Genomic DNA, 71,469 nt, shown 5'->3' with positions numbered 1-71,469 from the left:
TTATAGGCGAGAGCGCGTGGAGGGGATGAACGTCAGATTAGAAGGGATATTTAATTACCATAACAATTATTATCGTCTACTCACAGAGACGCTGCCATATCCCACCCATCACATCGGAGTGAGAGACAAAAGCCTGGATTAGGATGATGGATTGTGCAGTGGCAGTGGGAGAGATGCGGAACGGGAAACAGTGAAAGACAAAGAGAGCGACATTGAGAGACAGAAAGAGAGAGACAGTGAGAGACAAAGAAAGACAGTGAAAGCGAGAGAGAGTGAGAGACATAGTGAGAAACAGAGACAGAGAAACAGTGAGAGATATCGAGAGACAGAGTGAGAAACAGAGACAAAGAGAGAGAGAGAGACAGTGAAAGAGAGAGAGAGACATAGTGAGAAACAGAGACAGAGAGACAGTGAAAGAAAGAGAGTGAGGGACATAGTGAGAAACAGAGACAGAGAGAGACAGAGAGACAGAGAGAGAGACACACAGTGAGAGACAGAGAGAGACAGTGAGAGAGAGAGACACAATTTCAGACAAGTCAAGGCGTCGACAGCGTTGATGGAGGCACCCAGCTACCACTGTTCCCCATTTCCTAACACACTCATCAGCTTGTCATCCTCAAGCAAAAGTGATCAGTCTGTTGCAGCACGCCGCTTCGAGACACTGGAGATAAAGAGTCATATTGGTTGGATTTTAGACTGCATCTCTCCTCCGTATATAGATTATTTTTCTACTTTTTTCTCTCGCAAACATCTCTCGCGATAAGCAAGAGATGAGCCGTGGAAATGACATTAACAGATGCGCCGTTCCGGTTTCATTTACCCCAGCACTGTATTATTTTCAGAGACACTCTGAAAGCTTGTCTGCTTGTCAAGATTACCACTGGAATGTTCGTGAATTATGAAAGCAATAAGCGGAAATCCGATTACGTGCAAATAAAAGGGAGGGGGGGGGGGTTCTTGGTACAAGTGAGAACCATCATACTGCTATTAAAAATAATGTACGTCTAGAGTTTCCCTGGCTGGCTGCTGGCTGGCCTCCTCACCACCACCACCACCACCCTCGATTGTTCGTGGCTGCTGCGGGGCCGCTATCGCCTACGCCAGCCGGGGTCAATGACTCCACGGGACGATGTTTCGGTGTCACAAATACAACGTTGGAGTTGCAAAGGGGCGCAAGGAGGTCGGGGAAACATTGAATGGAAAGCGGCACCGCGAAGAGGTGGTGGGCGAGCAAGGAACACAGAAGAAGACTGGCCGCGGTTGATTTGGAATTGCTGTCACTTTGCGATTTGTGCTCCCATTAAATGACATTCTTTCGACCAGAAAAAAAAACCCTTTAAATCCTAGAGAATGTAAAAAAAACCCTACGCATATAATCTCGACATTAATCACGTAAAAGAGACATATTACTTTTCGTGCTCCGAGTGCAAGGAGGAATGTGGCAAAAGTCTGAGAGTGACAGCCGTCAATTACGTTCCGTCGTAGAGCAACGACGGCGTTCTCTCTCCACTCGTGTGCGTAGTAACGTAACGTGTCACCCCATTAACAATGGGGAGAATAAAAACACGTCGACGCATGAAAGGGGAAGGAGGAACACAACTCGCTGACCGGCCCCTACTGGATATCCGTGAAAAAAAAGAGCTTTATAGCTCATCTGATTCCTCCAGTCGAAATAAAGATTGTGACTCTGATGTAGACGCGACATGAATTCAGGATTCTTTGATGCTTTCGGTAAAGTCACGTGGGAAAAAAATACAAAGTACAAAAAAACCCCACGACGTTTCGATCGCAACACAAGCGGTCTTCATCAGGCGGAGAGAAAAGAGGGAAGGTGTGCAAGCCTTCAAATGCAATTTCTATCTACGTGACCTTACCGAAAGAACCAAAGAATATGAATTCCTGCGGTCACGAAAGTTTTACGTCAAAAATAATGAATTCAGGACCCGTGGACATCCACGGGGGGCACGAGTCCGACGTACACGGGGAATCCCGAAGAGCAGATGGTGGTGCAGGGAGTACTGTGCGGGCACAATCGTGGAGGTCGCAGCACATCTTCCGTGCGGCAGCCGCGGGTACTGGCGGAGGGGAGATCGCGATGGGGGGGTGGGTGTCCCAGCGGTGGTCAAGGTCGGCCTCTGCAGAGGAGGTTCGTGAAGGACGCCGTGGGGAAGCTGGAGGCAGTCGCCCTCCGGCAAATAACGGAGGGCACAGGAGCGACGCTCACAACAACGAGGGGAGCACAGTTGGTGCATCTGCCCAGTCGTCTCAGTCAGTCAACCCGTAAACACCTGGGTCTTATTCCGTGACCTCCTGCCAACGGGCCTTCAACGCTTCGCGTGGCCCTCTTGGACATCCGTGACAAGAGCTTTATAGGTCACGGCACCGCCGGCGAGTGGCGAGCGGCGGTTGTCGGTGCGGCCTGGCCCACGGTGACATCTTCTTCCTCCCTCCTCCTCATCCTCCTCCTCCTCCCTCCTCCTTCCTCCCTCCCTCCTCCCCCTCTTCCTCCCTCCTCCTTCCCTCGCCACTCCACTCCTTACCGTCCCTGCCCTACCCTTGCGTGATCTCCTAAGCACCCCTCTATCGCCGTCAGCCATTCCCCAATACCTTGTAGCACGCCCCTGTCAACTACACCGTTCCATTCCGTGTCATCGTTTTGTAAGCCATGTCTGAAGGCGCTCTAAGAAATATAAATGAGATTGGGTCTGAGCAAGCAATATGTACCGATTGCAAAGCTTCTATCGAAAGGCGGATTATTTGGTGCTGCTGCGGCTGCTGCGTTGGCTGTGATGCACACAAAGTACAATTAACAAACACAAACAATACTCAACACTTCTGTCAATAACACTGCGGTGTTAAAATATAAAAATAATAATAGGCGAAGTTATGGGCAAGTGTCTTTCTTCGTAGCAGATACATCACAGCACAGCAGAAGGGGCATTGCGCGAAACGTCGCCGATTATATATTTATTTTAAGGCAGGGTTGTTGGCGTGTTGAGTTTTCATGCAAAGCCAAACATAACTCCTATCATCATCATCACCATCACCAACAGCAGTCATGATCGATCCACTGCTGGACGAAGGCCTCCCCATCCCTAACGATTCCGCGATGCCACAGTCCACCTAGCGCCTGCTGCACATTTCATCGCTCCATCTCCACAGAAGACGCCCCCCTCGGGCGCGTCCCCTGCATTGACCGCCACTCTCGTTATTTTCAACCGCGGGTCGTGGGTACACACACGCACGCACATATATAACAACTGCAGCAGCAAGACAAATATTCAATACACGGTGACACGTAACAAATCACCTCTTCCTCCTGTAATTCAATAACATTTCATAGCTCACGATCGCAATCTGATTCGAGAATTGATTATTGCGTCGTGTGTGTGTGTGTTTTATTTTATTCCACGATCTCATCTCGATTGTGCCATCGCCGAAACGCCATGAGACGGAGTTGCTCTGTTCGCAGCGGTCCCCAACCTTTTGGCACCAGGGACCGGTTTCGTGGAAGACAATTTTTTCACGGACCGGTCGGGGGTGTTCATCATTGGGTCTTTCCCGCTTTTCAAAGAAGCTCTCCGGCGACGTTTGTTTTTTTTACTCAATTTGGCTCGGGGTTAGCAGCTTGTGGGCTCACCAACACTGTGACTGAGACAAGTGCGCGGTGCGGGAAAGAGGCGCGGACGAAAGTGGTGAATAATAAAACAATGGGGGAAGAGGGGTCCCCAACCCCCAGTCCGCTCTCACCTCCTACTGCTGTGCGGCCCGGTTCCTAACAGGCCACGGACCGGTACCGGTCCGCGGACTGGGGGTTGGTGACCTTCCTGCTCTGTTGGGACCTCTCGCGGCCGGTAGTGCGACCCTCCCCCAACTCCGTGTCCTGCAGAACGGCCCGCAGAACGGGATATGACTGAGCTGCCTCTAAACAACTAAACGTGTTTTTTTCATTTTACCAGGTAAGGCCCACTGAGTTATATATAGCTGATTTTCAGAAGCGATCTGGCCACAAATGATAGCTCAACGAAGTGGCTTGTCATCATCATCAACACGTGGGAATTTATATCAGCAGCCAAATACTCTACACGCGTGCTTCTAAATGTGGAGGGAAACACCGGAGGACCCGGAAAAAAATCCACGCGACCACGTGGAGAGAGACACGCAAACTCCAAATATACAGCAGGCGTCAAAGGTCGCGATCGAACCCACAACCTTCTGCACCGCAAGGCGAGGTCGTTAACATCTCGCTACCGCGGCGGCCTGAATTTCCTTCAACTGATATGTGGTCCACACACAACGGGGAAGGGTGGGTGGGGTGGGGGGGCACATTCTCACCCGCCCAGTTCGTCACACGGCTGTCGGGCTCAGAGCTGGAATTTAGCCAAATTACGAGCGCAACCACATGTTACGTGATGGGATTTGACAGGTTTTATTTTTTGCAATTATAGGTGACCGGGCTGAGACCACCAACTCGCTACACTCTAGAATCGGGTTTAATCACAGGCAGCTGCCTAGATTCCAACCCCTTGAACTCACTTGTTTTGTTTATAACCTCAATATGATCCACAAGCTTTAATGTGACATGAGCATACAAATACAATACATTTATAAAACACTGATTATTTACACGCACAAATTCAACGTTTATAGTGTGCCCTTAATTACCAATTTGTAATCAATACATTGGTAAATGCTAAATGTATAAACCATAGTCAAATATTAATAGGGATAAACACGGCTATTTGCAAAGTATTTTTGATTGACAATCTATAGAACAAATCTGAATGGGAATTGGCAGGGCCTAGTTATTCACTGAAATATGTTGGTTAGTTGGTAGGACCAGAAGCTTTTGCACGTATCGAGTAGCCACAGCCAACGCGTGCAGGTTTACTCGATGTGGTGTGCCGGGCACGCATGTTATTTTCCGGGTCGCCGACTCGGACAGACACGGATGAAATGCAACCCCCAGTAAAGGCGTCGTGCTGAATCTGTCCCAGAATCCCGGCGTTCACAATGTGATACCAGCGTTCAGCGTTGTCAGTGGCACAACAAAAACAACAAATAAGTAATATGAAAAAAAACTTTTCTAAAAACACGCTTTAATGAAATGTACCGTACTCGTAATGGCAAAACTCCACGACTCCAGGAAGTGGCCCCGAGGCTTGCCATAACGTAAGGGGCCGTGGTGATTTACAGCCAACGTCAGTTGAGCGTGGACAATTAGACCCAAGCCGAAAAATAACATATAAAAAAGATGGTTAAAATTTGTATTTTTTTTTATTTTTAATTATAGAATATAGTCTTGTCATCAGTATCACATAAGTATACCAAGTTTGCAGTCGATAGCACATTGGGAAGTGGGTAAAATTTGAGTTACAAGATTTGAGGATACAACAACAGAGTGAGTTAAATAAAAGCGTGTCATAATAAAAACGTGTTCCTTGACACCGCGCTGGCACAAGCAACAACAACAAGAACAACAAAAAACCCAACGCGTTCGTCAACGACAACACCACCACCACCCCAAAGGGAAAACCAGGTAACATATAATAAACAGGTGACATTTCAGATAATGGCCATTCACCTCTGCTATGAAGAAGGCCCATTGCCAGAAACGTCACCCATTAAAAAAATATATATACACGTCTCGTCCTTCTTGTTGTTGTTAGGACGGCGCGTTGTTGTTGTTGTTGTTGACGAATGTGCACGGCGAGTGCTCGCGACACGGCGAGGGGGAGACCGGACGCAATGCCTCGACCCACGTGGCCCCACAGACGCCTCTGCGTGGGGGGCCCCCGCTGTCTCCCTGCGTCCGTAAGGATGCAAATACAAAAGGTGTCACCGCCCTATCACTCAGCACGGACTGTTGGGGCAAGTGCTGGCACCTACGAAGGCCCGTACGGTACACGGCCTTCAGGGATGCTCGCACCAACAATAAATAGTACCCCACCGTTCGCCACTAAATGACGGTGACGTCACCACGGTGGCAGGCCAGGTGTACTTTGAGGCCACGTGAAGTGTCGAAGGCTCGCTGATAGGTCTCGGGACAGACTAAGGTGACCGGTAGATGCACCAGCTGTACTCTCCATTGTGCCAACCTGCTGAATTTTATCCACCCGGCGCTCCCCTCGTTGTTGTGAGCGTCGCTCCTCTGCCCTCCGTTGTTGCTGGAGGACGACTGCATCCAACTTCCAAGTAGCAGCAGCAGCGTCCTTCACGAGCCTCCTCCATCGAGGCTGATCTTAATGATGCTCACACACGCAGCACCCGCCCGATGTTGACTTTGTTTTTGCGTAGCGCGCATGACATGCGAGCGATGGGATTAGCGCAGGCAAAGGGCAATTTGATCTTTAGGCTGCACGGGCGGCTGAATATTTTATTCGGCATTACCTTTTAAAATGCCATTCAAATCAAAACAGTGCTTCCCTGAGGTTGGGGGCACCATGGCACCATCGCTGTAATAACACTCATCGTTAGCCGCAGCCAGGCGTCCCTGAAGTCATAAATACAGCCGGAGAGGGTGGGTGGTGGTGGTGGCGGCATACTCCCGCGTGCAGCCGCACGCACGCAGCAGCAGCAGCAGCAGCTTCGGCGCTGCTTTGTAGTCCAAAGACGGCGCTAATTCGTTAGGCTGACGCCGTGAGGAGCGCGTTATTGCAGAGGCAGGAGGGAAGGGCAGGAGGGAATCTACACAAAACGAGTCTGAGAGATGGAACGAAGAGGGGCGGTGGTTGAGAGGGGAGGTGGGATGACGGCGGCGGCGTCAGAAGTCGGGACAGAGACAAAGATCCCCCGTATAGCCGTTAACGGACTGTTGGGGCAAGTGCTGTTAGCGAGCACATTTGAAGGCCGGCACGGCGCACGAAGGGGTGGGTGGCCAGGACCACGCCCGACCACCAGCCTCAAATGAGCACCAGGTACTCATTTGAGGCTGAGTCGACCTAGGGGAGCCCGGGGACTGGTTCAGATAATCGTCACTGGTGGTGCCCGTGAGCAGGAATCGAACTCGGTTTGCCGGGTTCGTAGCACGGCGCGCTCACCGCTACACTACCCCCCCCCCCCCACACACACACAGACACACAGACACACACACATCACCGGAATTGAGATGCGTCACCCCATTATTAGTGTACCCCGTTGTCTTGGCACGGCGTTTAAATAATAAGGGCCCTGTCAACCCAAGCGTCCTGCCAAGATCCCATTACCGCTGTGTGCGACCCACGGGGAGTAAGGGAACCTCGTTTGCCAAGACGGAACATTAGTGCCCGGCTCCCAGAGTCCTGTGTGTATAACTCCACATTACTACATCAAACCTAAAACGCAATGTTTAAAGCGTTACTCGTTTTTTTTTTAAATACAGATTTATAAGCCACAACCCAACCAAGGGACCGTTTAGGCATGTTTGCTTTGTAAATAAACACAAAACATACTTGTATATTTATAAAAAAACAATATTCATTTAAGGCCACTTGCGAATCTAATTGCTGGGTGAGGGTTACCCTACGCCCTTCTGGGTCGTAGTTTTTTTTTTTGACCATACTTGCTGATCAGTGCGGGTTGGTGACGGCGAGGTCGCATCGCTGTGACAACGTAGACGCACTCTACACTGCCTTTCGCTGCACCGACTGCCCTCGGCTGCCAACAACAACACGGGTCGGTATAGCAGCCCATAAACACGCGACTTGCGAATGCTGGTCAACCATCCGGGCATTGCCATGCTTGGCTTTCGAGACACGATGAGCTCTGGGCGCGTTCTGGGTTACTTTGGCACGGGTCTGTGTTGCTGTGTGCAGAGCGCGGTGGAGGCAACGTTACCATTGGTTTGGTGCGAGGATTTCATGCCCCCAGGCAAAAAATAAAAAAAGTACAAGTACAGAAAAAGTGAAATCTGGCACATGCAGAGGATGCCCGACCAAGCGTTGGATTAGTCAGCATGCCACTCCTGCCTGATCCCATTGCTGCCTCCTGTTTTCATTTCCCAGGCCCTGCAGCCAACCACAACCTCTGCGACACAAACCCATCATGTCTGTGGGTTTTTTTTTTATCACAGAAATGTCATTCTGCAGAACGCTCCTGTCTTGACAATACGCTGTGAATTATTAAATAGGCCGTACTAATAAAACGCAAAAGACGAATTGAATTGTTCAAAGTGTGGGTATTCTCACCGCTTCCAAGGTCTCTGGCTGGCGTGGAAGAGTAGGCACAGGTCCCATCTCGAGCAGCTGTTCCCAGTCTTTATTGACACGTGGACGACTGTCAACTCTGAAACTGTTTCTCCCGGACCACCACGCATCAATCATTTCTTGATATGTCAAAATGTATGATATTATGATGACTACCCTGTGCCCTTCTTGCGTAACCGGGTGACAGCCGCTAAATCAGCGGCGTGGAGGGAGGGGGGGGGCCCGAGACTACCGGCGAGTCGGCTCGGGGCCCACTCGTCGACAATCAGCGATGGCACGGGGCCTGTCGCTGGACACATCCACCGAGAGGGTTGTGGCCACGTTGGCTCCAGGTGCGGTGGTTGGCTACACACGGACCCTGGACCGTACGGAACCTGCTGGGCAGCGTCCATGACCGGGTTTGGGCAGGTCAAAGCAAGGGGGGGTCTGTGATGAATTTAATATATTTGTGTTGTTTAAACCACCTGACCTCTAAATAAAATAAATGATATCTGGTGGTGATACGCCATTGACGGTGGTTCACACGCACAGATAAAAAAACGCGCAACGCGATCATCAATAACGCCGTGGCATTAAACGGAAAATATACAATAGGCGACATTTCGGGTAATGGCACTTCCTCATGGCGTATTTTAGTTGTTTCATACTTTAAATCGCAGTCTCTGCAACAGTTCCGCAGACAACTTCCCACGGCCTTGCAAACCGCTGCTCTTGACAGGCTCTTTCGTGAAGTCGACCAGCAGCAGATCGACCAGCAGACGGTGGGGCAAAGCGTGGGTAAACCAGCACCTCTTTCAAGAGGTCGTTCTCCAAAAGCGTTGTGAGTGAGCAATTGCAGGGCTGCGCCTATACCTTTCCCCCCTTCTTTAAATAAAACATATTCAACGATTTTTTTTCTTCTGCAACCTTAATCACCGTAAGCTGCTATCCAGGCATGCGGGACGAAATAAAGCCGTCTTGAGAAATGGAGCATCTCTCTGGGGAACGCACGTGACGAGAGGGGGAAGGGGGGGGTAGCGGGGGGGAGGGGGGTGTGGGGGGGGGGTGGGGGGGGGGTGGCGGGGGATGGCGGGGGGAGAGGGGTGGCTGGGGGAGGGGGGTGGCTGGGGGAGGGGGGGAACGGCGAGGGGAGGGGGGTGCGGGGGGAGGCGTGTGGGAGGGGTGTTGGGAAGGGGAGTGGCGGGGGGAGGGGAAGTGGCGGGGGGAAGTGGCGGGGGGGGCGGGCTCGGAGTGGCGGGGGGAGGGGGGTGTTGGGGCGAGGGGGGGTGGCGGGGGGAGGGGGGTGGCGGGGGGAGGGGGTGGCGGGGGGAGGGGGGGTAGCGGGGGGAGGGGGGTGGCGGGGGGAGGGGGATGGCGGGGGGAGGGGGGTGGCGGGGGGAGGGGGGGTAGCGGGGGGAGGGGGGGTAGCGGGGGGAGGGGGGTGGCAGGGGTTCTTGGAGCGCACGTGGAGAGCTCGCCGCAGCGCGCATCACGGCGTTAATGATCTTTCCCGCTGCTCCGCCGACGTCTGTCAAAAAACCGCACGGGAATTCGAAGCAAAGGCAACGGGCAAACCGGCGGCAGCCATTTAACGTAGCGAGCGAGGGGAAGGAGCAGAGAGTGGAGGGAGAGGACCCACTCGGCCCTCACACCTGGTGGGCAGACGTTGACCCCCCCACCACCCCCGGCAGGTCACCAGCAAAGTCACCAACAAAGTCACCGGCAAAGTCACCGGCAAAGTCACCGGCAAAGTCACCAACAAAGTCATCGGCAAAGTCACCGGCAAAGTCACCGGTAAAGTCACCACCAAAGTCACCAGCAAAGTCACCACCAAAGTCACCGGCAAAGTCACCGGCAAAGTCACCGGCAAAGTCACCCACAAAGTCACCGGTAAAGTCACCAGCAAAGTCACCGGCAAAGTCACTGGCAAAGTCACCAACAAAGTCACCAGCAAAGTCGCCAACAAAGTCACCGGCAAAGTCATCAGCCAAGTCACCAACAAAAGTCACCAACAAAGTCGCCAACAAAGTCACCGGCAAAGTCATCAGCCAAGTCACCAACAAAGTCACCAGCAAAGTCGCCAACAAAGTCACCGGCAAAGTCATCAGCCAAGTCACCAACAAAGTCACCGGCAAAGTCACCAGCAAAGTCACCAGCAAAGTCACCAACAAAGTCACCAACAAAGTCACCGGCAAAGTCACCGGCAAAGTCATCAACAAAGTCACCAACAAAGTCGCCAACAAAGTCATCAACAAAGTCACCAGCAACCCCTGCGCAGCATCAGTTTCCTCTATCTGCGCTATCTCCAGGAAATGTGATCTTGGCGAATACGTACTGCCTGTGACCAAATCACCAGGGCATGCGCCCGACGTTGTCACATCTCGAAAGCTAAGCCGGTTATTTTTGGAGCCTGGAGAGTCCTCATTAATGGTCGGCCACCATGCGTACATCAGGTGCTGTATAGGCTGCTGAGAAGGGCAGTGCAGCAGAAAAATCCACTGCTGTCGGGTACTGTGCTCCCAACGTCTTATGAGAGCCACCTTCACATACCGACAATGAATGGTGTGGTAAAGCGTGCTCGAATAACCACAACCCGCAGAGGTGTAGGGAGGCCCTCATCCAGCAGTAGACGGATGGGGCTGTTCACGTGCACGTACGTGGCACTTCTTTTGCATCGCTAATAGCCAACATTGTTAATGAAAGCGGCCATTGGCGGAAGGGAGTTTGTGATGATGTTTGTTATGGAACCACGGTGCAGCTTGTGCTCGTCACGTGGGAATATTTGAAGGAGTCAAGGGGGTGCATGTATGATATTGCGGGGACGCAGTATATGGCTTGCCCCCCTCTGTACGGTTGTCTGCGGGTGGGGAGCAGATGCCCTCTCTCACCGCTTGCGCGCGGACAGTGTCAGATGTCACGTTGGTGGCTCAGTGGTACAGAGAGAGAGCGGCTCACGATCGGAACGGTTATGAGCTCAAATCTTCGTCGGAGGGGTTGACTCGGCTCACCATCCCTCGATGGGTTTGATATAACGAGTATCTGTTTGTTTGCAAAGTCATCAAAGGTTGTACTATGGCGAGACTCGCCTCCACCATGTGGGATTTCCTACAAGCGGCTTCGGGGCCCGGAAACAGGAGGTGAGCACAGCCTGGCTCCATGCTCATTTAAGCAGAAAATCACGTTTCACTATGGTAGCAGTAGACCTGGGCCTTGCGGCCTTGAAATCTCACTTAAAGAAAATACTGTATATATAATCCCTGGTGCGCGGGTGGGAGGAGCCAGATGAGAAAACTTGACACTCGCAAGCCATTATTTCATTTAAATTAGGGTTCATCAGTCATGCCCTCTCTTGGCTTATCAGGGGTTTTCTTTTTTGCAAAATAAGTCAAACGCATTTACCATCACTTGGTCAAGTTACATCGATTCACCTTCTTCGCAAAATTGTCCCTCACACCATGCTGCTCACACCAGATTTCATTAAGATGTGAGGGCCCAAAAGCTATTAACGCATTTGCCCTTAGACTAATTGATTAATCCATTCTTGGCACATCGTTTCATTATATGTGAATGCCTAACAGACGGTTCCTCTTTAAACCAACGTAGTTATTAATTCATTTCAGAAGGAACACTCAATGCTGAGATAGCAGTTTAACACAAATAAATCACAAGGTCATCTTTAATGACATTAACGATTTATTTACAAGCACAGTACCACGCTGCTGTTGCGTTCAGTTGATTGAGAGAAACATTAATTCACGTTGCCACATTCTCGGGGAACTTGACAAAACACTTAATCAATAATTCCGTAGCCCCATGCGATTTTTTGTTGAAAGAAGCCAAACACAATCAACATTTAGTACGACGGTCCCTTCCGAGCAGCCAGTCAACAGCCCACGCAACATGCTGTACATGAACATAAACCATAGCCGGGTGGAGCCGTGGCATTAGCGGTTCGTGCATTGAGGTGTGAATTTCGTGATTTGCGTTCAATTCCAGGCCACAGCTGCCAACACCAGTGGCGAGCGATTAACTGAACAGGTCCTGGACACTTCCTTCGCCAACCCGCACTGACCATCATGGCGAAGTATGGTGAAACAAGGGCACGTGGAGGCTTTTGTTCTTCATGATGAAGGGATTCTAGCTCATGAGCACACACCAGATATTTCACTTTCTCGGTACCACCTGGGGTGGCATCACTTAAGCGGTTCAAATTTATCTATGTGGCCAATAAGTGACTCGTGAAATAACCATTTCAAATGAGTGGACTTATCGGGTAATTCACTCTTACTCGTGGTGTAAATAAATCAGTAAATATGCCCATGGGACTATTTACGTTATGAAATCGTAGCAAAATATTTTCAAGAATTTGTCCACTGACAAGTAAAACATACCTTTTTTTAAATCATCATTTATTTTTAAACAAGACACACATTTTAGGACACATCACACCAAGGATTTGATGAAGTCTGTTTTGTCCACGTAGAGCCTGTGGAAGGCTTTTGCCAGGAAGAGGAACGGAGTGTCGATGTTCTCCATCTCCTTCTGAATTCCCGAGGGAGGGGCACAGCGGTGGGGTCGGGCCGGGGGAGTGAGAGGCAATTGACACCCATGAATAATTTATATGAACACTATTTAAAATTTATAATGGCACCCACTGCCTACAGTTTTAACATTTAATCTAACACAAAAGCAGTTGGTTTTTTTTACGTGACATTTTCATTGAATAAGAGAATACAATGTGCCAATGCAACTGTAAAAATTCTCATTATTTATAAACAACGGAATTAAAACACCAAGCGTGACTGTGCAGATGTTCACGCTTGTGCCGTGGTGCTGGCCAACCACCCCCTGGTATGCTGTGTTGGCCTTCACAGGTGCTCGCTAACAACACTTGCCCCAACAGTCTGTTGACTATATGGGGGACATTTGTCTTGGTTGTGCAGCTCACCGGTGCTTTTTCAGGCTGTACCGCTTTTCGTTTTGCACGATGACAGACTGTTCGCTCCACGAGCTAGGAGCCTCCTATAGTAACTGAATTCAGTGCTGGGAGGCTTCTTCGGCAACTGAATGAGCACAGTTCGCTCGAGGGAGAAATGGATCTCATCCTGGAGAAGCTCCCCGCACGTCACGCCAAACAACACACGGTACGACCCAATAACACATCGCAAAGTTCAAAGTCAAGCATTGATTACTTACAGCAGAGGTTTCGAAGTACTCGAGCCCATTGGCGGTGGCAAACTCCTGTCCCTGAGCCGCAGAGACCACTCTCCGGGGCCCCAGGTCAACTTTGTTACCTACAAGGACTCCTGAAACCAAAAGACAAACATCCCCAGTAGAGCCCTTCACAGAATGTTGGGGCAAGTACTGAAGCACATATGAGGGCTGAAAGCGGCAGATCAATGGGTGGGTGGCAAACACCACGCCCAGCTGCCTTTGTCTTGACAATGCTCGGTACCCGTTCAAATATTCGCAACTGTTACTGATCATGAGCGGGAGTCAAACTCGGGTGGCCGGGTTAGAAAATCAAAGTGTGCTAACCGCTGCACTACCGCTCTCCATACCACACAAACGCACACACACGTGCATGCTATAATTTATCCTCTCCCACACGGTACTGCCAATGCATCAGGCATTGTCAGAGGCGTAACAGCCTTGGACAAGCCTCAGGAGAAAAAGAACTGCCCTGTGAATTCAAATTTGTCATGCGAGTAAACTGACATGCCATCGCCCTTCTTCAATCAAATTGTTTGGAGTATTGCATTTGCAAAGGCTGACACTCGGGGAAACGCTTGTCATCCAGTCACTGAGAAACCCTGCCAGGGAAAATGAAAAGAGAAATCCCGTGCCAGTGGGGTGAAATAAACAGAGTGAAAGAGGTGGTGGCCAGGTGACACGGAGGTCAGAGCGCCAAGCCTGCGCCGATGAGATACTGGGTTCGAAACCAGGTTGCTGCCTGCGATTAAAGCAAGTTTTCAAATGAAAGGAATTGGTGGTCTCAGCTGGGTTACTAATTGCAGCACGCACACAAAAAAAACGCACGCCATTTAAATTTGGATTTGCAGACAATCTAAATTCCAGCTCCGAGGATTAAACATCATTTATACTATGATGTGACGAAACATTACGCTCATATGGCAGAGTGGGTGAGATAGTGTTGACCTCTACTGCGTTGAAGAGGTCACTTGAAATGGTCCCAGGTAGCTCTGTAATATCCAATTCCATGGACCCCTCTAGCACGAAGGGTCGCGCTGTTCTACGAGAGGTCCGAATGGATACTTTGTTCCAGGACGTGATGCCGAGAGCACAATCAGGATAGAACTAATTGACTCATTGAAAGAAAATTATCGCTTGATTCCACTGTGCATTACGCCATTCTCCTTGTTGTGGGGCATAATTTGGTTCTATGACCCTTAAGCATTTCTGTTGAGATGTGGTGGTGGTGGTACTGAGGAGGGGAACGGAGGTAGTGGTGACTTGGGTATAAAAATGTGGAAAAAATTACGGAAAAACAAGGAAGAAAAACCGAGCATAAATACCGATTATAATACTTTCCAACATGCGTTTGTCCTAAGAAGTACAGAAGCCGATGGGGATAGCTGTCAGGAAAAATACAACTGCATATTTGAAAATACGTGCAGTCCCTGACTTACAAACTGGTTCCATTCCTAAGACCTGTAAGTCTGGACAGAATAATGTACTGTATTTAAATGTCCATATGGTCAGTGTTAAAAATGTGTTATGGTTCAACAAAAAATCGAAGCATTGTTAAACTCATAAGAAAAAATATTTGAACATTTCGATTAAATACTGTGATAAATACTCTATCGGAAATGCTTCTAAGAAGGGTGTAATGAGTCCCCACAATTGCACACACACACTGGGGCACGCGTGCGTGCGTACGCGCGCACACACACAATGACAACAATCCCCTAATACCCATAACAGACTGTTGCGGAAAGTGCCGTTAGTGAGCACCAATGAAGGCCAGCACGACACATGAGTGGCTGGGTGGCCAGTACGACGCCCGGCTGCCTTTGACTTACAGTGGCAATGTTTACATACCGCACCAGGCACTCATTTGAGGCTCAGTCGACCTAGGGAAGGCCCAGGACCCATTCAAATAATCGTCACTGGTGTTGGTCGTGAGCGAGAATCGAACTCGGGTCATAGCACAGCGCACTAACCATTGCACTACTGCTCCCCAAACACATGGGCGCATGTGCACGCACACACCCGCGGCACATACGCAGTCACTTTCACACGGACTTACTTTCACACACCCTCCCTCTCAGTGGGATGCTGGGACTCATTACATCTCGCGGAGGATCGCTCTGCTGAACAAAATAGTTCTGTGGTTCGATTGGCAAGTGCGAGTTCGCGTTCCAACGTCGGATGGTTAAAAAATGTCTTATGGAAGCTCGTTCGTAAGTGCGGACGTACGTAAGTCGGGCGTTCCTAAGTCGAGGACTCCATGTAGTCCTATTTGGGTTGGCCGCTTTGTGTCTGAAAATTTTGGGCTTTAATCAATTTCGCCAGTTTGATCAGTGCCGAAACGGCAATGCAACTTTAAACTTGACTTAAATTCCCGTTGAACCATATTTGTGAGTCATCACTACCTCACATTACAAACAAAGCAAATGCATCGACGTTCTTCATCCTCCGTTGGAAACCGCTATAAATAACAAGACACAAGCGAGCACGAGGAATGGACGCGCTGCGGCGCGTGCGTGACTGCGCCGGTCCTTCACCGTGCTCACCGGGGAAGGGGACACCGGGGCTCTGTGCCCGCACGCGCTCCAGCCACTTGCCGCAGCTGCCGAGCGACTGCTCGCTGGTGACATCAAACACCAGGCACAGCATGCTGGGGTGGTCCCACTGCCAAACACCATCGCACTTGGTGTAACAATTGGCACCGCGACGAAAGCAGAGGTCACGTAATACCGACGGGGGCAGTTGTGCTGTAATAATATAGTTTACTTCACGTCGTTATTCCTGCTCTACAAAACAAAATGATGCAGCGTGGGGCACGTAAAAAATATAGTGTGCAAATTGGCTTCAAAATTACAATCCCAATAGTTCGATCAGCAATTGTAATTAATGTTAACCACGGTAAAGGCTTAAGGCAGACTGCACAGCAAACTGAATAAAGACAATAGTGTGAGAGAAAAAGAAACTTACATTTTTTTGCACAAGGTCATTAAAAATGTCCTTCCCACCTGAATCATAAAGGTATATTTCCTGTAGGTGTACGGAAAAACAGATCAACATTCGCATTCATTGCCAATATTGTGTAATTCATCATTATTAGAACTCCTTCGCCATTACCAAAATATAATAATAGGGGTTTTCCCCCTTTTTTGGCAACAAAACTGAAACGCCTTTTGGCGTCTTCTGGTCGAGCACCAATTGGATCGAGGCTCAAAAGAAACCCTTTCCTTGGTGTGGAGCAATCAGTTTCAAGGACAATGCATATATTATCAGTGTGTTTTTGTTTGCATTTGACTGCAAGTATTGTGGTTAATGCAGACATGAATCATTGTAAAAGGTTTCAGTTTTGTTGCCAGAAAAAAAGGGGAAAAACCCTATTATTATAATATTGTGTAAGTCTGAACATTTGTTATCGTGCACTCGTGTAAGTCCAGTCTATCATGAATACATGCTGATCACATGTAATTAACTCTTTGGAAATCATCATTATCATCAGCCGTGATCGATCAACTGCAGGATGAAGGCCTCCCCAAGTTTCCGCCCATCCCTCATGGACTCACAATGCAACGATCCAATCAGCACCTGCACACGAGCTTATTTCATCGCTCCATCTCCGCCGTCGCTGTAACCTCGGATATGTTCCCTTATTTAGATGCCACGCTGTCCTGTCTTAACAGCCTTCATTCGCTCTAGCGATGTGTCCTTATCAAGCCCGCTTACTTTCCTTAACAGTCAATACAACGGCTAAATTTTCAGCACTCCAACCTGCTTACACTTGCCTGTTTCATAAGTTTTAGCCTAGAGTCATCCGAAATAATTACCTTTGATATATACAGTATATTTTCAAATGTGTTTTCCATCTGTTTCCCTTCAATAAATATTGCATTTTGCTTCATAAATTATGTTGTATATGTATTTATTTATACATAGAATATGAACCTGTGTGTTATGTGTGTGCTCTTGCAGTAATGATATTCTAAAACAATGACAGTGTTGAAAACGTTAATATTCCTGAATATATCAACTATTGCTTAGGACATTCAAATACAGTGTTTAAAAAAAATATCAGTATACAATGTAATATTTACATATCCATTGAGGACTAATAGAATGAACAGATGCAAGCTTTCAGCATCTTTAATTTTCAGTCAACATATTTACAAAACCAATTATATTATAAACAGGTTAAGATAGGTGCATAATAAGGATAATTTACTTTTGGCAACAAAATAACAATGCTCAGTTTGATTAACTAATTGCCATTCCAGGGCCAAATATATTCGATATAAAAGACAGGAGCCAACACAGCATGGGGACTTCACGGATTCAGCACACCCACCACACCGCACACGAGGCATTTAAAATACAGAATGCTGACCAAGTGCTGTCTGTGAATTTATGGAGGTTTACTTCTATTAGGGCAGGTGTTTGTTTATCACTGCAATCTGGTTTCAGTCAGATAAACATCTTCTCAGCTGAGCTGTACGCGGAGAAGCGGTTCAGTGAACTAAACGGCCGCTTTGTTACCAAAGGCCACCGGACTTGAAAAGCGCAAATTTTTACCATCTGCCTTTCAATTATTCGTATTTAATTACCTCACTGCACTAAAATGATTGTGAGACTTTCACGAGGATAATTAAAGTTTGGTGAAATATGTAATCGTTGAATAAACTGCTGGTGTAAAATCAAGCAAAAATAATTATGAATTTGGTAAGAAAAAATATGAAAATACGTACGACGCTATCGGTGGTGTCAGGTACGCCGACAGATTTCACGAGCAGCTCGACTCCCACAGTCTGCAAAGGGAGATAGCCCAGCCGACCGCATTAACCACACGGCGCCCACGTGCCCCAGGGGCGACTGCGGTTAGTGGCGAGATCGACAGCATTCAATTAAATTCTCATTAAAAAGGGCTGACCTTTCCCTATGCGGTGCATCCAGGATGATTCGCGTGACAATGAACAGAGTAAGTTCATTTTTCCCCATTATTTCCTCGCGCAGCAGAACGCTATGCGAGCCCATGAGCCTGACTCAGGGTAGATAAGCGAATAACACGCACAGCCTGGACCGCATTATAAAGTGCATGCACCACACGGAGCAGGCCTCACATTTCTGCCTGAATCGATCACAACGCAGGAAGAAATGCTTGCAGCAAGAGGTGGAACTGGGTCCCTCTTTCACACCAGCCAAGGCGTCCAAACTGTCTGATTTTTTCACCAAGTGTTTTCACTGCGCTGTCAAAAGAGTATGGGCTAGGGTTATACCCGCCTACCCCCCCCACTATTCAGCGCCATCGTCGTCCAATATTATTGTGGGGGTGAAGGAGCTGACCTCAGTCTCAAATGTAACGGTCACTGCTTGGCCCTCGGACTAGCCGGGCCGCTTACTCATCATCATGGTCATGGCATTTCGCATCGCTCAAGGTGAACAGCTGCACCCCACGTTACGCGACTGACATTTCACATCATGCGCAGTGATTCCGCAAAAATACCGAGCGCGAACCACAGCGCGCGACTGAAAGTCGCACCCGATGCTGACTCATCGAGTCATCACGCGATTCGCCAAGTGAATGTGACACACGAGCCACGACGTGACTCGTCAGTTTACGCAGTGGGCCATGATACGACTGACGGAATTGAACGTGAGTCGAACGCGAGTCCCAACGTGACCCGTGTAAGTGAAGTGAACGAGTGCCCGCCGTGTGTTTCCACCATGTTGTAGTTCTTGGGGAACAGGGTGGCATCGCTGTGGAAAGCTTGAACCAGGGCACTTTTCCCGACTGTCGATTCACCTGTCGGGAGACACAGTAAATCCTGCTAGAGAACATCACTTTAATTCACGCTCTCGTTTGTACCGTTTAATTTCTATTTTCTCTCCATTGTACTGCATCACAGGTTGCATCTACATTACCTCATTTGTACTGTCTCGAATGTACTGTGGAATTTTTTGTGTCAATTGTACAATCTGAACTGTACTATTTTGGTTCAGAATCAAAATATTTATCTTGGAGGAATCAGATGAGCTATGAGGCTCTTTTTTTCACAGATATCCAGTCGGGCCGGATCAGAAAGTTACAGCAACAATACAAAAAACGACAGGATTCCAGAGTATAGGAAAGATAAGCAAGTCACTAAAAATAAAAAAGTGCCTGTCTCCTTGGTATTCTGTTTTTGTGCAGCCTCACTTATACAGACTTGTTTGTTTGTATTGCCCATTCGACAATCGGCCAGACAAAGAAAAAGAGAAATTTACAAAAATAGATTCTCTCAGGTATGACTTGATGCACGTCCGGCAAACGTAAAAATTGACGGATTGATTAATCATTAAATGCCCGAGTCAATAGTGTACGAATTGTACACCCACAAAATGCCATTCACCCATGGAAAATGCTGGGTTTTCAATAAAAAAAAAACCCATTTATATGAAGAAGAAAAACACATTTCTCCTCCTGAGAGTTCCAAATGCATTTATAGGAAAAAGAAAAAAAATGTCCCAGTCTTGCATGGCATTTATTTCAAAACAGGTTCATACATCTGAGTAAGTGGGCTCGGTTTCTATTCTTGAATATGGCAAAATGTTCAGAAGCTAAATGCCAATGTCGAGGTCTGCTTGCCGCGAGAGGGCTTCAGGAGGCAGTTCGTGTATTTTTGCTATTCCTCCATTGAAGGAGCGCACAATACAGTGGTTTTCTATATGGTCCATAGTTTTGGGTTACATGGTCACAATCGCCCTTCTGTGGCTTGTCTTCAATTTTCCATTTTTGAAGGAGATGTGTGCATTGGCCTGTCCCCTGACGCAATTGATGTTACACCAAGTGACTTTGAGAAATGTCTAAACCAGGAGATGTGAGGTTTGGGTCTCAAATGAGGTGTTCATTTTGGATGTCCACGTTGTTCCACTCTGTTTGCCAGCGTTCGTCCAGACGGGGGATCGGCACTTGAGTCGGCGGTAAAATACAACATTTTTGAGGTCTTGGTTGATGTGTAGTTTGTTTTTACAAAAAAAAATGTAAATTCCTTTGCAGTTTGTATATCTCTCTGGATATTCGGTGGCAGAATGCCTGCCAGAATAAGCAGCCAGGCATTGGTGTTCGTTTCAGTGTTCCATTTATGATGCACTTCGCGTTATTTAATTGTACATCTACAGGAATCCGCTGATATACATATAACGGATGCGTTCCCGGGAAATGCTACTTAACTCAAACTTACTTAAAGCTAGCTATAATATGCCAAATATATGTATCTGGAAAAAAATGTGATTAAATATCATGATGTGTACAAAAATGCATATGATTATAAGTTAAATACATTTTAACTAATAATAAATAAAAATAATTATACAAAACGTATCAGAGATGGTTGGAGTGCTTTCTGATCGAGGCCTCTTGGGGTGAGCAGTGATGGAGTAGCTGGCTCTCTTCTAGTGTCTTCTCCAGACCTTCTGGCTTGATTGCAGAATAAAAAATAAATCTGTCCAAAGACAGCTGCACAGCATTCTTCTTCGACAGGTACCTCCGCCCTCGTCCCTACCCACAGCAGGGGATTAGCCAACACTGCTGGGGAGGACAAGGCGAGGAAGGCGAGGTCTCAGGCGTCTTCTCCCAGACTCCTTGTCTCCTTCATCCCTTGAGCACCAACCAACCAACTCTCCGTACTGCTCCGAACACTACCTTATATATCCCTCCTCATTTGGGGTCCTCACTTACTCCCCATTAAGCTGGCGCCTCTACGGGCTCTCTCTCTCTTATCGCCTCCATCTCCTGCCTCTCCGGTGCCTACCCCATGCCCCAACGCGCACACCCGCTCGTCCCCAAATGCATCCGCTCAATCAATGCTTCACCTCCTAATTGCTGCTGCTTCTCTGGCGTCTAATCCATGTCTCCACGCTTGCAACTGCGCGACCTCAGTTGCACTCTCTCCATCCATGCTTCACCCCCTAATTGCTGCCACGCCACTCCAGTGTCACCTCACCCTTTTGCTAACCCCGTGCATTACGCCACTACACACGTGTTAGCTATGGTGCTATTACCAAGCCTTGAGGGTGGCCACTGTTTACCAGCGAGGTGTACCCTGAAAGTACGGTTGCTGAGCATTGCAACGATAAGGTGAAACGTGGAACGGCTCTGATGATTTGGGCGATCTTCAGCAGCATGATATGATGCCAAACGGTGTCATCGGCAGCAGAGAGGTCAACCATATATGTCCCAGTTTTTTGTTGACGCTGGAAACCAGCTTCTATGAGGGTGGTGAAGGAAACCATCTATTTGCAGCATCTATGGACAGTTTCTAATCCAGCTTATTCTGGAGGCAGTTGGGGGTCAATAATGGGGGAACGTCTGGAAGGTATGGCATGTTCCATCAGTTTTGAAGCGGAGGACAAGAGGGAGATTGGCCAAAGGAGATTAGTCACAGGACACTCTTCCTCTTATCGGGTTTCAGAATGCTGATGACTTTGGCTTGCTTCCATAACTTCGGGATTGTGCCTGTCCTCTGTACGATGGTGAAGACATTTGCAAGCCATCGTTGTCATTAGGCCGAGGTTCTTTAGGAACTCAGGACATAGGACATCATATCCCAGTGGGAAACTGAGAGATGGTGATGGCTTAAGTCGGTCTTCATTCAGCAGTGGATAGATTATGGCTACCGATGAGGTACATTTAAAATTTGAAATCCATTCTACTTATTTTCGAAATCTCCTTTACTCAGAACGCTTATTCGAGTCAAAACGCTGATTTGAAACCCAGTGTGAAAACAAGAAAACTTCAAAAACCCGATAATGGGTTTGTGTGTCTGCCAGTCTTATTAGAGCCATGTGTTCACCTTGAAGCTTTGCAATTGTATCTTGTTTGACTGTAGGTGATCTATACTTGAATTTAACTTCAAATTGATTTCAATCAATCCTTGTTTCACGTTTAATTCATTCTTGTTTTCTGTCTTGCAGTCAAGTTTGATATTGTACTTTTTACATTAGACGTGTTAATTTCCTGTCTTTTTAATAATTGCTGCTGTAATTTATAATTGTTGTTTTCAATAGTTGAGCCAGATCTTCCATGAAAACGAGCTTCTGAATCATAATGGGCGTTGGCCTAGTTACAAAATTGATATTATTTTTAATCGTTTATAATTGGGGCATGTAAATGGGTAAAACCCTTTTTTTTTAATCCAGCCGAGAATTCCGCTGCATTGACTGCTGGCTTAATAATTGGAAGCCAATTATTATCTATTTGTAGCAGACATACTACCACTTTGTGATGTTTGTCTGTATGCTGAACTTCTTTCGCACCGTACATAGCCAACCTTGCGAATCAGGTGTGACTGGTCAACAGTGGTTATCCTACGCTTTCAACTCGCTCCTGCCATGGAAGTGCGAGATTTCCACCACCTCCTTATCTATGCAGTTATGATCAGGTAAGCACTTTCTTTTACTTAAAGACACATAGCGTAGGTGTTGTATCATGTAGAAAAAACACCTCGGCTGTGTCCCTCGATTTTAGAGTTAAGAGGTGTGCCGTGAATTAATTGTTTCTGTCCGGTCACCAATGCCTGTGCAAAAAAAAATAACCCTCTGACGTTAAATTAAGTTCTGCACTTAAACGTGGCTTAATTCCAGCTCTCAGAATGACAAATGCTGTGTCATATGATAATTATTACTCTTAACAGAGCAGGGATGATGGCAAGATGTAGTTCTTTGATGTCCGCTTCTCTGGGCTATTTTCTGTGACACGAAGAAGAGTTGGACACCAGAATGGATGGATTAATCTTCTGATACGACTCCTTAAGCCCATAGGTAACGGTGGAGCTCTGTGCAATTGGCTATTCACATCAGTGGCTGGCGGCAGGGCTTCCACTCAAACTAGGGGTCGGCAACCAAAATAACAATAAGAACTCTATATTCTTGGTTATTTCGGTAAAGTCACGTAGAAGGGAAATAATAAAATAATAAAAATATAAAACAATAACAATTATCACGACGTTTCGACTGCAACACAAGCAATCATCATCAGGTGTGAAATCCACTGCAAGGAAATTTGAAAATGTCAAGAAAAGTTGAAAATGATTTCCCTTCTACGTGACTATACCGAAAGAACCAAGAATACGAATCCCTGCAGTCACGAAAGCTTTAAATAAAAAAAACAAGAACTCTGTAACAAAAATGCAATATTTCAAGAGCCGCATTACATGCTAATAAGCGACGGTCCTTCACGAGCCGCAGGTTGCCGACCCCATGCTCTAGACGTAGGGGTGGGGAACCTTTTTTCTGTCAAGGGCCATTTGGATATTTACAACATCATTCGCCGGCCATACAAAATGATCAACTTAAAAATTAACCTGTTATATTTGGTCAAACATTTAATTAACTCGCCCCTAATGCGATGGCTGGAACTGCTTCTCTTTGGCGAGGTGTGTGATGATGTTATCTAGTATTGATGATGTGAGCTGGTATTGATGATGTTAGCTGGTATTGATGATGTTATCTGGTATTGATGATGTGAGCTGGTATTGATGATGTTAGCTGGTATTGATGATGTTATCTGGTATTGATGATGTGAGCTGGTATTGATGATGTTATCTGGTATTGATGATGTGAGCTGGTATTGATGATGTTAGCTGGTATTGATGATGTGAGCTGGTATTGATGATGTGAGCTGGTATTGATGATGTTAGCTGGTATTGATGATGTTATCTGGTATTGATGATGTTAGCTGGTATTGATGATGTTAGCTGGTATTGATGATGTGAGCTGGTATTGATGATGTTATCTGGTATTGATGATGTGAGCTGGTATTGATGATGTTAGCTGGTATTGATGATGTTATCTGGTATTGATGATGTTAGCTGGTATTGATGATGTTAGCTGGTATTGATGATGTTAGCTGGTATTGATGATGTGAGCTGGTATTGATGATGTTATCTGGTATTGATGATGTTATCTGGTATTGATGATGTTAGCTGGTATTGATGATGTTATCTGGTATTGATGATGTTATCTGGTATTGATGATGTGAGCTGGTATTGATGATGTTATCTGGTATTGATGATGTTATCTGGTATTGATGATGTTAGCTGGTATTGATGATGTTAGCTGCTACTCGCAACTGCTTTTCCTGCGGTTGCCTTGGCAGGGCCACACCAAATGATTTCGCGGGCCTCATACGGACGTCCCCCACCCCTGCTTAGAGTCGAGACGAAGCTCCATAGAGGCCCCCTCTGGAGGGCGTATTTTGGCCTACTCTTCCACGATGACCAGACGTCTTTGAATAAGTGGGAGTACCTACACTTTACCCCACCACGCGCGATCTGCAGATCGACTCTGCGGGGTGGACCAGAGGCGGTTGGGGGGGGGGGGGTAAAAATTGTTTCAAATGACAGCACGATAGGGGTACAATTGCTGGATATATAAAATTGCTGGATATATAAAATTGCTGGATGTATAAAACGATGTATAGACAGGATACTGTGCGAGTCAGCCCGGGACATATTGTAGACCGTGTGTGCAGCTGCAATGGACTGGGTTTAGAGTTGCGTCTCTGCGTGAAGTTCAGCGATGCTGATAGCTATTAAGAAGGCCCATTGCCCGAAACGTCGCCACATATGTACACATAGCATTACGTTGAAGACCACTGCTCGTCTCACCGGCGACCAGGCACTTGGCTCGGAGAACCACCATGTCCGCTCGCCTCCGCCGTCCTCTTTCCCACGCTCGTAAATCAGATTTAACGCTTTAAAAATAAGAAAACTACGCAAACAAATGAACAAATTAGCAACAGCAACGAACGGGAGCCAGGCTCCGCTCTGTTCGACTAGGCCGCACGCCGTCGCGATGGCAACCGCATCGCGATTCGACCTCGAACGATTTCTTTCGCGATTCGATTTATTAAACGAGCCCTATTGTTTAGAGTTTTAATTGTCTAGTGCTTTGTGCTGCGTCCGCCGTTGTTAAGCACCCTTTGTTATAATCAATTATTCTCACGGCAACACGCCCGTATAATAGTCGGAAGGCTTTAACCTGAGTTTATCTACGCTCTCGATTCCACGCGTGGATCGTGAGCGTGACAATCGTAAGAGAATCGACGCTGCTGTATTAAAAAAAAATATACCGCGTGATGCGACGTTTCGGGCAATGCCCCTCTTTCATGGCACATGTACCGAGTGTGATTGACAAATGCGTTACGTTGTTTTTGTGCGCCGCTGCCTGTTGTAGGTGGCGTCACCACATTGATCCCTGTTGTCGTTTAAACTTGTGGAAACGCGTATCCTGTCAACCCAAACGGTTCACCCCGTGTGCTTTTACAGGCGAATTGAGTTTTCATATCCATACGGCGTACAGCCGTTTCAACGGGGGCAATTGATTTTGTCCATTTGTTTGTGTTTCTCCCTTGTGATGGGACTTCGTAGGATGAACGTTGAGATGTATGAGGGCACGGGGTGACCAATGAGGTCTGAATTGATCTGTAATAAGATAGGGCACTGACGAGGCAAATTTGTACAATTTCTGCCAACCTTTTGTTTTTATCTCGAATGTCATCACGCTTTTAGAGTCAGTTCGTTGAAACTTCTCACGTCCAGACTCCCAGTCACTTGCAACTGAGACAGCCTGTCCCTATATCTCCCCTCGTCAGAGATAATCATCTTAAATTAATCTTAAAATAAATGTTCCCTCTCTGCACTGGGCTGCCCTGTCGTCGGTGGCAAGATGTTAGCCCCGCCCCCCCCTCCCGATACGTTCCATTCATTGGCTACCACATTCTGATAAGCCCCTCCCCCCTTAACTGGTACTTAAGAGCTTACACCTTGAATCCCTCCCTCACTTGATGCAGCACATCTGGCTGTGACAGTCCCACCTGATGACGGAGACTTGTGTTGCCTCCGAAACGTCGTGATTTTTATCTTTTATTTTTATTAATTTTAATTTCATTTTTTACCTACGTGACTTTACCGAAAGAACTAAGAGTATGGATCCTTGCAGTCACGAAAGCTTCAAATCTAGAATTAACTACCTCGCCTGGTATACAGGAGGTCGTAGGTTCGACGCCTGCTGTATATTTCGAGTTTTGCATGTTCTCCATGTGGTCGCGTGGAGTTTGATCCGGGTCCTCCGGTTTTTCCATCGTTTAGAAACATGACTTTAGAGTATTTGTCTGACATGCATTTCCACATAATAATCCACTTCATTGGGATATCATTGTGGCCAGATCGCTTCTTAAAATAGCTATAGAGCTCATTGGGCTTTACCTGGAAAAAAGTAGTAAAAAGTCTAGTCCTCGACGATTGTACCTGTCATTTATTCTGTCTGTTATTGAGTTTTTGTCCCCCAGGTGCTACAGTACCACTCATCCATTGGCCATTAACACCTTGAAGTGTAGAGGATCGTAGAGCTTGGGCAATAGTTGGCTGCAGCTCACTGCGTGGCCCCTGCCTTCCTAATGAGTGTATTCCATATGGAAGGAAACTCAAGCACCTGGGGAAAAACCCACGCATGCCAAGGGGGAAACACTCAATAGCAGGCAGAATAAGTGACGGGTACAATGATCCAGGACTAGTCTATTTTACTACTTTTATTTTTTACCAAGTAAGGCCCACTTAGCCGTATAGCTCTTTTTCAGAAGCGACCTGGCCACATATGGTAGCCCAATAAAGTGGCTTATCACGTGGAAATGTATAGCAGACAAATACTCTGTGCGATGCACTACAAGTTGAAATTATTATTTAAGCCTAAATGTCACGAAAATATATTAATTGTTTTGGTATTTTTTTTGTAAGTTCTACAATGTGAGATTTTTTTACCCACTTACATGCAGTACCTGGTTCCCAGTAAACATGCAACGTTGCATTCAACGGTATGTGGTTGGCCCAACCAATGGTTCAGTGTTCATGCCTACGACAAAGTAATTTGTCTTGCCAAGTTTTATCCTAATCGTGCTAGCGGTGTCGCAGTGAGATGAAGAATCCGTTCAGAGCTCTTGCAGAGGGTAGTGCAACCCGTGTTAGGGAACGGTTCGTGGAAGAAGATATCAGAGGTTACCTTTACGGATTTCAAGTCGCCTCTGGTTCACACAGTAAGGTGCTGGACTTTCCCATGCATTTGTTTGAAAAAAAACCCCGTGACATTTAAACTGATATTGTTAATTCTCAGTGCTAAAATTTGGTATCATTAAGAGAACCATCTACATTAATGTGTTATTATGTTTGAGTTGCAGTCATTGATGACGACTGAGACCACCAACGCACTTCACGTTAACATTGCCAGACACACCATTGGTCCAACACTGATGCACGTGAAACTTAAATCCGAGTGAAACAAATACAACCTCGTATACCCACGACAAAGATCTCCTGAATAGCCAACATAGACTGTTGGGGCAAGCGCTGTTAGCGAGAAACCATCACGCATGACAAATACATCAACAGCCGGCATTCGCCAAGAAGTGACACCACTACCGCCACCACAGTGGGTGTGCCAGGCAGGCGAGGTGCCCTTTGAGGCCAGGTGAAGTGTGGAAGGCTCGCTGGAAGGATGTCACGGGACGCGCCCAGGTGTCATGCGTTAACCGAGATGACTGACAGATGCCACCACCCGTGAGCTCCTCCCTGTACCACACTCACACAGAGAAACGAGAACAGCTTTCTGGCCACGGAAACCCACTAATTGGCCTTTATGGCACGCTAAAAATGTAGTCGCTATTTCCAACGTGCCCCCCGGTGGTCACACGCTGGCAATCGCAGACACGAAAGTGAGCCAGTCCATTTTCGCAAGTAGCTTCTCAATATACACGGGGCCCTAATTAGACGCGACACCGTGGCTCGGTGCCACTCAGAGCCGCTCAGATATGAAGCCCTCGGGTGTGTGTGTAGAGGGGCTAATGGGCACGTGGGGGTATTTGGACGGTGCCACTGAGGACCCGTAAACTCAATTGGGAACCGCAAAAGATATATATTTTTTACGGTAATATAATTTATGATTGCCGAGCCGGAAACATTAGCGTACACCACGAGAGGGTTGGGAAGAGAATTCGCCGTGCATTAAATGGACGTCACGAGCTGTGCTCGTGAACTAGCGCGAGTCGATCCAACATTTCCCATGAGCCTCTCTGTGTCCGATCTCCCATGACACTCAGCTCCTCCCATACATCCCTTCTCACTTTGTCATATTTGCCAAATTACCCGCAAATGATTGTATGCCTAAATGGGAAAAATAAACCACACACCAAAAGCATTGGCCCCCTACTAGCAGACAAAATGCCCGTTTGCAGGCCCGGTGCTGTGTACATCTTGTGGCACATGGGGACAACTGCCACTGGGGGGGTCCCTTAGTTTGACTGCCATAGGGCAATGGAATGGCTGAGCCGAGATGTCAGCTGCTGGGAGGTGCTCGTTGCATTTAGGTGGCCTATAAATTCAAAGAATAATACATCCTTATCCTCTATTCCTATTATTCCTGCCATTCTCCTCTCGATATGTTCTGGGTCGCTGTGTCGACTGGACTAGATGGCACGCGACTAGTAGTTTCTGGATGTGGTGTTCCGGGTGGGAAAATATTTTCCGGGCCGCTGACCTAGACATATCCCCCTGAAATAAAATCATGAATCCCGAGTATCTCACAGATGCGCGCACCACATCTCCCTGGAGGATGACACGAAGACTAAGGCATGTAGCCGACACAGGCTGTTAGGGCAAGTGCCGTTCGTGAGCAACCGTGAAGGCAGGCACGGCGCACACACGAGGGGGTGGTTTTCGCCAGCAACCGCGCCCCAGTGGTGATGCTTACACAACTGCACGACGGAATCATTGAAGGGTGAGTCGGACCTAGCGGAGGCCCAAGTCTCGGTCCAAGATGATCACCGGCGGTGTTTACCGCAGCCGGGAATCAAGCACGAGCTACCGCAGTGTGCTGATAACTACACTACCGCTCCCCACAAGGATGATGGAGACAAAATCCCACTGTGTAGCCTGAACAGAATTTTTGGACAAGTGCTGTTAGCGAGCACCTATGAAAGCGGGCACAGTACATGAGGAAGTGGGTGACCAGCACCACGCCCGACCACCTTCGTCTACCCAGTGGTGATGTTTACACACCGTGCCAGAAACTCATATTGAGGCTGAGCCTACCTAGGGGAGGCCCAGGACCAATTCAGATATTCATTACCAATGTTGGCCGTGAGTGGGAATCAAACTCGGGTCGCAGGATTCGTACCGCAGTGCGCTCACCGCTACACAGGGGTGGCACAGAGTGCCACAGACAGACACACACACACGGGGACTCCTTCACCACGCATACAGCGGTAGCTCTTTCCTTGAATTTAATTGCACTTGGCTTCTGCAGAGTGTGGCTCTAAATGCTCAGGCACGAGTAAAAACGCATTAAACGAACTGCCATTTGACTGTAAAACGAAACGTCATCCATCACTTTTGTAAACAATTATTTCTCAGAGTTGTTATTTTTTCGTGGAAGGATGCGGCACATTTTTTGTTCTTCACTGCCAAAGTCTCCCACAATAAAAAAAAAGATACATCTTCTCTCGACGTCTTCTTCGCTGGCAAATTCCACGCGTCGGCTTAAAGCTCGGCTAAAACTGTGTGAACCCATGGGTGAAAATGAACGTAAGGGTGAACATGAATGTACGGGCGACCATTACCATACGAGCGAGCATGAACATATGGGTGAACATGATCTACGGGCAAGCATGAATGTGCGGGCGAACATGAACGTACCGGTGAACATGAACGTACAGGCGAATATGAACGTAAGGGCGAATATGAACGTAAGGGTGAGCATGAACATACGGGCGAACACAAACTTACGGAGCAAACGGTTACACAGGAAATGAAGTGATTTTGCAGCTTTTGCCCTCATGACATCTTGATCTCACTATTATTATAAAACTAACTTGATGATAAAAAAACACACACACACACATCACTATACAATGTAATCTGTGGTCCTACTTTTTTGTTTAATTATTTATCCTCCCCCGTCAGCCCAACTGCGGCACCGCCAGCTTCCACGTCACAGTTCCGCGTCGCCCCTGCACCGGGCACCGTCGCAACTTCTGCGGGCGTCGATCGTTGGCCACGAACGCTCCGGGCGTATATTGGGTCCACATTCCCTCCCCCCCGCGACGGTGTAGCCGTCGATGTTCTCCGACTCCTCCTCGGACGTCCCCTCCCGAGCGGATTGCGTCACGGCGAGGACGCGTCTCTTCCGCCCTCCGCGCGGCGCTGGTAGTAGGCGTGGAAGAGCCTCTCTTGCGAGCAGCACCTCATGGCCTGGTAGGTGTGCAGCAGCAGCAGCGGGAAGCGCGACGTGAAGTAGCGGCAGAAGTCGTCCGGCACGGAGCCCAGCGTCTCCTGCACGTCCTCCGGCAGCTCCCGGTAGTGGTGCTTCTGCCGGTGGCGAGGTCGTGCGGCAACGAGGAGCAAGAAGGATTAGGAGGAGGAGGAGGAAGAGCGAAGGAGCAAGCACACGGGAGTGTGGGTCACACGATGTGTCCCCCCCCACCTTTAACCTTCTTTTGTTCTTCCCCTTAAATCCTCACCTCTTCTCCATCGCCCATTCCCTTCCTCTTCCTTCCCCTCGTCCTCCCCACTCCGTCCCGTCCCTCCCCGACAGCCCTTCCGTGACCCCCCCCCCCCTGCCACCCAAGTGCCCTCTGACGCAGTCACTCATTCCTCGGCACCGCCCTTGCCACCGAAATCACTCGCTTTTTATTCCCGCTTTCAAACTACGTGAATCACCCTGAGCTGAGTGCGCTCCGTAAATATGAAACAAGATAAGGAGAAGTTTGCGTGCGACACTGGGGGCAGCGAACCGTGACGTCTCTTAATGGGGGCTGTGTCGCTTGAATGACGAGTGCTTCCGGCGGTGGCTACTTAGTGGGAGGTCATAGTCAGGGACTTGCTTCCCCCAGGCCGACCGCAAATACTGTGCCGCAGCGGTGACGGTGCGTCACAAGTCGAGTTTGTTACTGACATTATGATGATTATGACCCATGATTGTTCTTCTAAATTAACGATCGTTTTGAAGAGCGAGATTGCATCGGCGAGCAATGACGCCCTCTTGTTTGTCAGTGTGCGCTGTCGCATCGATTCGCTGTGAAATCCAACCTTGTTTCTCATGGCCCGGAGGAGATCGCGCACCGACGTGCCCTTGTACGTCCTGAACTTTCTCAAATCTGCAGGATACATTTAAATAAAACATGTCACGAGGGCAGCCGTCTGCATCGGCAAGCAAAGCATCTGATCCCGCGTGGAATAGCTTGGCGCGTGCACGTGCGTGTGTGTGCGTGTGTGTGTGTGTTCGTGTCTCAGCCTCAAATGAGTACCTGTGTGAGATGTGTAAACATCGCGACTAGGGAAACAAAGTGCACACATTCTAGCGCTCAGCACCGTGGTAATGCCACCACCGCTTGGCAGCGGAGTGGAGGTTGACGTCGTTCACATATTTTATTCACAAGCTCGATGTAATCTCCGGCGAAACGTCGCGCGAGATTGTCAAAATGTTACTTTTCTTCTCAACTCAATCCGTTTTGCCTAAAAACCCAACATCAACCGTACACTGCTGTCCGGGTGACAACTCGATTTTTCTTGGCGGTGTCGGGTGGTGGAGGGGTGCACAGCTGCAAGTGACGTCGTGCCCACTTACGCACGGTGGAACCCAACGAAAATAAAACCCACTGTGAGCCGCGAATGGAGGCTTCTGTCGTTGCGAGTGTGCGAAGGAGCGGTGGCATAGTGGTTCGGGCACCCCAAGCAAACACGGAACCGTTGAGCCAACGTCGGTCTAACGGTTCCAACCACATTCCAACGTTGGCCTGACATTGGCATGTTTTTCAGGACTGCGGTTTAAACCAAGCAACCTAAGTTCGATTCCCGCCCGTGGCTAACAGCGACACGTGGTGTCTGATCGCGTCCTGGGCCACCACCACTCCCCCCCTCTCTAAGTAGACTTGACCCTTCGTTCTTGTCTCTCCACCCGATCCCACCTCGACGGCGCCTATTGGTGTCACGAGATTGAAAGAATCCGCCCGACACGATCCGCTTCCCGTCCGTCGCTGCTCCGGCTCTCCCCGCGCAGGCAGCGCGCGAGGCCGCGGCGCACACCGCCTCACCGCGCCGCTCGCGCTCTCTCCACTACCTGCCTCTCCAAGTTTTGCAAACAGTTTGCCTGCACTGCATATCAAATGAAGCAGCGGGGTGGAGGGAGGGGGGGGCCCAGCCCCCCAGCCCCCCAGCCCCCCTCTCCCCCCCTCCCACCCGCCGGACTGGTGTGGGAGCCGGAGAGAGGAGGGTGCACGAGCGAGAACGTGTTTCTGCGTGCGTGTGTGTTTTTCCACACATCCGTGTAACAGCTTCCACTCCCCACCCCCTCCCAGCTGAGGCAGCTTTGTGATTTCTCTGGAGGAGAGAGGAGGAGGGAGGAGGAGGGAGGAGGAGAGAGGAGAAGGCGGGAGGAGAGGGCTGGGAGAACGCAGTGTGTTGATTAGTGGCATGGGCCAGAGTTCAAGGATTCAATTGGGGGGGGGGCTGTCCAATTTCTCCCCCTCCCCCACTCTTCGTAGTCTGGTGCCTGGGCACCCCTCCCACCCCATTTGGCCCCGGTGCAGTTCCACCGCCTGCACACTCGATAGCTACCCTGCTGACAAGAGACCTATAGGCTCACATAGGAACCAGTGGCCTGGTGTGGTTTGGCAATGGCCCTTGTGTATGTGCGCGTTGTGTGTTTACCGGGTGCGGTGGTGCAGCGGTTAGCGCTACGCTGCGCTACGAAACCAACGACCCACAATCGATTCCCGCTCACGGCCAACACTGGTGACGATTATCATAACCGTTCCTGGGCCTCCCCTAGGTCGACCAGGCCTCAAACGAGTGAATCGTGCGGTGTGTAAGCATCGCCGCTCGGGAGGAAAAGGCCACCCGGCGTGGTGCTGGCCACCCACTCCCTCGTGTGCCGTTCCAGCTTTCATATGTACTCGCTAACAGCACTTTCCCCAACAGTCTGTTAAGGCTACACGGGGGATCTTTGTCTTTGTGTGTGTGTGTGCGTGAGACCGGTCTGCAGCGGCACGGTGATGCGGAGCCTCCAGTCGTCGCGCACCACTCGCGCCCCCCCGTCCTCCAACCGCACCACCACCGCTCCCTCCACCGCCTCCTTCTCTATCCTATCGCTCACGTCCTGTTACACCACACACACACACACGCACAAAGACAAAAATACCCTGTTTAGTCTCTACAGACTGTTGGGGCAAGTGCTGCTAGCAAGCAGCTATGAAGGCGGACATGGCACACCCAGTGGCGATATTTACACATCGCACCAAATTTGAGGCTGAGTCGACCTAGGGGAGAGGCCCAGGACTGGGACCCGTTCAAATATTCGTCGCCGGTGAGTGGGAATCAAACTCGGGTCGCCGGGTTCGTAGCGTAGCGCGCTAACCGCTACACTACCGCTCCCCACAACATACATACACACGCTCACTGACACACACGCTCACGAGGCCATGCGCGGCATGGGGGATTGGGGCCCCCGCACAAGCGGAGTGAGCAGCCAGGAAGGGGTGGAGGTGAGGGTGGGGGATTGAGAGGGAGCACATGAACTAAATTATTCATCGGGGATCGCGTCGCTGAGTTGCAGGTCTCTCTGTCTGGAGGAACCTGTGCTGCAATGTGTGGCCAATCTCCATTAATCACTGTTAGGTTTAGGGCAGAAACGCATCACATAGAGATAAGAAAAAACAAAACAAACCACCCCTTACACATTCAAGCGGGTCAAAGCTACGCACAGATAGATTCAATAATCCCTTGCCGCATTGCCGCCTTGTGGGCAATTCGCGGTCTCGTTGCGGACGAGACGGGGCGACGACGCTGACACCGGCGGGGTTAACGAAGGGGGGTGGGGGTGGGGGGGTGAGGGAGCGAGAAGATTTGGCGGCGCCGGCGCGGAAGACAGCGCGCCGATTTAACGCGCGGCTCGCGCAAGAGCGGCTCACCTTCAACGCCGGCCGTAGCTAGGGGGATGGGGCACCACGTAACCCGAGACAAACCGCAAACTCCTTACCGGCGCCCGCCCGCCCGCCCGCTAGCGCCGCGTCGCCGCCACCGCCGGTGCCCCGGTGCCGGGCGAGGACACGGCGCCAAGGGCACGGCAAATGTCAGAACGACGGGGCCAGCGTTCGTTTCACTTGCAATCGGATTAAAACAGAAACACATGGCGGAGGGGGGCATTTTCTGTGGAGGTGGCGTTCGTGAAATGCTACTGGGTGATGAATGATTTTAATAACGGGGGGACCCAACGAGCGAGATTGGGATGGGGGCGGCGGGGGGTGGGGGCGGCCGAGGGGTGCGGCGATGCTATCGGCCACTCGAGTCATCCCAGGGACGTGTCGTTAACGAGCCTCGGGGAACGAGCGTAAAAGTCACGTGACCGCGGGCGCGATTAACGAACGCGTGCGTGCACTCGAAGAGCGTGGCGGCCCAACGACCGTTGGGAATTAAAACTCAACGCAGTCGTCAATAGCACGGCCACGCAATTAAATGCGTAGCTGGTGACATTCCATGTCACTCTGTGAAGAAAAAGAAGAAGAGAGTTATCGCTCTCTCTCTCTCTGCTAGAAGGGCCATCGCCAGAAACGTCGCCATATTTTACATTAAATATATATATTTTTTCATTCCAAGGCAGCCCTGTTGACGGACGCGTTGAGGTTTGGTTCTCAATCGCCGTTCGGCTGCCGCGCCCCCTCGCGTCTCTGCGGCCGGTGGGCTTCTGCACCGCCTGCCAACGCGGCGTCAACGCTTCGTGGGGAGCAGCGCGATCGCAGCGCTCGCAGTCAACCCCCCCGCCGGGCCCGTCTGGCTCCGCCACGAGACGGGGCCGGCGGCAGCCCCTTAACCTGCGCCAACGTCCCAGCGGGAGGCCGCTGGGATCTTTCGCCGGTTGCGTTTGACCAGAACGTTGTCGCTCGGGGGGGGGGGGGGGGCAACTCTCAAACAGATAGACCTGGCAGCAAGGTCGCCAAGTGGAACACGCCGTGGGCATGAGCCAATGGGAAAGGTGGGGGGGCAGGGGGAGGACGGGGTGGGGGGCAGAGGGGGTCTAGTTGGGTTGTGTCTGGGGGGGCGGCACCTGGAAGAACTGCAGCTGCTTTTCGAGGCTCCAGAAGAACGGGTGGGCGAGGACGGTGGCCGCTGACGGTCGCTTGCGCGGCTCCCGGGAGATCATCGCCTCGATGAGGTCCCGCGCCACCACGGTGTCTGTGGCTCCGCACGCGCGCAGGCACACACGCGCGAGCGCATACACGCATGCATATACACACACATAGAAAAAAACAAAGACAAAGATCCCCCATATAGCCTTAACAGACTGTAGGGGCAAGTGCTGTTAGCGAGCACCTATGAAGGCCGCAACGGTACACGAGGGGGTGGGCGGCCAGCACTACGCCTGACCGCCTTTGTCTCCCTAGTGGTGATGTTTACACACTGCACCAGTACTAATTTCAGGCTGAGTCGACCTAGGGGAGGCCCGGGACCGGTTCAGATAATCGTCACTGGTGTTCGCCGTGAGCGGGAATCGAACCCGTGTCGCCGGGTTCATAGCGCAGCGCGCTCACCGCTACACTATCGCTCCCCACACGCACACGAATGTTAATTTAGTAAGCATTTTTAGTCAGTCTTAGCCTAGTCGACGACACTCACTCACACACCCACCCACCCACTCACAAACTCAGGCACCCAAAGAACATCATCTTTAACAGACGTTGAGAATGAGGGGAGGCCCCACGATCGGTTCAAATGTTCTCCACTCATATTGGTCGTGAGTGGGAATTCAACTCGGTTCACTGGGTTAGTGGCGCGTTGCACTCACCACTGCACCAGTCGAGTCGTCAGTGTGTGGATTTCACATCGTCATTCTCTTAGTCCTGTCACACGGCCTTCGTAATTAAACGTCAGTGTGAGGGGCGCGCTGCAGTTTCCTCCCCGATATTACCTGCTCAGTCAATCAGCGAACTCGGTAAATCCTCCGACAGACACGCACACAGCCAATTACCACGTTGTTTGGGTATTCCTCAGCGCAACTGCGGATCTCTAATAACGTCACTAAATCATCTCGGCCTGCGTCGTCACTCCAACTCCTTCATTAGCCGGGCGGTGCTCGCTACGCACGTGGACATGGCCCGTGATCCAGCACTGTGGAGGCAGCAGCGAGGGTTGGTGGATGACTCCCCCCTCCCGTGGGCGTCGAGGAGGAGCCGCGTCCTGGCTCGCCAGGGGTAGGCGGTACGGCGAATAATATCGTCGGTTGCCTCCGGGTGCTCCGTTTTTTACCCACCAAATGCATAAACACTCATTGGCTGAAAACACCTTCGTATATAGAGGACCGCAGAGCTTGGGCAGTTGCTTGCGGTGGCGGCGGCACACCGCCTGGCTGCTGCTGCTGCCTTCCCGCTTTGTCTGGGATTCCTCGCCCCCCTCTCCGAGCCGTCCTCCCTCTACCCCCTTCGAGAGCGAGCGGTGCGTTACGAGTTCATCATTATTGTCTCGGCGGGAACACTCTGTCGTCGAATGCTTTTGCCACGGAATCCTGTTACAAAAGTAACACCGCACCATGCACACGCCGGGGAGGGGGGGGGCCGGGGGCGGGGAGGGATGTTGGCATCATCTGTACGTACGTATGTTGAAATTCTTTCGCACCGTACGTAGTCAGTCACCCGTGCTAATCGGAGGCGCTCGGCGGCGACGCGCGATTAATCTATGCGACGAGGGCGGGGAGGGAGGGAGGGTGGGGGGTGGGCGCGGGTGGGCGGAGGGTGGCGGCAGCAAACGATGACGAGGAAGGATGGAGCGGTCGCGCCGCGGCAAGCGCCACCTCCACGCGTCGTGGGGCCGCGGCGTCTAGGGACGGCGCCTTTTGAACGACGCCGCTCTGGATTCTGAGCGGCCTGCGTCGAGTGGCGGCGGTTCTCGCGGGAACTGTTTCCCCCCCTCCCCCTCCCCCGCGCCCCCCGCCCACCCCCCCCCACCCAACTCCCGCTTCGGCTTCCCCCACCTCCTCCTGCGGCATTTTGCGCCCTGTCGCCGCACGCGGAGAGGGGAAGGCAATTTATTCGTCCCCAATTTCTGATCGCAGATTTAACGCACTCCTCCGACACCCATTTAAAGCCAACAATAAGCTGAAAATTGGATGCCCTAGTTTTGCGGAAAATCCTCGTAAAAAATTGAAAACATTTTCGAGATGCAATTTGCCGAATGGACGATTGTCCCGAACGGGCCACTAGAATACAGAGCAGACAGAGGCGCCCCTGCGGCCCCACCGCCCTGCTACCGTGCGCTACCGCCGCTGAAGCCGGTGCCCCGAGCGAGCGCCGCCGACGCGCAAACTTATCCGCGGCGGTGGCGATCAGATCGCTCAGTCGCTCGCTACCGATTGCTATTGAGCCAAGTTACGGGGCACATCCCGGAGAGGATGACTTCCGCCGGGGGAGATGGAGCGATGAAATCGGCTCGTAAGTGTCCGAGGGTGGACACGCAAATGCCCAGAGGCACCACCGCTCACCAACGCTCATGGTGGATACCAACAGAACCCCACCAACCAACACTCACTCGCTCCGTGTTAAAGATGGATGTCCACAGGGTGGACACGCACGCACACACAGGATCCACCCCTCGCCCACGGGTGGACACCAACAGGCCACGCCGCTCACCCGCTCGACGTTGCTGAGGGACGCGCGGAGAGACGCTCGCCGCTCGCTCGCCCCGTGTTACGCGTGGACACACTCACAGAGGTCCGCGTGGGTCACCGTTCGACTCAACCGGTACTGCGCACGGCAGCGGCAATCGCTGCCGCCTACTGCCAGGCTCGTGGTGGTTTGCGGGCCTAACGTCGAGCCACTTTGCGTCGCGCAGGGGCAGTGGGGACTGTGCGTGCTCCTTTAAAATGTTTGAGATGAGATGAAACCTGTTCATCCGTGGTGGCACGCCACCGCTGGAAGCGGAGTAGAGCCGAGGATACGGTGAGCGGGAATAGAAAAAGGAACGGGAGAGAGAAGAGGAGAGGGGATGCCGGGTCAGAAGTTCCCAAGACGGACAAAGAGAGCACGGCTCAAAGGTGAGCAGCGTGAAGACAGGAGCGCTGGGCGGGAAGGGGACGAGGGGGGAAAGGAACAATCGGGCCAAGATATCGGGTTAGTCGAGAGGGCGATAAGAAGGGAGGGAAGAGAGGGAGCAGAGTGAAGGCCGGAGGCAGCGTCTGCTTTCATAGGGGGCGGCGGCGGGGGGAGGGGTTCAGAGCGGCGTGCGCATTCAACGGGCCGAGCGCTTCTCCGTTGACCTGTCATAGCCCAGAGCGCAGCGGGAGCTCGCGCCCACATCGCCGCATCGCCTCGCTGAGGGCACCCCTCCCGAGATGCCCTGCCACGCGGCGGGGCATCGGCTCCATCGTGCCGCTCACCGTGCGTGTCGCTGCCCAGCTGCGCGGTGCTGTGCGCGCCCTGCAGGATGTTGGACTGGCGGCGCAGGGCGTCGCCGAAGGGGTGGCCCCCGCCCGTCACCACGTAGTGGACCACGCAGCCCGCCGAGAAGATGTCCACCGCGCTCGTCTGCGGGTGGGGAGAGGGGGAGAGGCGGCACGCGGCGTTGGCAGGGCCCGCCCGAGCGCGGTGTGGGGGTGAGCGGTGGGGTCCAGGGCGAGGAGTGGTGTGGGGGGTCAGGGGCAGAGTGTAGGTTTGTGCTTCAGATTGTGGGGTGTAGAGTGGAGAGTGTGTCAGTTGGTACCATCACCACCATCACCACCACCGCCACCTCTATGACTAATCACCACAATCGGTACCGCCACCGGCGGTGGCGGCGCCACCCACACCACCCACCGGGTTCTCGGTGCTGTCCTCGCGCAGCATCTCGGGCGCGATCCACCCCTCCGTGCCGGCGGTGCCCGAGCGCCGGCTGAAGCTCTGCCGCCCGGCGCCGAGCTTCTTGCAGAGGCCGAAGTCGGAGATGAGCGCCCGCACACGGCCCAGCGCGCTCGGCATCGAGATGAGGATGTTGTGCGGCTTCAGGTCGCGGTGGACTGCTCTCCGGCGGGATCGCGGGCACGGCGGGTGGGGGGGTTAGTGAACGGGTCAGACCGGACCGGACCAGACAGAGGCAGCAGCCTCCCGCGTGAAAAAGATTGAACCGCGTGTTTTTGTTTTTTAGTTTGACCAAGCTGGGCCCGGAGAGTGACCAACGTACAGGGAAGTTAGAAAAAGGGGGCGCGCAGAAGGAGACCTGATGATGCTGCAGGCAGTGATGGGAAGGAAACTGGCACTGTTTGGACACATGTGTGTAAAGATGGACAAGAACAGGAACATGAAAAGTGTGTTGTTCGGAATTGTTCGACCATACATCACCACGCTGCTTCACCGGGGTCATATTTGTTCATTTATTAATCGAGCTTGTACACCCAGGACAGACTCACCGAGTCTCACGACTTTTTTTTCAGGAGGTCCTGCCAAATTTTCACAGTAAGGGGGTGATGTTGCTGATGCTGCTTTTTTTTGCTGCAGGAAACTGAATGCAATTTATAAATTGATTTATGTTCATACGTTGTTTTCAATTGCTTCTGCAATGCAGTTGGTTTTGCTCTAATTTCTATTTCGTTGCCTGCATCGTCACCCATTATGCGTACGTTTTTCCTTTCAAGGACAAAATATTGTTGACGAACGTGTTTTTTTTTTATGGCGCTGTGTAACAATTTTTAGGTTTTATTCCTGGGTAATAAGTGTTATTTCCTAATTGCTTATGCCTCAAAAGTACAGAAATTATTATTCCCCACAAACTTTGCTTTGGTCACCAGGACAATGATATTTAGACATTTACCTATTTTCCAGACTATTCCAGATAGAGTCAGTGCCGAGTAAACTTGGAGTAACTTGTAAAAAACATGCTAGAACTTTACAGTAATATTAATAGGAGTATAAATACAGGGGCATTAAGCCCACCAGGGCAGTTTAGTTCCAGCTGCCTAAGTGGATACATATCTGCATTTTTCTGATATGGCATCTAAAGGCTGCAAGCATCCGGCAGACGCATTTTGCTGTCTCCGACCAATTTATCAAGACAAGAGTGAAAAAGTACTGCGTAGAAGCATCTGCTAAGATGTGCTTATTTGTGCTTCTGCAGCGCTGCCAACAGCAGCAGCAGGACCAAATAACTTTGACTTCCAAATTTTGGGTTGGGGTTTTGAGTTGTTTCGTCGCTGCACTTTTCTTCGTATCTTTGTGCTCTTTTTCATTTCGGTTCGTAGCGCAGCGCGCTAACCGCTACCCACAACACACGCGTGCGCACGCACGGTTCGTGAACGCGGTTCCGTTTGCCTTTTCAAAAGCCACACGATGGAAGGGGAGGAAGGGGTGGGCGAGCGCCGGGGGCAGGAGGACGCTCACCGATGTTGAGCGAGTGCAGGTGAGCGAGTCCGCACATCGTCTGGTACAGCAGCGTCAGCGGCTCCAGCCCCCGCCGATCAAAACGTTCCCCCTCCACGTACTGGCGGGGGGGGGGGGGCAGGAAACAAATGAGCGGCGCGACGGAACGGTGAGCAGCACGGGATCCGGCATGAGCGAGAGACTCTGGGATAACATTCACGAGGGCAGCGACGCGCTGTCACGTGTCACGAGGAGCGGCGGTGGCCGGCGGCGGAGGCTGGCGACGGAGTGGCAGCCGAAGGAGGGAAGGCATCCCCAAGGGGGAGGGGGGGGGAAAGGTCGATAAAAAAAGTCGCGGAAACGGGCAGTTGCTCGCACGCACGCACGCACACTGACACACTCACACAATCAAGCACGGGAAAAGACAAAGTTCCCCCGTATAGCCTTAACAGAGTGTTGGGGCAAGTGCTGGTAGCGAGCACCTATGAGGGGGTGGGTGGCCAGCACCGAGGTGAGGCCCAATACCGGTTCAGATAATCGTCACTGGTGTTGGCCGTGAGCGGGAATCGAACCAGGGTCGCCGGGTTCATAGCACAGCACGCTAACCACGACACTACTGCTGCCCACACAACAACAACAACAACCGCCATTCGCCACTAAGTGGCGGTGACGTCACCACGACGCTTGTGCCAGGCCATGTGCACCTTGAGGCCACGTGAAGTGTCGAACGCCCGCTGGCAGGAGGTCACGGGGCAGACCCAGGTGCCACGGGTCGACTGACCGAGATGACCGAGATGACTGGCTGATGCACCACCTGTGCCCCCTACTGTGCCAACTTGCTGTGCTTTAGCCACCCGGCGCTCCGCTCGTTGTTGTGAGCGTCGCTCCTCCGCCCTCCGTTGTTGTTGGAGGGCGACTGCCTCCAACTGCCCAGTAGCGTCCTTCACGAGCCTCCTCCACTGAGGCCGATCTTGACACCGCTGGTACCAGTCATCGGCAAGTCCACTCAGCTCCACGTCCTCCTGTACCACATCACTCCATCTCTTCTCTAGCCCGTGCCGCGCCCGTTTAGCCCCCTCGATCCGGCCGAACAAAAGCTGTTTAGGCATGCGGTGGCTGGGCATGCGGGCTACATGACCCAGCCAACGCAGCCTTGCCTGCCGGAGGAGCTCACTGATGGGACTTTGCCCAGATCTTTCAAGGACTTGTGAGCTCCTCACACAATCCAGCCTGGTCAAACCCAGGATGGATCGTAGGCAGGCCAGCCTAAATGTTTCCAACCGGCGAAGATGCTCCACTAGGGGGGTCCACGTTTCGCAAGCGTAGAGAAGGGAGGGAATGACCGTGGCCGAGAAGACCTGAAGCTTCGTGCGGAGCGACAGACCAGGTAGCTTCCACACAGCGTTACGCAACCGATGAAAAGATATTGCCGCTCGACTGATTCGGAGTGAGACCTCTGCTGATAAACTGGAGCTGGTCATGAGCACACTGCCCAGGTATGGGAAACTCTCTACTCTCTCCACAACTGCCCCATCACCGATTGGGAGTTGTGGGGGCGGAGTGCCCGATGGTACAAAATACCCAGGCAGGTGCTTAGTTTTGGTGGGGCTGATGGTAAGGCCCCACCTCTTAGTGGCACACTCCAGCCTCAGCAGCAGCGTCTCCAACTCCTCTTCTGAATGAGCAGCTATTACCAAATCATCGGCATACATAACGTGGTTGACCAATAGGGAGCCATCCCTTGATCGCACCCGGGCGTCGATCAGCCTCCCATTATATCTGTACCAAATGGTAATTCCCCCGGTACAGCTATTGAAGGCTTCACGAACTACGCAGTCGAAATAGATGTTAAATAATGTGGGAGCCAGAGGACATCCCTGTCGCACCCCAAGGTGTACAGGGAAAGGCTCCGACTCCCGGCCACGTAGTTTTACCCGGGCCCGCTCACCATCATGAAGGTCCTTAATGATCGTGAGCAGAGGGTCAGGGACTCCGAAAGCACGAAGAACAACCCAGAGCCCAGTCCTACTGATGGTATCATAGGCCTTGACCAGGTCAATAAAGCAGAGATGTAGGTCTTTTTGGAATTCCCTACACCTCTGCTGTAGCAGACGGACAGAAAATATGGCATCTGTGCAGGACCGCCCTTTCCTGAAACCACATTGGGGCTCCGCAAGCCTCTCCTCAGCATGCCTAGCAAGGCGATGTTGAATAATCCTTGCCAGGACCTTACCCGGCACACTGAGGAGTGAGATGCCCCTGTAGTTGTTACAGTCTGTGCGGTCCCCCTTCTTAAAGAGGGGGACCACCAGGGCATCCTTCCAGTCCTGCGGAACCCGTCCAGTGGTCCAGACTGTTGTTATGATGTCATATAGGGCAGTCTGTGCACAAACGCCACCCTCCCTCAGCATTTCGCCTGGGAGATCATCTCTGCCCGGTGCCTTCCCTGGTCTCAGACTCCGGATCGCCCTCAGTACTTCCTCAACAGCCGGTACCTCAGCCAGCCACTCACAGGGGGTGACCTCTTCCAATATTTGAGGCACCGCAGCCTCAGCAGGGTTATCCCCACTTTGTGCCATGATGTTTTCCTGGCTGAGAGATTTTCCCTCCCCCAGGACCTCACAGAAATGCTCAGCAAATCTGCAAACCTGTTCCTGGGGGTCGGAGATTGGATCACCGTTTTTTCCTCTAATGATGGTAATAGGTGTGGCGCTGCAGGTTACTTTTTTGATGGAGTTAAATAGTGATTTGTGATCGCGGGCCACTGAGGCAGACTCCATCTCCTCAGCAACCCGCGACCACCACCCATCCTTACAGCGCCTTACGGCTCTCCGAACCTCCGAGCGAAGGCTGCGGTAAACCTCCTCATTCTCTGACGTGGGATGCTGTAGGCGATGAGAGTGGGCCTGTCGCTTTTTCTCAATTAACCTGAACACCTCCTCCGTCAGCCAGGGTTCCCGGGGAGGTCTGGACCGCGTACCCAAAGCAGCCATTGCAGCTGCATGAGTCACAGTCTTAAACCTCGCCCATTTACCCTCGACATCAGGTGGAGTGGGGGACGATGCCAACCCCAGCTGCAAGCGATGATGAAATTCTCGCTTGCAACTTTCATCAGCTAACTTAGACCAGGCCACTTTTGGTTGGAATGGGATCCTGGGTGTACACCCACCACCGGAGTGGAAGAATGTCAGGCGCACACACGCACACACACACACGCACACACACACACACGCACACACACACGCGTACACACACACACACACATGCGTACACACACACACACGCACACACACACACACACGCACACACACGCACACACACACATGCGTATACACACACACGCACACGCACACACACGCACATGCACACACGCACATGCACACACACGCGCACACACGCACACACACACACACACGCACAGACACACGCACACACACACACGTGCACCTGATGCGGCGTGCTGGCGCACAGCTCGGTGGCGACGTAGTGGAACTGACGGGTCGGACCACGCGCACTCGCACGCACAGCTACGCACGAACACACTCACACTCTCCCACAATCACACACGCATGCGCACCTGGTGCAGCGTGCTGGCGCACAGCTCGATGGCGATGTAGTGGAACTGGCGGTCGCGCTCGGTGCAGAAGTAGCGCACGACGTGAGCGTGCGCGTCCGACTCGCGCAGCAGCTGGGCCTCGCGCTCCGCGAACGCCACGCAGTCCGAGAGCACGCGCTTCACCGCCACGGCGCGCCCGTCAAAGTGACCCCTGCGCTCGCAAAGGCAAAAGATCCACGCCCCCCGTATAGCCTCGGCAGACTGTTGGGGCAAAGCTGTTAGCGAGGATGCGCCTATGAAGGCCGGCAAGGCACACGGAGGCACCACGCCCGGCCGCCTTTGTCTCCCTAGTGATGATGTTTGCACTCCCCACTAGGTACTCATTTGAGGCTGAGGAGACCTAGGGGAGGCCCATGACCAGTTCAAATAATCGTCACTGGTGTTGGCCGTGAGCGGGGATCTAACCCGGTACGCCGGGTTTGTAGTGCTGCGCGCTAACTACTACACTACCACTCCCCCAGGTATACAAAGACAAAGATCCCCCATATAGCCTGAACGGACTGTAGGGGCAAGTGCTGTTAGTGGGCAGGTATGAAGGCCGGCAAGGTACACGGAGGGGGTGGGTGGCCAGGCACCACGCCCGACCGCCTTTGTCTCCCCAGTGGCGATGTTTACACACTGCACCAGGTACCCATTTGAGGTTGAGTAGACCTAGGGGAGGGCCCATGACTGGTTCAAATAATCATCACCGGTGTTGACCGTGAGCGAGAATCGAACACAGAGACACCCAGTGCCCCTACCCGTACATCCGTGAAAGAAGGGCTTCAACGCTCATCGGATTTCTCCAGGATGAAGAAAAAGAAATATGGAAAAAAACCCGTCGTGATTCCGCGAGGGATGAAGGCCGCCCCCCCCCCCCCCCCAAAGCCCCCACCGTGGCCACGCACCGGTACACGAAGGTGCCCTCGGCCCCGCGGCCCAGCACATCCCGGGAGTCGAAGGAGATCTTCCCCACCGCGACGATGCCCCCGTCGCAGTCTGGACACGGGGCGGGGGGGGAGAGGGGGAGGACGCGGGGGGAAATGCGCAGCGGAACGCGTGAACACGTCGTAACGTCTGGGACACAGATGCCTTCCCTTGGCGCGTGTAGGGGGGCGGGGGGTGGGGGGGGCACTGGCCTTAACGCGCACATGGCCTGGCACAAGCGGCGTGGTGATGTCACCGTCACTTAGTGGCGAATGGCGGTTGTTGTTGGTAGGGTCGTCAGCGCACTGTGTTGTGAACCTGGCGAACCGAGTTGGATCGTCGGCCACGGTTAACATCAGTGGCGATCGATGTCCGCACACTGCTCCTCGTCAAACAACCGCCCCGTGTCACTGACCACGGCCCGGAGGAGGCCTTTGAGCAGCAGCGGTTTGACAAAGCACGAAGCCACTAACACTACAGCACTAACACTACAGCACTAACACTACAGCACTAACACTACAGCGCTAACACTACCGCGCTAACACGAACACATCAACACCACCGTGCTGCCCGCTCTAATGTGAAACGCGCTGACACCTACTGCGCAAACGCTCGCACGCGAACACTTCGGCGCGAACTCTAAAGCGCGAACACACAAACACTCAGACTACCCGCGCATCCGATTGGCACGGCCGGCTACGTACGGCGCGAAAGAAGTTCGACGTGCGTGCGATCGCCGCCGCGCCCGCAAACCAACGCCGCCCGCCGCCCTCTTCTAACTCGACCGCCGCCACGCCGGGGGCAGCCGCGACGAGGCCCCAGCGCCGTTGCTCACCGCGGCTCTCGGAGCTCCGCGTGCTCCCCCCGCTCCCCGCGTCGCCCGCGTCGCTCAGCGACCGCTGCGAGTGGTTGGAGGCGGCCGGCGACGACGCGGCGGAGGAGGAGGAGGAGGCGGCGGGCGACGAGGCGCCGGACCTGGAGCCGCCGCTCGCGGACGCGTCCCGACGGAGCAGCGACGACGAGGTAGAGGAGGGGGGCGGCGTGGGCCCTGGCGACGAGGTGGGGGAGGGGGCGGCCTGCGGCTGCAGGAGCCGCAGCACCTCCTCGAGCTGATGCTGCAGTCGCTGCTGCTCGTTGTCCTTGGGGGACTTCTGCACGAAACGGGGGGGGGGGGGGGGGCGTGAGGAGACGTGAGGAGATGCGAGGAGACAGGAGGAGATGTAACAAGATGTGAGGGGCAGGGTGGCTTCACGAGGACCACCAAAATTCCTCTTGGAGCAGCAAAATAAAAATCGATGTCCCCCGCCTGACCCCTCCGACACCGCCTGACCCCCCCACCCCCTCCCCACGACACCCCGCCCCGCGCCCCCCACCCCCCTCGATCCGGCGACCGTCGTCACGGCGACCTTGGAGTGAGCGGCGAGCGCGAGGGCGATGACCCCGGCGAGGAGCAGCGTGCCGACGGCGAGCACCGCCGTGTCCCTGGCGGCCCCCTCGCCGGCGCCGTGCGTCACCGCCGCCGTCACCGTGGCGGACGCCCCCTGGGCCTCGCGCTCGGCCCGCCGCAGGATCGTCGTGGTGAGCCGCTCCGTGGCCGCCGGGTCCATCACCGTGACGCGCTGATTCGGGGCCGGTGACGGGGGACGGGAGGTTAGGGTCGCGCGGGAGGGAACGAGGGGGGGGGGGTGGAGGGTGTTGGGTTCGTAGTCGCAGTGCGACAACTTCCACGACAAAGACAAAGATCCCCCCCCCCCCTCGTGTAGCCTTAACAGACTGTTGGGGCAAGTGCTGTTAGCGAGCAGCACTGGTGAAGGCCGGCACGGCACACGAGGGGCTGGGGGGCCAATACCATGCCCGGACGCCTTTGTCTCCCCAGTGGCGGTGTTTACACATCGCATCAGGTACTCACTTGAGGCTGAGTCGACCTAGGGGAGGCCCAGGACCTATTAAGATAATCGTCACTGTTGTTGACTGTGAGGTTCATAGCGCGGTGTGCCACTTTTGCGCCACCGCTCCCCGCACGCACAACAACAGCTGCCGGGATGACATCACCACAGTGTTTGTGCCAGGCTAGGTTCACTATGAGGCCGCATTAAGTGTCGAAGGCTCATTGGCAGGAGGTCATGTACCAGACCCAAGTGCCATCGGTTGACTGACTGAGATGACTGGCAGATGCAGCACCTGTGCCCCCTGCTGTGCCATTTTAGTTGCCCGGCGCTGCGATCGTTGTTGTGAGCGTTGCTCCTCTGCCCTTTAAAGTTGTTGGAGGGCGACTAACTCCAACTACCCAATGGTGTCCTTCAAGAGACTCCTCCACATACCAAGCCTTCGCAAGCAGCTTCCGTTTGGCCGGATAGAGGGGGCGGGGGGGGGGGGCTAAACGGGCACGGCACGGGCTCTCGATGAGATGGCCTGGTGTGGTACAGGAGGATGTGGAGCTGAGTGGACTTGCCTCTGTGGAGATGCACATACCCACACACACCCACACACACCCACACACACCCACACACACCCACCCACACACCTAAAGACACTCACCCACCTAACCACACACTCACAGGGGACCTCACAAGTACCTCCTGCAGAAGCCGGTGGTCAGCAGAGGCCGCGGGCATGTGAATGTTCAGGAGGGTCGTGTGAGCTTGGGGCGGGAGCTCGTGGTGCCCTGAGGGCAGTGGGTTGGGGGAGGGGGGGCACAGCAAGGGGGGCGGGGAGGGTGGTGAGAGGGGGGCACCAGGATCCACGTGGTGCGTGTCACGTGCAGCCCTCTCGCTCGCGTGGCGGCGCGCTGGCCCATGGACAACTCCGATTGGCACCGCTGACTACGTACGTGTGTGTGTGTGTACGTACGAGTGTTGAACTTCTTTTACAAAGTACGTAGCCAACCGTGATAATCGGAGGTGCGGGGGGCAGGGGGGGGGCAGCAACGTCTCCCCGCTGTTAGCCGCCGTGAGCGGGAATCGAACACAGGTCGCCGGGTTCGTCGCACAATACGCGAACGGCACGCACGCACGCGCACGTGGACAAATGTGATACAAAGCTCTCCCTATAGCCTTAACGGAGTGCTGAGACAAGTGCTTTGGCGAGCACCTGACGGAGGCACACACGCCTCGGGCCGTACCCAGTAGCAGCCACCGCTGCTGAAGGAAGCTGCCGTGCGCGGCGACCCGGGCGGGCTGGGAGCCCTCGCCGGCCGCGTCCGCGTCCGCCCGGCGCTCGGCGTACTGCACCTGCGTGCGGGGGTTCATCTCGCACGCGTGGCCCGCCTCGTTCATCGTCACGTCCTTGGTGGTCGGCCCTTCGATGAGCGGCATGGCCTGGCCCCTCGGCTGGGAGCACGCGGGCACACGGAGTACACAAGGGGGGCAGGCGAGCGGTCGTCGCAGGTTAAACACGCACAAGGAACCCCCCCCCCCACCCCCCCGGGGCAAGTGTTTTGGGGCAAGTGTTTTGGTAGCGAGCAGCACCCATGAAGGGCGGCATGGCTGCGTGGCACATGAGGGGTTGGGTGGCCAGCAATTGCGCCCCCGGTGGCAATGAGACCTAGGACCGGATCAGATATGGAGGGCAATGATGTTGGCCACTGCTCCCCCCGCCACCGTCACTCCCCACTGATCCCCCCCCCACCATCACTCCCCACCGCTCCGCTCCCCCCAATGTCACCCCCACTGCTCCCCCCCCCCCACCGTCACTCCCCACTGCCCCCCCCCCACCGTCACTCCCCACCGCTCCGCTCCCCCCACTGTCACCCCCCACCGCTCCCCCCCCCACCGTCACTCCCCACCGCTCCGCTCCCCCCAATGTCACCCCCCACCGCTCCCCCCCTCCACCGTCACTCCCCACTGCTCCCCCCCCCCCCCCACTGTCACCCCCCACCGCTCCGCTCCCCCCAATGTCACCCCCACCGCTCCCGCGACTGCTCGCGCCCCTCCATCGCCGTCACGGAGAGGCACCGCGGGTTAAGTGGACAATGGAGCACTGCCCAATTGACCATTGGGCAGTGCTCCATGGTCAATTGGTCAATTGCTCCCTGCCCCCCCACCTTCTCACTCCCCCCTCCCCCCACATCAATAGGGGGCACAGGGGTCACCGTTTAAAGTGCAGCTTCGGTTGTGGCCAGGCAGCGTTTTTGAACCTCTCTCTCGTTTGCCTCTTTGTACGAGAGCGGCCCCAAGCGGCCACTGTTGGTTTTGTTTGGGGTTGAGGGTTAAGAGTTGAGATTTAGGGCTGGGGGATATTTGGGTTAGGGATTGGGGTTAGCATTCGGGTAGGGTTTAGCGTTTAGTTTTAGTAGTTAGTGTTCAGGGCTACGGGGGCGTTATTTTCAGTGGACGTATTTAGGGTTTAGGCTGGGTTGCTCCACTTTTTGTTCGTGTTGAGGCTGGAGCTTAGACTTAGTGTTTTCAGGTTAGCGCGAGTGTTCAAGGCAGGATTGTGGATGAAGTTTGATTTGAAGTGAAGGTAATGTTATTGTTAGGCCTGCAGGTGGTGTTCATATTAGTGATCATCAGTGATGGTGGTTGTGGTGAGTGTAGCGGTCAGGATTAATTGTGACTGGTCGTGTGACGTATCGCTGTTAGTGTTCATATTCGTGCAAGTGCAGCGGTCAGTGGTGGTGATTAGCGTTGTGGTGAGCGTTGTGTTTAGCGTTGTGGTGAACGTTGTGGTGAGCGTTGTGGTTCGCGTTGTGTTGAGCGACTCACCATCACGGAGACGCCGTCGTGAACCAGGGAGTGCGACGCGTACAGGCTCGTGGAGTAGCGGCCCACGTACAGCGTGCGGCTGTCGCAACAGCACAGTGAAACGGTGAAACAACGGCAGGGAGACACAAGACACCAAGATCCCCAACCGCCCCCCTCCCATAGCCTGAACAGACCGATCAGGTGAGCGCTGGAGTAGCGAGCAGCTGGCACGGCGCATGAAAGGGGTGGTGGGTCGCCAGCGCCAAGCTCGGCTGCCTTCGTCTCTCCAATTCTGACATTTCCACAACGCACCAGGTCCTTATTTAAGGATGAGTCGACCTAAGAAGGCCCGGGTTCAATTCAGTTATTCGTCACCAGGGTTGGCCATCAGTGGGAATTGAACGCGGGTCGCCGGGTTCCTAGCACAGCCTGCTGACGACTCTGCCACACACTCGTCACACACTCGCTCCACACTCACCGCACGCTCACCCCACGCTCACCCCACGCTCATCCCACACTCGTCCCACACTCGTCCCACACTCGTCCCACGCTCACCGCAGCTTGGTCTTGAGCGCGGGGTCGTGCGAGGGCAGGGTGTAGCGCCCGCCGGCGCCCGCCGCGGACACCGAGAGGTAGCGCAGCGTGTCCGCCGCCAGGGTGGAGAGGGGGGCCTTGCGCAGGACCCCGTCGGCCCCCCACGTGTACACCCCCACCACGGGGGAGCCCAGGTCGCGCGCCCACATCACGGACGTGGGACCCTCACCCCCCACGGTCACCAGCAGCCCCTCGCCGCTCGCGGAGAAATGCGACAACTCTGGGGCACCGGGATGGGGGGAGTGGGGGGGGGAGGTGGGGGGGGTCACGGGTCATCCTTAATAAAAAATATATTTTGACTCTTCCTGTCGACTACACACACAGCCTTCTGAGAGTGCATACTTTTCACAGCATTGCTTCAAAACAAGCGAAAACTCTTGACCGGTTTTGACGCTCAGTGTCTCATCAGCAGTGGGTCCAGTCTTGCTTGGAGGAGTAACTTTAGTCACACTTAAAAAATATCTCACTTTACCCCCTTCCCTTACCTTGCCCCCCACCACTCTCCCCCCCACGCCACTCACCCCACCGGAGGACCACCCACCCAACCCCTACTCAGTGGCCATCAACTCGACCCGTTATGTTTACATTCCCAACAGGCGATTGGTTGATCGTGTAATGACGACTTGACACACACTTCTCTTGAGATGGCACTTCATTGAAGACGCGTTCACTTGACATCAGGCGGAGACCCCCACCGCAACAGCCCCGGGTCTCCCGCGCCTCCCGCGCATCTCCCCCTAATATACCGACCCAGGCCACGCCCCCCTTCCGGAACCTTCTCGCTGACTCTGGACGCTCGCTCCACCGGCAGACTCCACCGTCCTCTTCCGTCGCCTGACCACGCTCCCTTCTCGATCATTCCCATAGCCATCGGTCCCTTCGCACTCACAGCTGACTCTCCGTTCATTACCTCCCGTGGTCACTAGTCCACTGGCACTGTCGGCTGACTCCCCTGTCAGTACCTCCCGTGGCCACTAGTCCACTCACACCGCACGCAGGTTCTACTGCCATGACAATAGAAATGAGAGTAACGTTACTGTAGTCCGAGTCGGGCCCCAGTCGCGCTGCCGAGTAGTCGTAGTAGGTGACGTTCCAGCGCAGCTCGCCCGCCTTCGTGTCGAACATGGTGATGGTGTACACTGGGGGAGACGTGAAGATACACAGGTGTGTGTACAGGTGTGTGTACAGGTGTGTGTACAGGTGTGTGTACAGGTGTGTGTACAGGTGTGTGTACACTGGGGGAGACGTGATGATACACAGGTGTGTGTACACTGGGGGGACATGAAGACACACAGGTGTGTGTACAGGTGTGTGTACAGGTGTGTGAACAGGTGTGTGAACAGGTGTGTGTACACTGGGGACACGTGAAGACGCACAGGTGTGTGTACACTGGGGGGACATGAAGACACAGGTGTGTGTACAGGTGTGTGTACAGGTGTGTGTACAGGTGTGTGTACAGGTGTGTGTACAGGTGTGTGTACAGGTGTGTGTACACTGGGCTGACGAAGGCAGCCGCGTGCGGTGCTGACCGCACCACCTGCTCAATCGGAGCTCACTGACACTCGTCAGGAGGGGGAGCTGGAGGCAAGTGGGAGATGTGGAGGCTGTGGGGTGAGGGGCGAGGGGAGGGGCTCGTGGTGGGGGCGGTAGTTGGGGCGTGGCTGGATAAGGGTGGGGCTGGAGGAAGGCGGGGCTGGTAGGGGAGGGGCTTGTGGGGGAGGGTCTGGTAGGGGAGGGGCTGGTGGGGGGAGGTGCTGATTGGGGGAGGGTCTGGTAGGAGAGGGGCTGGTGGGGGGAGGGGCTGGTGGGGGGAGGGGCTGGTGGGGGGAGGGGCTGGTGGGGGACGAGGTAGGCGGGGGAGGGTCTGGTAGGGGAGGGGCTGGTGGGGGGAGGGGCTGGTGGGGGAGGGGCTGGTGGGGTGCGGGGCTGATTGCCCCCAGGTGGGAGACGCTGGGGATTGGCTGCCACATCGTGTTGGGATCACTGCGCCTTCATCGAAGAGTGCCTGGCGCTTAATTGGCTCTCGGCGTGAGCGGCTCCAAAGCGTGGACACTCAAAGGAGGGGGTGGCAACCCCCGTCACGAGTTCTTGAAAGCCGCCCCCCCCCCAGCACCACCTCACAGCATTTTCTATAGCCCCCCCCCCCCCCGCCGACCTCATACCCAGGCACCCCAAACAATGCGTATCCATGCACCACTGATGATCCGTTTCCCATGCCCCCCCCTCCACTTACTCCAACAAACCCCTTTCAGAAGAACGACAACAGCCACCCCTCCCACCAGCCCCTCCCCCCACCACAAATTATTCTCCAGGGCCCCCCCCCAACTACCTAATACGACAGGCAACCCGCCCACGATCCCTTACGGCTTACCCCTCAAGGCCCGGTCACCGAATCGCATCGCACTTTCAGGTGCGCTTCTGCCGGCCGTCTGGAACGCTCTTGCTTGCGGTATTAGGAAGCTACTTGGAGCTGTGCACTTTTCAATCGTTGAGATTGACAAATTCATTTCTCGACAACTGCTTTTCGCGTGTTTATTTTGTTTGCCCACCACCACCACCCCACCAACTCCGATTAGCACGGTTGGCTACGTACGGTAAGAAAGAAGTTCAGCGTACAGTACGTACATCCCACCACCCGCCGCTCACCTGTGCGGCCGATGTAGATGAGGCGTGGGGAGGGGTGGACCCCGTTCGAGAAGGCGGTGCTCAGAGTCTGCATCTTCTGTCCCGTGATGGGGTCCACAGCGATCCACAGGTCCTGCTTCTTACCTGCGGGGTCAGGGTCAAGGTTGAATGTATGTATGTACGTGAAACTTCTTTCGCACCGTACGTAGCCCACCGTGCTAATCGGAGGTGTCGGGGGAAGGTCAAAAAACTAAACACAAAAAGCAGCTCTTAACAAATTTGTTTTTAATTTACTTGATTTAAAAGTGCATAGCTCCGGTAGCTTCCCAATATCGGAAGGAAGAGCGTTCCAGACGGCCGCAGCGGCGCATCTGAAGGCGCGCGATGCGGTGACCACCGATCGCTGGTTAGCCAAAAACCCGCAGCGAAGATGACCGGAGTTTTGATGCTCCTTGACGAGATTGCAAGGTATTGTGGATCATTTTCGGCAAGGTCGGTAAGGACCACATATCCTGCTTCTTACCTGCGGGGTGAGGGTCGAGTTTAGGGTTGGGGGTCATAGTTCGGGTCAGGGCCTGGGGGTCACGGTTTAATTTGTGGGGTTAGGATTGGAATCAGGGCCAGGGTTTAAAGCTTGCAAGGACCACAGGTCCTGCATTATACCTGCGGTTCCATGGTTAGAGTCGTGGTTAAGGTTACATGAGCGTTAGGGCGCTTGTGTTGGTTAGCGTCGGGGTTGTTGTTATTGATTGGGCTGTTAGACACAAGGCTCGGTGCGGCGTTAAGAGTTGAGGCTGAAGGAGGGTGTTGGGGTCAAAGGTGCGGTTGATGTCTGAGGTTTGTAGTGGGCCTGGGGACACCAAGGGGATACCAGGGGGACACCAGGGGGACACCGGGGGGGCACCGGGGGTAGGTAGGGGGGTGGCGGGGCTCCGCATACCTGTGTATAAGACCCCGTCGGACGTGCGACACGGAGAGGCGTGAACCAGCTCCGGGATGGTGAAGGGCAGTTTCTGTGAGACGTGAGACGTGAGACACGGGACATCGGACACGGGGGACGTGAGACACGGGGGGCGTGGGGGACCACACGCACGCACACACGTGCCGGTCTCACACTGGGATGTCGTCAGATTGCACCGTGAGCTGCGATTGGGAACGTCACTGACACCTCCTTCGTGAGGCTCGTCACAGCATCAACCTCACTGTGAGCCCCCCCTCACCCCCCGTCTCGTCACAGCGTCAACCTCACTGTGAGCCCCCCCCTCACCCCCCGTCTCGTAGCGCCAGGGGGCAGGGGAACAATTCACGGGCAGCACCGCCCCCTGCAGCCGACACTCTGCGCGACACCGCGTCGCGCAGCTGCGCTAAAGCGGTTGGGGGTGGGGGGGTGCCGGGGATGCTGGGGGGAGTTTGTGTGTGAATGTTATTTAGTTATTTATTTCACAGGTGTCTCAAACTTCGCTTCCTTCCTTCTGCCAAATGCCACAGCAGCTGCACGGGCAACACCTCGTGACCTTAAACGTCTGTTCTGACAGTGCCACCCCACTTTAGAGTGAGAATAATTGGTCAGATTTTACGTGTTAATTTATTTGAATTTTATTATTATTATTAATTGTATACATTATTTTAAATAAATTGTGCTTTCTTAAACAAATGTTATTGTTTGTTGTTGTTGTTGTTGTGGTGGTGGTGGTAATTCGAGACGTATCTACGTCAGTGCTCTCCGGTTGGCCTGAGTGAGTGAAGGGGTGGAGCTGCGTCACTTTCCAACCCTGGCCCAGCCGGACTCAACAACTCCATACACCATCAACAAGCAAGCCGACTGGCAACGTTAGTCTATGGGCAATGTTAGTCTGTGGGCAATGTTAGTCTATGGGTAATGTTAGTCTATGGGCAATGTTAGTCTATGGGTAATGTTAGTCTATGGGCAATGTTAGTCTATGGGCAATGTTAGTCTATGGGCAATGTTAGTCTATGGGCAATGTTAGTCTATGGGTAATGTTAGTCTATTGGCAATGTTAGTCTATGGGCAATGTTAGTCTATGGGCAATGTTAGTCTATGGGCAATGTTAGTCTATGGGTAATGTTAGTCTATGAGTAATGTTAGTCTATTGGCAATGTTAGTCTATGGGCAATGTTAGTCTATGGGCAATGTTAGTCTGTGGGCAATGTTAGTCTATTGGCAATGTTAGTCTATGGGCAATGTTAGTCTATGGGTAATGTTAGTCTATGGGCAATGTTAGTCTATGGGCAATGTTAGTCTATGGGCAATGTTAGTCTGTGGGCAATGTTAGTCTATGGGCAATGTTAGTCGATGGGCAATGTTAGTCTATGGGCAATGTTAGTCTATGGGCAATGTTAGTCGATGGGCAATGTTAGTCTATGAGTAAAGTGACGCGGCTGTGTCCTTGCCCAACCCTGGCCCAGCCTGGCTCAACAACTCAACACACAAACGATGAGCGTGTGGGTATGGGTGTCCCCCCATATCGGTGGGGAGTGGTGGTGAAGTGGTTAGCGCACTGCACGACGAACCCTGTGACTCAACAACAGGTCGACTCCGCCTCAAATGAGTACCTGGTGCTGTGTGTAAATATCAGGATTGGGGAGACAAAGACGGCCGGACGTGGTGCCGACCACCTCGTGTTACCATGGTAGCCTTCATAGGTGCTCGCTAACAGCACGTGCCTAAACAGTCTGCTCAAGGCTATATGGGGGATCTTTGTCTTTGACCCCTCCCGCCACCTCACCCCTCCCTGTTTACTATGGCCTAGAATCGGGAGTGAAACTTACCACCAATCCCTCGCTGTCTGGCCCTCCCAGGGAGTACAGGGTGCCATCCATGGGGTCGGGGAGGAAGGCAGGTCTGTGGACGCAAATAAAAATATCTCAGGCCATGATGGCATACAGCGTGGACGTCCAGAACGAAACACGTCATTCGAGACCCAAACATTATCCCACCTCCTGGCTTCGACCCCCCCCCTCCTCCCCCTCCTCGAAGGCACTGGCTGAACCATCAGCCGCATCAGAACATCAGCAGCACGCCGACGCCGCACTCGGCCATGAATGGAAAATGTAAGACGCGTCCCAGTGGTGCGAATGTCGCTTTAGACCAGAGGACGCGTTTGGCGTCCGCTGGTCTAACACCGTTTGAGACGAGGCTCGAAAGAAAGCTGTCTCTGATGTGGTCCAATCAGTTTAAAAGACAATGCCCTATATTTATATTGTTGGTTCTTTTGGTAAAGTCACGTAGAAGGGAAATAATAATATAATATAAATCTAAAACAATATAAACATTATTGTATTACTTAAAATAAAATAATATAAACATAAATATAAAACAATATATATTATTTTATTATTTCCCTTCTACGTGACTTTACCGAAAGAACCAAGAATAGTTGAGTTTCGCCACGTTACGGCGATCCCACCCAGCCTCGCTGCTGCCACCACGGCGCTGCGCGGACAGGCAGCAGGCAGAGCGCCACGCGTTCGTGTGATTGCGCAACGATAAGCACGTGGCACGCGCTGCCTTTGAGCCGCAAAGCCGCTCGCGCTCGACACACGAGTTGGTGACGACTTACTTAGTCAAGTCCTCTGGCACTTGAATAACAGGATCTGTGTGTGTGGTGTGTGCGCGAGGGGAGGGGGAGTCGTGGGTTGTTGGTGAGAGAGGGGGAGGGTCAGAGGGGTACGGGGAGACACACACGCGGTCACATCTCATCCATCCCCACCGGCTCGAGTGATTAGCGCTCAGTCGTGCCAGCAGCTGCTGCCAGCTGCTGCTGCTGCCACCGTGACTCGACTCCACCACCGCGCAGCAGCCTGGAGCCACCACTCACTCCAACAACCCGGTGGCCCCTCCACACTAGAACACCACACAGTACGTCAAATTGCACCCGCCTCCCCCCCCAGCATTATCTACCCCCCCCCCCCAGTTGCCCTGCCCCACCCACTCTATCTACCTGGTTGCTCCTATACACTTTATTCACCCGGTTGCCCCACCCGGTTGCCCCCATCCACTATATCCAGCGAGTTGCCCATAGCCAATCTTATCCACTCGGTTGCCCTCACCCACTCCACGCGGTTTCACCACCTGCACTCTCAACAGCTGACGCCAATGCCCCTCCCCGTGCCCGATCCCAACCCTCCCACCCATACCCCACTCCCCCCAGCACGCACCCTCTCGCAGGGCCCACATGACGTCACCCGTGGCCCGGCTGACGGCGTGCAGGCGACCGTCCAGCGTGGCCACGAAAACGAGGCCCTCGGCCATGGACACCTGCGACTCGCCCTGGACACAGCGGGCCAACCCGCAGGCCGAGAGACGGCGTCAACAACAACAACGACAACAACAACAACAACGCAACAACAACGATACACAGCAACAGCGTCACACTCAACCTCCTCACTCCATCGTCATCAACCATCATTACACCGATGCGCCAAATTTCACGCGTAGGCTTTCGCGACCAGTATTATCCACAGTCAAGATGTATGATGCATGTATTATAATCAATACAATCATTATAATTATAATCATTGTAATCAATCTGCAGCTTCACCGACCCCACGCACTAACTTTCTTCACAGTTCTGTAATCGCCAGCGAAACGTCGGACTCGAATTGTGCGTGTGGGTTTACTCTCCAACGCACCGGTGTGCTGAACTAGTTACCAATTGGCAAACCTCGCTGATTGGCTGTGTCGGGTGGTGTCGGGTTTAACGACACATTTATATTTACGCGATCGAACCCCCCCAAAAAACGCCTTAACTATGGATCCATGAACCCAGCTCGGTCGCGAACACGGATGAGAGGTACAGGCGCAGCTCTGCAATGTCTCGCTCACGCCACTGCTGGCGGAAGAGCCCTGCACGAGAGGGGCGCTCTCGAGAAGTGCCTCTCAACCTTTGTTTGGCTACTGTGACCCCCCCCCCTTGCCTGACCCAACATGGTTCCGAGAAATGAACGTGTGAATAATAACCCTCAACTCTTTAACCAATCGTCCATGCTACGAGGTACGCTAACTAGCTCGTAACTGCGAGCGAATTAAATAAAAAGTATAACCCGTAAAAACAAAGTTTTTCACTATAAATCCTTTATATGCGTGGCGGCTAGAGTCCTCTCGTCCTCTGGCTTGAGATGGCTGCCACCTATGGGTCAGATGATTGCATGGCACGATTAAGCAATTGGTAATTAAATATAATATTTTAGTCCTAAAAAGTGTAACATTTTGGAATTTTTTTTTCACGAACATTAATTGTCACGCACAACGAGTCTGTGTGGAAAATGTCAGCTCGATTGGATCACGGGAAGTGGGTTAAAAAACGACCGAAAGATTTGCACGGTCGTAAGCAAGCAAGCGAACTTAATATAAAGGATTCAAAAAAGCAACGGGCACCGCATGCACGAGGTCACTTGCTCCCGCTCGCTTGGTTACTCATGAAAACCACGTGGTTCACGATCAATGAGTTTTTTAAAAAATGCCTTTTTATCTCGTTCTAGGTTCACGTATGGATTTAAATGGTATCGAAGTTATTTGATATTGGCAGATTAGTAGACGGTGATGCACCAATGACTCTCGTGTACGACATAACTTGGCACGATTGCAAATCACCTCGCATTACCCCGCCGGGAATTTGCCACGTGACCCCCGGTTGAAAACCACTGCTCGAGAGAGAGCCCCCTCTCTAGCATATCGTGAGCTAGTAGCAGAATGTCCACATTCATATGGCGAGGAACAGTTCATCTATATTACAAAGAACACAGCGGTCTTATAATAGGTGACCTTTCAGACCAACGTCCTTTTTTATCGGGCATAATTAAGTGCAAAACATCGCCTTTTATACATTTCGATTTTTCCTCTCCAGCCCACACAATGTTGTTGTTGTTGACACGGAACGTGTTGAGTTGTTTATTGTTAACTGTACTCGTGCACCACTTCGAACGCAGCAGCAGCAACAACACCACCACCAAATAATTGGACCGTGCACCACGGAACGCACGCGGGGTTCCACGAACGGCTTCAGGGGCTGTATTACAGCAGAGGCCTGCGCGGTAAGAAATCAGCTGTTGTACTGCACTTCTATGTAACCGCGTCTATGATCCCCGCCTTCACTGACGCCGCACTGGCCACCGATCGAATCTTCTTCGTGTGGCTGACGTCGAGTGTGGAGGAGCGGCTGTCACTTTACATTGAGGCGGTTGATGAGCAAGGTGACTGCTGTCCTGATGCCTCCTTCGTATTGAGCATCGTGTGAGTCTGTGGCTCTCTGTGTGAAACTATGGCTCTCTGCGTGAGTCTATTGGTCTTTCTGTGAGTCTATGGCTCTCTGTGTGAAACTATGGCTCTATGCGTGAGTCTATGGGTCTTTCTGTGAGTCTATGGCTCTCTGTGTGAAACTATGGCTCTCTGCGTGAGTCTATGGGTCTTTATATGAGTATATGGCTCTCTATGTGAAACTATGGCTCTCTGCGTGAGTCTATGGGTCTTTATATGAATATATGGCTCTCTATGTGAAACTATGGCTCTCTGCGTGAGTCTATAGGTCTTTCTATGAGTGTATGGCTCTCTGTGTGAAACTATGGCTCGCTGCGTGAGTCTATGGGTCTTTCTGTGAGTCTATGGCTCTCTGTGTGAAACTATGGCTCTCTGTGTGAAACTATGGCTCGCTGCGTGAGTCTATGGGTCTTTCTGTGAGTCTATGGCTCTCTGTGTGAAACTATGGCTCGCTGCGTGAGTCTATGGGTCTTTCTGTGAGTCTATGAGTCTCTGTGTAAAACTATGGCTCGCTGCGTGAGTCTATGGGTCTTTCTATGAGTATATGGCTCTCTGTGTGAAACTATGGCTCTGCGTGAGTCTATGGGTCTTTCTGTGAGTATATGACTCTCTGTGTGAAACTATGGCTCTCTGCGTGAGTCTATAGGTTTTTCTATGAGTATATGGCTCTCTATGTGAAACTATGGCTCGCTGCGTGAGTCGATGGGTCTCTGTGTGAGTCCATGGGTCCCTATACGAGTCAATATGCGTCTCTATGCAAGTATATGGGTCTCAGTGTAAATCGATAAATCTCCGTCTTCTTCATATGGATGATGTCGACGTACAGCAACATCTAGACATGTACATTGAAGTGTATCCGCATCTGCTGCTGCTGCCGCCATGGCATGTGTGCGGTTGCGGTTTCATGGGTTGTGGCCCAGAAGCTTCACCGGAATACCAAAGCCGGGTAGACGCAGACCCACTAACCGCCACGATCCGCTCGCACCGCGCGTGGTGATGCCCTTCATTGCAGGAATTGGATCGACCAACAGGAGCTGTCCGGGTTAGGTGCAGACCAACTCCGCGGTGCGAGCAGAAATTCACCTCTCGCCGTCAGCACTTTTGTTCCCTGCTAATTTACTCTCCGGTGGGCTCGGCGTTTGCTCGGGAACGGGTTTATCGAGTCTGCGCGTGTAACCACTCACCGCGCCGCCCAATTGCCCCGAGGGCGCAGAAGAGAGCGGAGAGGAGGGCTTCAGCCAGCAGTGTGTGGGATGTGCAACGCGCGCGCGCCTGTGTGGTTGGGTGTGTGGGTAGGTGTGTGAGGGTGGGTGTGTGCGTGTTTGGGTGAGTGAGTGAGTGGGTGAGTGGGTGTGTGGGTGGGTGAGTGTGTGGGTGTGTGGGTGGGTGAGTGTGTGGGTGGGTGAGTGTGTGTGTGGTTGGGTGAGTGTGTGTGTGGTTGGGTGAGTGTGTGTGCGGTTGGGTGAGTGTGTGTGTGGTTGGGTGTGTGTGGTTGGTGTGTGTGGTTGGGTGTGTGGGTGGGTGTGTATGTGTGTGTGTGTAGGTGTGAGTGGGTGTGTGGGTGGATGTGTGTGTGTGTGGGTGTGTGTGGGTGTGTGTGGGTAGGTGAGTGGGTGTGTGGGTGTGTGTGGATGTGTGGGTGTGTGTGTGTGGGTGTATGGGTAAGTGTGTGTGTGTGGGTAGGTGTGTGGGTGTATGGGTAGGTGTGTGGGTGTGTGAGTGTGTGGGTAGGTGTGGGTAGGTGTGTGGGTGTGTGTGTGGGTGTGTGGGTGGGTGTGTGGGTGTGTGTGTGTGTATGGGTAGGTGTGTGTGTGGGTGTGTGTGTGTGGGTAGGTGTGTGTGTGTGGGTAGGTGTGTGGGTGTATGGGTAGGTGTGTGGGTGTGGGTGTGTGAGTGTGTGGGTAGGTGTGTGGGTGTGTGGGTGTGGGTGTGTGGGTGTGTGTGTGAGTGTGTGTATGGGTAGGTGTGTGTGTGGGTGGGTGTGTGTGTGTGGGTAGGTGTATGTGTGTGGGTGTGTGTGTGGCCCGGGGCGAGGGCCTCGTGGGCACAGAGCCAGCCGTGCTGAGGACCCACACAAGAGCTTGGCCGAGCCCTCCCTGAATCTCTGTCTCCCAATGTGAGATACAGGCGCAGCCCTGCAATTACCGCTCACGCCACTGCAGCCGGGGGGAAGGGGCTTCGATTAGGTGGGGGCTGGCGTGGGGGGGGGGGGCTCTGGACATACTCTCCAGAATCGAGAGGGTAGGGGGCCTTACTCTCCATGGAATAGGTGGCAGTACCCACACTTTACCCCACCGCACGCGACTCGCAGATCGTCAATTGACAACCATGCGCTGTGCCAATGATGTGTTACTGCTCTCGTTGGGCAGAGACGGGATTTCAGAAAAGCCTTCAGCACTTATTTCAACTTCCGCACCGGTTCGACAAAATCTGAGCGGCGGCGATCCTCTGGATCGCAAGTCGCTGTGCGCTGACCATCGTACCGCCGCTCGTGGCAAGCGTGGAAGACTCGCGATTAACAAGACGGTTCAACGATGAATGTACAGGGGACTCCTCTACTTACGAACGAGTTCGGTTCCACGAGTTAGGTATGACGATTTGTTCGTAAGTCAAAACTTTACTTCTGTAGATTCGAAACGTGGAGGATACGTACACTAAATACGGAGAATAGCTGTAAACGTTGTACAATCTCCTGCAGATGGAGATGCCACCGGTTATTCACGTTCTGCAGATGTAGATGCCACCACCGCCATTTATTGTGCGGTGGTTGAACTTACACCTCTAGGTCCGAACAGGCAACTGGACATAAGGACAGCTTTGTTCGTGTCTCTGAAAGTTCGTGAGTCGAATGTTCGCAAGTAGAGGAGTGCCTCATGTTGAACTTCTTTCGCACCGTACGCAGCCAACCGTGCTAATCGAAGGTGCCGAGGGAAGAACAACAACAAACTAAACACAACAAAGCACCTCGAAAACAAGTATAACCCGTAAAAACAAAGTTTTTCACTATAAATCCTTTATATGCGTGGCGGCTAGAGTCATCTCGTCCTCTGGCTTGAGATGGCTGCCACCTATGGGTCAGATGATTGCATTGCACCATTAAGCAATTGGTAATTAAATATCATATTTTTGTCCTAAACAGTGTAAAAATTTTGAATTTTTTTTCACGAACATTAATTGTCACGCACAACGAGTCTGTGTGGAAAATGTCAGCTCGATTGGATCACGGGAAGTGGGTTAAAAAACGACCGAAAGATTTGCACGGCCGTAAGCAAGCAAACGAACTTAATATAAAGGATTAAAAAATGAATGACGAGGCAGGGCTCGAGCGCTGTAGCGAGACGCGATACCTCTTCACGCGAGATCCTGGCGAATCGATTATTTAAAACAAGAAATGCCACCCACGTGCACACTCGTACAAAGGAGAACGAGTCTCTGTGTGTGTGTGTGCACGCGCGGAGTGCGGAGGGCACGAGATGCGAGAGGGCTTTTACTCTCAGGAACTTCTTATCGACTGGAAAACAGCGGACAGGCCACATCATTGGCGAACACTTTAACATGACCCCCCCCCTCCACCCCACCCCTTGAAAATGAGTCTTGAGACTCGCAGAGGCCAGCTGGATAAACACGCGCAGATATAGAGACAGCAGTCGTCATTTTAGTCAGCATCTTCATGATCCTCGTCATTATCAGCAATTGCATCATCATTATAATCATCATCATCATCATCATCCACAATGACGATTACTTTTGTAGATCAGCAACAGCAGCAGCACCATCATCACTTCCACTACCGTCATCATCATCATTATGCCCATCATCATCATCAGCAGCAAAGACATTGCAACTGCCACCACCACCACTACCATCATTATTATGCCCATTATCAGCAGCAGCAGCAGCAAAGGCATTGCATCTGCGGCCACCACCACTACCACCACCATCATCATCATCATTCCGATCATCGTCACCATCACCATCACCCTGATCAGCCACATCATCATCAATGCATTTAAAATCTCGACACGAGAGACACGCACCGTGGGCACGGCCTGTGGGCACACAACGTCTGTACGTGACGTCAGCCACGCAACTGCGAGCGTGGTCTGAGATCGGCGTCAGGTCCCACGCCTGCCACATCAACTCTGTCAACACTGTCTCTCAACTCACTCACAAACTCTCAACTCACTCACCGTCTCTCAGCTCACCCACCAACTCCTCAACTCACCCACCAAATCCTCAACTCACTCACCAACCCTCAGCTCACCCACCGACTCCTCAACTCACCCACCAACTCCTCAGCTCACCCACCAACTCCTCAACTCACCCACCAAATCCTCAACTCACTCACCAACCCTCAGCTCACCCACCAACTCCTCAACTCACTCACCAACTCTCAGCTCACTCACCAACTCCTCAGCTCACCCACCGACTCTCAACTCACTGCCCCTCGCTGACCCACTCTCAGCTCACGGCAGAGCCCACGTGGCACTCACCTCTTCCGGACTCTCTGCATTGCTGCCCTGCAAAATGAGCAGCAACAGCAGGGGCACGAGCCTGGGCAGCAGCAGCAGCCTGTGTAGCGGCCTGGGCAGGAAGGGCAGTAAGGCCCTGCCCATGTTGAAAGAAAACCACCTGGGTCTCTCTTTGACGAGGTCACATCACGTCGCATGTGCAGTCCGTCCTCTCATCACCACCTCCGCCACCGTCACCATCAACGCTTCACTGGGCCCGATCACAACTTCAGTTTTGTTTGGGGGCGAGTAAAGCCTCCCTTCTTTTTACGTTTATTAAACTCGTTGTGTTTACTGAGCCCGGGAGTACTCGGCAAGTTCCGGCTCAGGCGTGTTGATGTTAAGTTTCGCCCAGAATATCGATTGATCACTTTTATGCCTCTCAGCATCTGCTATTGGTCGCGGGGCGCGAGAGGTACGGGCCACGGCGGAGGCGGAGCGCACAGGTAGAGCGACACGGGAGGTGAGGGTTGGGGGGGGTTTGGGGGAGCTCCACCTCGCTGAGTGGCTGGCTTACGCGTACACCTGTGCATCGGAGACGCCCCCACCTCCCAGCGCACACCTGTACGAGGGCGGGGCGGGATTGGAAGTGGGCGGGGGGGGGCACCGGGCAGAGACCACGGCTGCCTCCACCTCCCAACGCACGTGGCGGACGCTGCCTCTGATGCATTTGCGGGACAGAACAACCAGGATGCAGAGGCGGATGCAGCGATTGGATCCTCATCGACGCTTTGCTGCCACTCGCCGCCGCCCCCCCTCCCCCTCCCGGCCTCCTTCTCTCAAGATAAACATGACGGAGTCGGCATCAACGATCACGAGTCAACACGCCGATGTCCGCGCGTTCTCGAGTTGCCGCCGTCCTACCGTGTTTAAGGATCAACTCGGCACCAGAACACGAACTGATCTCATCGCTCCGTCTCCTCGGTTGCTCGTCTTCGCGGGGATAATTCGTCACGCTTGGCTGGTGACGGCGTGAGCGGTCGCAGAGATCGTGACTCCGATCGCGACCCTGACGCCCTCTGTACATTTGGAGTTTGCGTGTCTCTCTCCCCGTGGTCGCGTGGATTTTTCTCCGGGTCCCCCGCGTTTTCCCTCTACATTTAGAAACACGCGTTTGGATTATTGGGCTGCTGTACATCTCCACGCGATGATGAGCCAGCTTCGTTGGGCTATCATTTGTGGCCAGGTGGCTTCTGAAAAGGAGCTACGTAGCTCAGTCGGCCTTACCTGGTAACATAAAAACTAGTTTAGTTTTAGATTTACGCTTTGAATCCAGCGGCCGCCTTGATTAATACCGCGGGTCTATTAACCGTACGAATATTACGCGCCGTCTGCGCCATTCACAGTGGACGTTAAAGATTCCGTGACGACATTCGCAAGGGTTAGGCCACTGCGTGTGTGCGTAGTGAGCGTCATGCTTCAAGCTTGCCAAATGTCGAAGAAAAAAAATTGCAACGCGAATAACTCGACTGGAATCTACACGGTAAGCCCATCACTCCCAACTGTTGGCAGGACCCTCCTGAAAAACTAAAAATAGAGTCACGGGACTCGGTGACGTTTAACCTGGGCAACGAACAAAGTGGACCGAAACGCTCATGGTGCCATCACAGTGCACGGCTTGGGACTGCAACATGGGAACTTAAAGGCGCTGCCTCGGGTACGGGCTCAGCGGACACCGTCTCCACCTCCTCCTCGCCCACCTCCCTACTCCGTGTGGCCCCCACCCCTCCGCCCCACCCGGCCACCTTTGTTGTAGTACAGAGTTAGACTGATGGCCTTAATCTAAGTTGTCTTGTGGTTGTTGTTGTTTGACTTGCATCCCACTGGGATTTTTGCACACAGTGTTGGTGTACGGTGCTTCTTCTGCAATATTTTGCTGTCTTTTCTTGGATTTTCTGTTTGCACTTAGTCACTTTAAGATGTTTTCTTGTTCATGTTTTAGTTTTTTTTGTTTGTTGCGGTTGCACCCGATTCAAGAGCCGAATGGCTCACAGGGCAAAACCTAATAAATTAAACTTGAAAACTTGAAACCTATGAAACCGCAAGGGGGCAGCCAAAGAGCCTCATGCGGCGACAGAGCCGCAGGTTGCCGACTCCTGCGCTCGAGGGTGTTCCGTCTCCTCTCGGCCTGCCCCTTCACGACAGGGCTGGGAATCTTGGGAGCATCCCCGCGACTCATCCCACCGAACGCGACCTGCCGATCCTAGACCGGCCGTGACATATTCTTAGGTTTTTTCGGTAAAGTCACGTAGGTTAAAATTCAAAATTAATAAAAGTAAAATAAAAATAAAAATCACGACGTTTCGGAGGCAACACCAGCTTCCGTCTTCAGGTGACCGTGACATCTCTCGATTGTTCTGCTGTGTGTGAATATCAGCGGGGGGTGGTGGGGGGCGGGGGTGGTGGGGGGGAGGCGGTAGGGGGGGTGAGTGAGATTTGATGAACTTACGTCACACTATCAACTGCTGTGCCCGAGACGTACAATCGGCATCCCCTGGACTGCAAGCCCAATGCGTCAACAATGAAACCCCGGGGCAGCACGATTGTATTGCATTGTATTGAATTTTATATATATACACTATGTAAGACAATTTTTGTTCCTGGGTACTAAGTGTTATTTTTTGTATTGCTTATGCCTAGAACGTATAGAAAATGGCTCTTATTCCCCACAAACTTTGCTTTTGTGACCAGGACTTTATGTGAACGAAAGACACAGATGCACACGTTTTCTCATTGAAAATAGGTACATTTCAAAAATATCACTGTCCTGGTCACAAAAGCAAAGTTTGTGGGGAATAATAGCCATTTTCTGTACCTTGGAGGCATAAGCAATGAGTAAATAACACTTACTACCCAGGAACAAAAAAACTTTTGTTACACGGTGAATCATTCGGTAAGTTGTCCACTCGAGACCGTTCCAAAACGATTTCCCAGCGGTATATATCTTCCCGGGCCAGAGTTCTGGCGTCCTCTGCTGGAGGAGGTTATCTCTTCACTTTAAACATCGTAGCGTTTACACTATGGGAACCTCATTTGCCAGTAAAAATATGATAATTGGTTCTTTACCCTTCTATCTGGCAACAAAACTGACACCTTTTTTACAAGGAGTCATGTTTGCATAGACCGCAATACCTGCAGTCATAATGGCGTCATCTGGTCCAACCCATATGAGACTAGGCTCTAAGGAAAGCTGTCTCGGGTGTGGATCAATCAACTTTAAGGACAGTGCACATTATCAGAGTTATGTTCTTTTGTTTGTATTATGACTGCAGGTATTGCGGTCTATGCAAACATGACTCCTTGTAAAAAAAAGGTGTTAGTTTTGTTGCCAGATAGAAGGGTAAAGAACCAATTATCATCGTAGCGTTGTCTGTGCGTCATAGTTACGCAAGGTGACGTCATAGGAATCCAACCGCGATGTAAAATGAAGAAGCCATCACATCACGTGCGTTACGAATCACTGGCTGGGACCCATAAAACATTCTCTTAACATACTTTTGACAACAAATATAGAAATTCCTTCGGTTGTTTGTGTTTATTCGTATTCAAGTTATATGATTGCAGACCCCATGACGTTAGGGTCCGTCCATAAATGACGTCACGCGATTTTGGACGATTTTTGACCCCCCCCCCCCTCGTCACACGGCGTCACAAAAAGTCAGACCCCCCCCTTAAAAATGACGTCACAAAGCTCTGCCCCCCCCCCCCACCGAAAATATAAAACATGCTTCAAATCGCTTTAAACTATTGTCATTGTAGTGCGTATATGTAGGAGAAAACATTTATTAAAAAGTCTATTTAATTAAGTAGAACGTGTTGTCTATATGTATTTAAAATTGCGCATTTTGATGTGACGTCATATTTCTCAACCCTCCCCATCGTCACGCATCGTCACAAATGTCTGACCCGCCCCCCCCTAGGTGCGTGACGTCATTTATGGAGACCCCTTATCTCAAAGAAGCTTTTGCAGATGTATTTACCCACGTGTATGGTCGGACATTGTAGCGGAACAGAGCGCCACACGCAGACCCGTGACTCAAAATGATCGCTGGGGAAAATATTTCAAAACATATCCGCCTCTCCACGTGAGAAAAATAATAAAAGTATATTTCTTATACGACCCATCGCCCTTCCGGAAGAGAGTACGTGGAACTTCTTTCGCACCGCACGTAGCCCACCGTGCTAATCGGAGGCGCACAGAGGGCATCGTAGTTCCAGCAGCACTGCTTGTAGACACGGTGTTGATCTTCCCGGCGTCTCGTCGGACTCGCTTGATGAATCAATGCTCGCGATCTGACGCACACGGACGGACGGACGCACGGCCCGAGTGATGTAATTGCTCCGCGGGGTTCCTCTCGAGGGCACGTGGCCCCAGGAGCCACGCACGGGGTTCAAGTGACGCGCAGTGGCCACTGGCGGAGTGGTCGGTGGTGGGAAGAGGGATGGGTGCGGGTGGGGCAGGAGCCGTCATTGCTGAGTTCTCCACGAGGAAGCGACAGACAACACGAGTTTGCGTCTGTGTCTGTGTGTGTGTACGCTCAAAGTGCACCAGGCCTGGCACGGGCGCCGTGGTGACGTCACCGTCGCTTTGTAGCGAATGTCGTGGTATTGGTATTGGTACGCCGTGCCATCTAGGTCGACTCAGCCTCAAATGAGTACCTGGTGCAGTGGTGTGTAAACATCGCCACTGGGGAGACAAAGGCGGCCGGGCGTGGTGCTGGTCACCCACCCCCTCATGTGCCGTGCCGGCCTTCATAGGTACTTGCTAACAGCACTTGTCCCAACAGTCTGTTCAGGCTATACGGGGGATCTTTGTCTTTTTGTCTTGGGTGACGTTTCGGGTATTGGCCCTACATCATAGCACATCAATCATGCATGTTACCTATGACACGTGTTTTTATTTTAAGGTCACGCACTGTTGTTATTGACCAATGTGTTGATGTGTCTGGTGTTGTTAATGATTGTGGTTGTACACCGCTTCCAATGCAGCAGCATCGCCAAGCGATGCGTGTCTGTGGCAACAGCCGACGCGTTCGCTGTCATCGTCGCTCATGATCAATCCACTGCTAGGCGAAGCCTCTCCCCGCACCCAATCCCAGTTGAGTCTTCACGCACCTTCCTTCCTGCGACGTATCTCGCTTCTCTTGCGCGGGTGTCCAGCGTTCGTCGCGTTTTTTATTGCACCGGTTGAAAAACTTTCCCGCTGAAGCGCGCACATCGCTCTTGGGGCTTTTCGTGATACGCTGCATTGACATTCTCCTAAAAGCTCCCTTTCGAACCTGCTCTCCAAGAGCTCGCGCTCTGTATTTCATCGCGGTTGATTCCGGGTGCGCGCACTTCAATAATTTGCCCCTGGCGTTGATGTCGCATTCAGTCGCATCCCTCCAAACAAACTGGGGTGGGGGGGGGGTCTTTCTAATCGGTTCATCTCGTGCAGAGAAAACGTGCTCTGCTTCCCGTCTCCGCGCCCCGCAAATGTAGCAACGCAGATAGGTGGGCGAGACGCGAAACGTTGCACTTCGACACAGCCAAAGAGTTAATTGCACGCAAAATCAAGAAAGTGAATATAAAAAAAGCAAATCTAACAACTGGTTTTAGAACGAACTCCCTCGCGGCACAAACGGCACACGTGCACACATCCACAATGACCCGGCCATAACAGACTGTTGGGGCAAGTGTTTCGAGCGAGCACCTGTGGCCATCACCACGCACGGCCGCTTTTGTCTCCCCGGGTACTGATGTTTACACATGGCACCAGGTACTCGTTTAAGGCTGAGTCGACCTAAGGTAAGGCCAGTGGCACGTTTCAGGTGTAGTCGTGGTAAACCCGGTTCGCCGGGTTCGTAGCGCAGCACGCGAACCACTGCACTACCGCTTCCCATGTACTGTATATGCATACAGGGTGGACAGAAAGATAATATTTTATCCATTATCAGTATTCATGTCGACGTTTCTTATTCCCTTTCAGATGATATTTTTAAATGGAAATAAGATTGATGAAAAACGAACCAGATCAATTCGTTTTACGTATGCTAAAGAAGTCAGCTGTAATCTTAAAAAAAGAGTCCTCGATTAATTTCCAAAGATAATTCATTGAGCATGCATGGACGTCAATGGGAGTCAGTTTGAACATTTGTTAGAAATAAATAAAATAACCCGATGTGTTCTGACTTTCAGCCACCCTGTACGCACACTCGCAGTGTCAAACTGATGGCAAAACGAATTGCTCGGTGGACAGAGGCGGGGAAGATTTAACGAACGTTCTCAATGCTTCGACTGCCGAGCCGGCAGATCGGATCAAAACCGTGACCTCTGGATCGCAAGCCCAGTGTGTTAACCATTACACCACTGCAGCATTCCTCCTCGTCAATGAAAATTGTATTTATCCATTATAATCGTATCCCGAATCATTGCTAATTAAAGAATAACTCACCCATCGAGCAACGCACCCCTTGAACTTGCCGAGCAGAGGGGAGTTTGCCAAGAACAGATCGTGATCTGTAGACAGATGGTAAACTGCCTCTGCTTCGTACAAGAACGGGAAGACACAATGCGTTGATAAAGGCTTGGGCTGCCACGTGTCTATGAGATGGCAGCAAAGCAATGGATTATTGAATCCGTCTGTTCGGAGCCGTCAGTGTTACTCTAACCCCTCCACCCGCGTATGTGTACTCTCGTGGGATTTCTCCGGGAACACCGATTTTCTCCCGCATGACGCCAAACACTAATTGGAAGTCATGGCCAACCATCCGAAATATTACAGGACCATCATGGCAACGAGTCTTGAGACTTGGTAACGCTTTCTTGGAGAAATGATCCGTATGAATATATTTGTTATTATTTGTCCAACTTGACTTAACTTGGGTATCGCCTCCCTACTCAGCAGGAGGCCCTGAAGTTGTCTCCCATGGCCGGGAATCGAACCCATGTGCCCGGTGCTTCCAAACACTGCGCCACGCACACAAAGACAAAGATCCCCTATGATCTTCATTAGACTGCTGGGGCGAGTGCTGTTTACATACAGCACCGATATGAAGGCCCGTACGGCACACGAGCGGGTGTGCGTGTGCCCAACACCACGTCCGTCCGCCTTTGTCTCTCCAATGCTGCTGTTTACACATTGCACCACGTGCTTCATTTAAGGCTGAGTAGACTGCGCCACGCAACACTCCGCACACGACCTCAAAGATCATCATCATCAGCAGCAGCATCATAATCATCCACGATCAATCAACTGCTGCTGGATGAAGGCCTCTCCAAACCGTCGGCCACGCGTCTCTCGCCACCCTGCGACATCACAATCCGCCTTGGCACTTGCACCACGAACCGAGATTCGCCGCTCCGTCTCCGCGGGCTGGAGGTCCCTTCTGGAACAATTCTCTCCCCCCCCCCCCCGCAATGTGCGTAGCGGTTACTCAAGGGCTCAGTTGACACGATTAATGAATGTTTACAACGCCGTGGCTCCCGCGTCACTCATCCCCCCCGGCTAATGTATTACCCCGG

General features: G+C 52.4%; 2 protein-coding genes across 3 annotated transcripts; both read right to left on the bottom strand.

The window, feature by feature from the left end:
• Positions 1–11,837: 11,837 nt before the first annotated feature.
• Positions 11,838–25,392, bottom strand: IFT27 (intraflagellar transport 27). 2 transcript variants are annotated; one of them, XM_078600013.1, is made up of 7 exons: positions 25,004–25,392; positions 19,082–19,161; positions 18,107–18,166; positions 16,341–16,400; positions 15,920–16,037; positions 13,359–13,468; positions 11,838–12,704 (listed from the first exon to the last, which is right to left on the bottom strand). In XM_078600013.1, the coding sequence occupies exons 1-7, from the start codon at positions 25,035–25,037 to the stop codon at positions 12,606–12,608; spliced, it is 561 nt and encodes a 186-aa protein (XP_078456139.1). In that variant the 5' UTR covers positions 25,038–25,392; the 3' UTR covers positions 11,838–12,605. The 2 variants fall into 2 exon arrangements, with proteins under 2 accessions (XP_078456139.1, XP_078456148.1); XM_078600022.1 differs by lacking the exon at positions 18,107–18,166 and having other exon boundaries at positions 25,004–25,192.
• A 4,261-nt stretch (positions 25,393–29,653) lies between these two features.
• Positions 29,654–64,429, bottom strand: LOC144721981 (serine/threonine-protein kinase/endoribonuclease IRE1-like). Its single transcript, XM_078600001.1, has 22 exons — positions 63,949–64,429; positions 57,358–57,469; positions 56,760–56,793; positions 55,969–56,041; positions 54,119–54,191; positions 53,200–53,322; positions 51,591–51,692; positions 50,515–50,773; positions 49,981–50,059; positions 48,399–48,606; positions 47,854–47,942; positions 46,684–46,896; positions 46,113–46,428; positions 45,259–45,349; positions 44,333–44,522; positions 40,777–40,876; positions 39,220–39,419; positions 38,805–38,952; positions 35,484–35,611; positions 33,416–33,539; positions 31,472–31,539; positions 29,654–30,751 (listed from the first exon to the last, which is right to left on the bottom strand). The coding sequence occupies exons 1-22, from the start codon at positions 64,069–64,071 to the stop codon at positions 30,548–30,550; spliced, it is 3,057 nt and encodes a 1,018-aa protein (XP_078456127.1). The 5' UTR covers positions 64,072–64,429; the 3' UTR covers positions 29,654–30,547.
• Between the last annotated feature and the right edge of the window lie 7,040 nt (positions 64,430–71,469).

This window comes from Lampetra planeri, chromosome 1, assembly GCF_965212315.1.
Source record: "Lampetra planeri chromosome 1, kcLamPlan1.2.h2, whole genome shotgun sequence".
NCBI classification, from domain to species: Eukaryota; Metazoa; Chordata; class Hyperoartia; order Petromyzontiformes; family Petromyzontidae; genus Lampetra; species Lampetra planeri.
Note: the sequence above shows the minus strand (reverse complement) of the source record. Positions and strands in the feature narration are given on the sequence as shown.

Excerpts from the sequence above, each read along its gene's own strand:
- IFT27 (XM_078600013.1), bottom strand. The coding sequence starts at position 25,037 with ATGGTGGTTCTCCGAGCCAAGTGCCTGGTCGCCG. Across the intron at positions 16,401-18,106 it reads CTGACACCACCGATAGCGTC|GAAATATACCTTTATGATTC; the intron begins GTACGTATTTTC and ends GTACACCTACAG. Across the intron at positions 16,038-16,340 it reads ATGACCTTGTGCAAAAAAAT|TGGGACCACCCCAGCATGCT; the intron begins GTAAGTTTCTTT and ends GGTGTTTGGCAG.
- LOC144721981 (XM_078600001.1), bottom strand. The coding sequence starts at position 64,071 with ATGGGCAGGGCCTTACTGCCCTTCCTGCCCAGGCCGCTACACAGGCTG. Across the intron at positions 50,774-51,590 it reads GGGGCCCGACTCGGACTACA|AGTTGTCGCATTTCTCCGCG; the intron begins GTAACGTTACTC and ends CCGGTGCCCCAG. Across the intron at positions 45,350-46,112 it reads GCGGAGCTCCGAGAGCCGCG|ACTGCGACGGGGGCATCGTC; the intron begins GTGAGCAACGGC and ends CCCCGTGTCCAG.